Here is a 72,089-nt window from a genome sequence, read left to right as displayed (position 1 = left end):
CACATTTAAGTTGGTTGTGGGTGTGGAGGCCTCTTATGAGGGTAGGTCAAAAAGTCGGGAGTCTTTATTGTTGGTTGAGGAGGTTAGCCCGTGCTCGTGTTAATAAGGTCAAGAGTACGACCACTCGACCCTTGACTAGTTAACAAGTATATATGGTATATCATATATCATATGCCCCCCACTCCTCGAGGTTCTAGCATAGGAGCTTGGGGAATACCATTCTGCACCTGAACACCGGCTTTATACCTAAATGGTATATCATATGCCCCCGCTCCTCGAGCTTCAACAATAGGACCTCAGGCAGTACCACTTGAGTCTAGGTATACTAGGTGTTTGGTTTTTCGATGCTCCCCTCTGGTTCCTTATTCTTTGGCCTTCCCACCCTTGATGGCGGCAATTTGACTGCTATCACCATTTGGCCATAAATTGGGGGGGGGGTGTTTGGGCATGGGTGGATGTCTCAAATTGGTACTGGTTTAGACAATTGTGGCATAGATCAATTTAGATCCTCACCATCCGGAGTGTTGATACTGTTCCATCTAACGGGTGGTGTTTTATCAAGGCAATTTGTGCTTCTCCCTGAGTTTTTCAAACTAGCATACTTCGATCAATCAAACGTCACTTTTTCCTTCAATTGAGACTTCAGTAAGAGAGTGTACATAAGGCTTTATTGGCTACTCTTCCCTTCTGACTCATCTTCACTGGATTCCTTTTGGCTTTGAACCTTCGACAAGATCTTTGTCTTCCCCGAAGTTTCTGACTCTTCTTCTTCAATTCTCAAGTTTCAGAGACCTGGTAAGCTTACTCTTGCCATTCGTTCTTTCTTCGTTATCGTAGTTCATGCAGTCGAGGACATCAGAATCATCATCTGAGAGATCCTCTGAGTTTATTGTTACGATGTCTCCTAGGGCTGTTAGGATTGTTACTGGTTCTCCAGCGAAGAAGCCTACCTCGCATAAAACGCGAGCCAAGTTCTCCTTCGGGGTTTGTTACCCCACCGTGGGTCTCTTTATAAGTAAGGTAGCTTTTAGGGTTTCCCCTGCATACTTGGAGAAGTTTTGCAGGGTGTACTATATCTCGACCTCTATGGAACTTCAAGTTCTAGGGGCACTGGAGAGGGCAAATCTTCCTTGTGAGGGGGAGATTAGTGTTTATGAGTCTGCCCTCATAAATGGTCTCTATTTTCCCTTTCATCCTTTCGTCTGTCAGGTGCTAAGGTATTACGGGCTTATGCCTGCCCAATTAGTCTCGAATTCCTAGAATTGTTTGCTACGGTTCTATGTGCGGTTGAGGGACCTGTAGATGGAACCTACTCTTCGTCTGTTTATCGCTGTCTACTACCTTTTCTCTCACAATGCGTTTCCCAAGTGGTTTTACTCTCGATGTCGGAAGAACGAGTACCAGATTGTTGACGGTATACCTACCTCGGTCCCTCATTAGAAGGACGGTTTCTTCTTCGTCCGTCCTTCTCAATCATTCAACATTCTGACCAGGTGGTCATTGTTGAATGCAGCCAAAGCGAACAAGAGGCCAACTCTTCAAGCTAATGAGGAGGAGATTATGTTGCTGCTAACTCGTCGTGCTCAAGTGGTCCTTGCGTCACAGTTGTCCTTATGTTCATCCTATCAAATTTCCTAATCGTTTGGTACACAAAAAGAAGACTGCTTCCATGGATAAAATTTTAGAAGTCTTCAAAAAGGTAGAAGTGAACATTCCTCTTTTGGATGCGATATCCCAAATCCCCACCTATGCGAAGGTACTAAAAGATTTGTATACTCACAAACGTATCACTAGTGTGCCCAAAAAGGCGTTCTTGGTAGGTAACATTAGTTCCATAATTACTCAGCCTATAGCAGCCAAGTATAAGGATTCAGGAAGCCCTACCATATCTTGTGTTACAGGCAACACCTATATTGAGTATGCCTTACTTGATCTTGGAGCAAGTGTGAATCTTTTACCTTACCATGTGTACAAGCAATTAGGATTGGGAGAATTGAAAGCCACTGGAACTACTCTTCAGTTGGCAGACAGGTCTATTAAGATTCCTAAAGGGATGGTTAAGGATGTCTTACTAAAGGTGGGAAAATTTATTTTCCCTATTGACTTTATTGTGTTAGATACCAAGCCTTACTCAACCAAGGATGTGATCCCAATAATTTTAGGAAGACCATTCTTGGCAATCAGTAATGCATTAATCAATTGCCAGAATGGTTTCCTAAGATTATCTTTTGGTAACCAAACTATTGAGTTTAACATGTTTAGGATAGGTAAGCAACCACATATGGAAGAAGAGATCAATATGCTTGAGGATTTTTTATATTTTTCTAATGATTTAGTTACCAACTTTTATAATGATTTTGATTAAGAATTCCAAGGGTATATGGATGAGTTGGATGATGATAGTGAAAATTTTTTTTCTGAAGTATTGAGTCTTTATACACCTGTGGAGCCCTTAGGACCGCTTTCCAATTCCATTCCCAAACCTTCCATAGTTGAGCCCCCTAAGCTAGATCTTAAGGAGTTGCCATCTAATTTGAGGTATGCTTTGCTAAGGCCTGACCAGACTCTTCCTGTAATAATTTCTTCAAATTTGACTTCTAGCCAAGAAGAAGAGTTACTTAAAGTGTTAAAAGATAATAATGAAGCCCTAGGTTGGACCATGGATGATATCAAGGGTATAAGCTCTTCTATTGTGTAACATCATATACATCTTATGGAGGATTCCAAACCATCCATGGAACCCCAAAGAAAAGCTAACCCAGTGATGATGGAAGCCATTAAGATCCTAAAGTGCTTGGATCATGAAATAATTTATCCTATTTCTGATAGCCAATGGGTAAGCCCAGTTCACATAGTACCTAAGAAGTCTGGTGTGACTGTAGTTCCTAATGTCAATACTGAACTAATTCCAACCCGTGTCCAATCAGGGTGGAGAGTGTGCATAGACTACAGAAAATTTAATATGAAAACCTGGAAGGACCACTTTCCATTACCATTCATTGACCAGATGTTAGAGAGGTTAGCTGAACATGAATACTACTGTTTTCTTGATGGTTATTCTGGCTATAACCAGATCCCAATTGCTTCAGAGGATCAACATAAGACCACTTTTACATGCCTATATGGAACATTTACTTACCGACATATGCCCTTTGGGCTTTGCAATGCCCCTACTACGTTCCAACGATACATGATGAGCATCTTTTCTGACATGGTCAAAAAATTCTTAGAAGCATTTATATTTGACTTTTCAATTCATGGGAATTCCTATTCTGAATGTCTTCATCATCTTTCTCTAGTTTTGAAAAAGTGCATATATAAGAATTTGGTTTTGAATTGGGAGAAATGCCATTTCATGATTAAATCTGGTATTGTTTTAGGTCATGTAATATCCAAGGAGTGAATTAGAGAAGATAGAGCCAAAATGGATTTAATTGATAATTTACCACCTCCTCAATCTATTAAGGACGTCCGGTCTTTTCTAGGGCATGCGGGTTTCTACAGAAGGTTTATTAAGAACTTTAGTTAGTTAGCACCTCTCACTTCATTACTTGCCAAAGATCAAACTTTTGAGTTTTCTAAAGAGTGTATAGAATCCTTCAAATAACTTAAGAAGGAGTTGACCAATGCACCCATTGTTCAAGCACTTGTTTGGACTGAACCTTTTGAATTGTTGTGTGATGCTTCGGATTTTACCATAAGAGTGATTTTGGGTCAAAGGATTAATAAGTTACCTACTGTCATTTACTATATTAGTATGACCTTAAATGATGCACAACTCAATTATACAACCAGTGAAAAAGAATTTTTAGCTGTTGTGTTTGCATTAGAAAAGTTTCGGTTTTACTTAGTTGGTTCACATATGATGGTGTATACTGATCATTCTGCTCTCAGATACCTAGTTCAGAAGAAGGATGCTAAAGCCCATCTCATTAGGTTTTACTTTTACAAGAGTTTGATTAAAAAATTAGGGATAAAAAAGAAATTGAAAACCTAGTTGCAGACCATTTATCCCGGCTTCCCAATTCCTTGATTATCAATTCTCCAATCAATGAGAACTTTCCAGATGAATAATTATTTACAGTGTCCAGTGAACCTTAGTTTACTGACATTGTCAATTTCTTAGTTTTAGGTGTGATTTCGGATCACTGGTCCACCTAAGATAAGTATAGATTTCATTCCCAAGTTAAGCACTTTTTCTAGGATGATCCTTATTTGTTTAAGATATGTCCGGATCAGATTATCCGACGATGTGTTCCTAATCATGAGCAACATTCTATTATCTCTTTTTGTTATGATTATGCATGTGGTGGACATTTTGGACCTAAGAAGACTGCCGCAAAGGTTCTCCAATGTAGATTTTATTGGCCCACTTTTTTTTGAGATGCTTTTGATTTTTGCAAGGCTTGTCCCACCTGTCAGTCTTTTAACCATATCAATAAGAAGAACATGATACCCCTCAACCATATTTTGGTAGTTGAGATCTTTGATGTATGGGGCATCGATTTTATGTGACCATTCCCTAATTCCTTTGGGAATTTGTACATACTTTTGGTCATTGATTATGTTCCTAAATGGATAGAGGCCATACCTTGTAAATCTAATGACCACAAAGTCGTGGTCCAGTTTCTCAAAGAGAACATTTTTTCCTGCTTTGGTGCACCACGTGCAATAATTAGTGATAGGAATACTCATTTTTGTAATCGGCCTATTGAGGCCTTAATGAAAAAGTATGGGATCATCCATAAGTTATCTACCCCTTATCACCCCCAAACTAGTGGCCAAATAGAGGTGTCTAATAGGCAGATCAAACAAATCTTGGAGAAAACTGTTAATCCCAATCGTAAGGATTGGTCCCTTAGGCTCATCGATGCCTTGTGGGCCCATCAGACTGCATTCTAGACTGACCTTGGCTAGTCTCCCTACCATTTGGTGCATGGGAAAGCTTACCACTTACCAGTTGAGTTGGAGCATAAGGCCTTTTGGGCCATCAAGAAGCTCAACTTTGATTTGTCTAATGCGAAAATTCATTGTAGGCTCCAATTATCTGAGTTGGAGGAACTTAGGAATGATGTCTATGAAAGTTCTAGGATTTACAAGGAAAAGACTAAAGCTTTTCATGATAAGTACATTCTACGTAAATCTTTTACAATTGGTAATAAGGTCTTATTGTACAACTCTCGATTGCATATTTTCCCTGACAAGCTTAGATCCTGATGGGATGGCCCGTTTATTGTCCATAATGTATATCCCTATGGGGCTATGGAGATTTTGAATCCAAGAATAGGGATAATTTCAAAGGTTAATGGTCAGTGTTTGAAATCGTTCCTCGAGTTTCTTACTACTAGTAGTGAAGAGGTCATAGATCTCCATGAACCTCTTTACACTGATGACTAACTTTTAATCAGGTATGACCCCTTGCATTGTCTTCGCTTTTAATTCTTTCTATACATTGAGGACGTTGCATGACTTAAGTGTGGGGGAGGAAAACCAGTTTTTGCTTTTTCCATTTTGTTTTATTTTTTTTTATTTTTTTTATTATTTTTATTATTTTTATTATTTTTATTATTTTTATTATTTTTATTATTTTTTTTAAGCTTGCTAAAGGATGAAGTCATACTTTGGCTTTTAGCTAATGATCATATCATTCGGTTGCTTGATGTATGAAAATAAAAATTTTGATTAAGGTACCCATTTTGAACATATAAAACCCTTATTGAGAAGAAAGAAACAAGTTTGTGTCTTGAGATGAGACTTTCTTTTGAAAAATAAGAGACCTCTGTTTTATGGTGTTGGACCATATGTAAGTCTATGGGTTCCTCGTACTTTTGATTTTGAGTTGAAACCTTCTTTTTAATTTAGCATGAGTTGACATATGCATAATTTTAAATGAAATGTGAAATGTGGTATAAAGAAGAATAAGAGTTGATTCCCTTGGAACTAGACAGGTCATTGCGCCTCAGGAAGCATGGTGTCTTGATCGAAATTCATTAGGAGGAAACTTCTGAAGAAACTCTAGCATCATTGTCTTTGTGGGCATATGAAAAAAGTGAAGCTATATAGTAACTTGGGTGTCTGGTGTTTGCTCTACAATGTCATTTAGGCCAAAAGTAATGGGTAGAATAGAGTTTATTAAGTGAAAAAAGGAGAAAAAAATGTGCAAATATCATTAATGCTTGGTAATATGTTTTGGTAAAAAATACTCCAATGCCTTAGTCATTGGTTCCATATTTCTTCACAAGTGATTTTATCTTAAGATAAGGATTTTTTGGAAGAGATGAGGTGAGTTCCAAATTAATAAATATGTTAGTGCCTGGAATTGATAAAGGGTAATAAAAGTTCAAGTGTGGGGGTCCCTTGTAAGAGAAATTATCTTTGCTCCGGATTTGTATGGGCCTTACCTTTGACCAAGGTTGGGATTTGTTTATTTTAAATTTTAGGTATATATTCACTGTAAACACCCACGAGACATAACTCGTCCACTAGGGGTGACTTAGGGGTTTAAAGGCTCGTTGCACATGCTAAGTGCAACCGTGATTCCTACGAAAGTGAGTTAGGTTTTTTGTTTTTATTCTTTTTCTTTTTTTTTTTTACTCGAGGACTAGCAAAGTCTAAGTGTGGGGGAATTCTGATGAGCACATTTATGTGTGAAACCTAGTGTAGTAAAATATGCATTTTACATATTTAGAATCGAGCTACCTTGGGTTTTACTCTCTTTTTGTAGGTTTTATATTTTCAAGGTCTTAAGGACTATCGGGTACTATATCTCTAATTTTACACATAAAAATATCCTATTTCTTTCCATGGTTGCGAAGAGGACGAAATTCTAAGCAAGATAAAAGTGTTCAATTGTAAGTACACATTCATTTGATCAACCGTACAAGTGATTATTCTTTTCGGGTCAAAAAAAGAATAATAGATCAGAACTGAACCGAGATGCAGAACCAGCCCATCTGTAGTTGTCCCAAGGGTATAAGGAATATTTCAAATTCCAACAAGGATTGATGGACCACATCCTTAAGTGATTGAAGATTCGTTTTTAGTAACAATAACTACTAGCGTAGTTGGTGAGTTGTGGTGTGTAAAATTCTTTGCTTATTAGGAGGTCTCAAGTTCGAACCTCTTAGCTACCATTTTGTTGAGGTTTTTTTTAGAAGATTTTCTCTCTCCTACTCATCACTTAAAGGAGGTCGGCCAAGATAGTTGTACACAAGTTTGAATAAGTGAGAGAGAAAATAAAGAGAAAAAAAAGAAAAGAAAAGACAATGGCATGGGTGGAATTTCCCATTAAAATAGAATATTGTCCAAATCCAAGCAAGAAAAATCGGCCAAAGGTGGTTTCTTGTGCAAGAAGGGAGAGAAAAATAAAAAAAGGGAGAAAAAATAAGAAGAAAAAGGTAAGAAAAATCGTGGGAGATCTCTCTCCACACGTTTTCTCTCTTTTCTCTCCTCCACTTCATCAACAAGATAAAAAAAAATCTTTTTTTTAGAAGCTAAAATCGTTAGCTTCCCTCCCCCATTCTCTATATAATGGAATCAACACAAGGGGAGGAGACACTTCATTCTTCTTCTAGGGTTTTTTCTTAGTTGCTCTATCTCTTTCTCTAGTTTTCTCTTTCTCTAGCTCTAGTTCTAGGTTTATGCTTTAAACACTTTTGTAAATTATTTTTATTCAATTAATACAAGCACTTTTGTTTTTGATTCAGTCTTTTATTTTTATTGTTTAAGCAATTGAAGTTGTAATTTTTAAGTTCTAGTTCTAGGCTTAGTTCTAGGTGACAAGAACAAGCTATAAAGCATGTTTTTCAAGTTCAATTTTTTTTTCTTCAGATTTGTTTTCTCTAGTACTAAAAATTTCAATTTTGGTTTATTCCAGATTTGGTTTTTAGTACTGGTAGTATCTCAAATCGATCAAATTTTTAGTTTAAGAGTTGAAGTTCAAGTAAGCAGGCTTCTTCAGTAGTCTTCACTCCCCCCTCTCATTCCCTCTTCTGACTACCATTTCTTTCTTAATTTAGGATTTTAATTTCAGTCGTTAGATTATTGCTATCCCTTTCCCCCAAGGTTCATGGCTAGTGTATGTGTTGGCTTTGCCCTTTCTAGCCATAGAACCATCAATTTATTGCTTTTATTTTAATTGTCTCCCTTTCCCTAAAGCCAAGTAAAGTAACCCTTGTAAGAGTGACTCTATGTTCAAGTAGGGAAGCTCATATTATGATGCATCCCTTGGGCTAAGTAGAGAAATCTACTTGTGAGTCTCTCTCTAGCTTTATCCCCTTTCTTTTACTTTATTTTTATTTCAACATTTTTTTCTTTATTATTTTTTTAATTGCGTGGGTTGTTTATTTTTAGTTATTTATTTATTTAATTTTAATTGCGTGGCTTGCGTATTTAAATTCTTAGATGACGAATGGTTAGGACATTATTTTAGATACATATGTTTAGGACGGTAATTAGAATTAGATCATAACCATTAATCGATTCACTTTCGTATTATTAAAAGAAGCAAAAAAATAATAATAATAAAGTGGTTGCTCTCCTTGTGTTCGACCCATAGCTACACTGATCCATACACTTGCAGTTACATTTTAAATCCTAACATCTAAAAATGTTCGAACCCACCAATCCGGAGCCCGCCTGTCCTAGTTAAGCTGCTGGCTCGACTGACGTATATGACCAGTGGGCACCTGGCCTGTCGCACTTGGCCCATCGGTCTAGGCAATGCTACTGGCTCATCCATCGAGCAAGATTGGTCTGCACCTGGCCCGCCGGTCCAGGAAGAGCCTCTAGGTCGAGCGACAAGCAGGGACTAGTGGATGCCTTACCTACTGGTTGACCCACCAATCTGACCTTTCGAGTTTCAAATGGGCCCAAATTTATCAAACAACCTTCTTTGGTGATTCTAAGCATGTTGGGATCATCGTACTCTATTGGTTGTGAACCTAAAGTGGAGTCATACTAAACTTGACCTCTTTTATAATAGGTTGTACTAGAAACTCGCGTTATCGCACGCCAAATCTTCCTTGTACTAAGGGTGATCATTGTACACAATTATGTAAGTGAAAAGATGACATTGGCTTTATTTTTTAGGTGTTTTTGCATTATTCCATAATTGTGGTAGACTAGCCATATCATCATTTCATTATTGTGTGTAGCCTAATCATCCTCGAATGCCATTTGCATGCATTGATGTATGCATTATGAAATTCATTTATGACTTAATATACTAATATCTTAAATTGTTAAATGCTTATTTCTACTTTGAGGTATGAGATGAGTGACTTAAAATTATTGAATATGATGCTTTGCTAGACTAGATGTCATAGTCGACTTGGACACAAATGCATTGGTGGCCCATGGAATGGGACGCGATGACACTATACAATCGTACTATCTCATATAGGAGCATGTAATTAGGAATGACATTTCCTTGTGCTATGACCCTTTTCAGCAGGGGTTTAGGTGTTGGGTATATCACTCGGGGGAAGCCTGAACTTGTGTACCAACGGTGGCGGTTAAAAGTACATCCGATCGATCACTAGAACGGTCGACAACTTTGGTGATATAACAAGAGGGCCAATAATACTGCTTTTAAATTAATGCAGGGCAATGCTCATTTTACTTTAATGCAGGGTAAGACCCATTTGCTTTTCCGATACCCACGATCGGCCTTCTTCGGCAACCCTATGGGCGCATCGTGGGATGGGGGTTCGCGACTCGTACCCGGGGTATACACACACTATGGTTGCAAGTAGTATATGAACTATGACATAAACGTGATGTGTAGGTGGTTTAAGATAATAATATGAACTTGTACACATATAGGTGCATTTATATTGTGAATGATTGCTTGGTCTTTCTTTTTACTTACTAGGTAAGTGAGCTCATCCCACGTGTGAACCACTTTTTAGATGATCTTGCAGGTTATTCGGATGAAGAAATAGAGTTGGGACCCACTGTGGAGTTTCCAATTGAGGACTGGTGGGTCCCTAAAAATCTTGGGCACGGGGCTGAGTACCCGTGCCAGAGTTTTGTTACAGGACAACAACACTGATACCAACTCGGATTTCTTTTTGATTATTTATAATGCTACCCCATTCAACATTCTGACTAGGTGGTCATTGTTGAATGCAGCCAAAGCGAACAAGAGGCCAACTCTTCAAGCTAATGAGGAGGAGATTATGTTGCTGCTGACTCCTCATGCTCAAGTGGTCCTTGCGTCACAGTTATACTATGACCAATACCTATTGAGGTTTGGTCTGAGTATGGGTAAGCTTTTCGTAAGTTAATTAGACAGTCCCGTCTTCCATTCTTTCTATCCCTATATTTCTGTTTATAGTGTTCATTTTTCTTTCTTTTCTTTGCAGCGCCAATTGACCCAAAATTCATGATCAACATCATGTACTTGGCTCTTAAGGTAGAGGCTACTCAGGAACAAGGTACGAGCAACAATCCTCCAGTGGTGGAGCAAGTTGCATAGGGCTAGAGCATGATGCTCCCCTTGTGGTGGACCTAGGTGATGTTCCCAAGTGAGAGTTTCCAGAAGTGTTTGACGACCTCCTCCTCCTTTCCATAGTCACAGCGAGGAAGCAAAGGCATGGAGGAGAAGTTGCTACTGACCTGCGTGGAGGTCAGGATGGCTCGAACACTAAGTTGTAGGCACTCTCCCTGTCACCGAGCTTGGAAATAGCTGGGGTAGGAGTCAACTTTGAGGTTGCTGCTACTGCTCGGGTGGTAGGCTCCCGAGCCTCCAGTAGCCTATGAAAGAGGCAGCACAAGATAAGGGAAAGATGCCAGAGGTGCCTGCTAGGGAACTCTATGTTCCCCAATATGGTCTTACCTATGGGCAGTCTGTCCATGATGATCCCGCATTGTACATATCAAATTTTGTCCCCCCCTCGGCAATGATGAATTACGGACATTGATGAGACATATATTCTCTTTTAGAAAGAAGTTGAATTTTCGGCACAAATCCAAACTATCCCAGAACTTGTGATCGGTCAAACCTAATATTTTTTAATGATGCGGGGTGGCCAAAAGTGGTCATTAATACCTTTTGCTAGAATCCGACAATCGAGACTAGCAGATGCTCGATTCCCGTATCATTGGAAAGTTTTTGAAAATATAGTCCCATTGATATCTTGTATGATAAAAATGGATACCCAGGTGTGCTGTAATGCCTACTTGAACTTTGAACCAGTTAAACCAGAATAAACCAAACCCTAAACCAGACCAAACCCTAAACAAGATCAAACCATAAACCATACCAAACCCTAAACTAGACCAAACCATAAACCAAACCAAACCCTTAACTGGTCTAAACCATAAACCAGACCAAATCCTAAACCAGACCAAACCTAAAACCAGACCAAACCCTAAACCAGACCAAACCAAACCCTAAATTAGACGAAACCAAACCCTAAACTGGACAAAACCCTGAACCCGATAAAACCCGAAACCAAACCAAACCCTAAACCTGAACCAAAACCCCTAAAAAAATTAAACCCCGAAACCAAACCCTAAACTGGACAAAACCCTGAACCCGATAAAACCCGAAACCAAACCAAACCCTAAACCTGAACCAAAACCCCTAAAAAAATTAAACCCTACCCTAAATCCGAACCAAAACCCCTAACCTAAATTAAACACTATCCTAAATCCGAACCAAAACCCCTAACCTAAATTAAACCCTAAACCTAAACCTGAACCAAACCAAACCTCCCTAAACCAAACCCTATCTTGATGACCAACCTACGTGATAAGATTTCCACCAAGGGCAACTGCTGCGCAAGCTAGAGAGTAGCCGCCCAGTCTATGGGAGTATCTGGAGGTGTAACGGGATGCCACGGGTATTTCAAAGCCTAACAGGGTGCCACGTACTGTTTCAATGCACCACGGAATAAAAAAGGGGGATGGATCCATGTAAGGCTTACACGGATGTGTAAGCTCTTACACAAATCTGTGTAAGGTCCTGCACGGATTTGTAGAGGGCTTACACGGATTTGGCGCCACTTTACACGCTTTTAGGATTTTTTTCATAACTACCCCTCTTCCCTTCTATAAATAGTGACCCTGGGTCACTGTAAAACCAGCTCAGAAAAAATAGAGGAGAATCCCTGAAGAAAAAAAAAATTTCCAGATGCCCTAAAAAAGAGAGAGAGAGAGAGAGAGAGAGAGAGAGAGAGAGAGAGGAAAGAAAAAGAAAAGACCGAGCCGAGCTTATTAAAGTTGACGGAGTCCATGCCATCCATATCAGATTAGTACAGAACTTCTATTTAAATTTTATTTGTATTTAATTTTGATACTTTTATTATGGCGCGAAAGCCCTACATAAAATTCCAGAGTTGATTCCAACCCTAGGAATATGGCGTAGAAGCCCTGTCTAAATTTTCAGAGCCTAGGAATACGATACGGAAGCCCTGCCCAAATTTCCAGAGCTAATTCTAACCCTAGTAATGTAGCGTGGAAGCCTTGTCTAAAATTCCAGAGCTAATTCCAACACTAAGAATATGGTGCGGAAGCCCTGTCCAAATTTCCAGAGCTTATTCCAACCCTAGGAATACGACGCAGAAGCCCTGCCCAAATTTTCAGAGCTGATTCCAACCCTAGAAATATAGCATGGAAGCCCTATCCAAATTTTCAGAGCTAATTTTGAACCTAAGAATACGACGCGGAAGCCCTGTCCAAAATTCCAGAGTTGATTCCGACCCTAAGGATATGGTGTGGAAACCCTACCCAAATTTTCAGAGCTGATTCCAACCCTAGGAATACGACACAGAAGCCCTGCCCAAATTTTCAGAGCTGATTCCAACCCTAGGAATACGACACAGAAGCCCTGCCCAAATTTCCAGAGCTGGTTTCGACCCTAGGAATATGGCGCAGAAGCCCTGCCCAAATTTCCAGAGCTGGTTTCGACCCTAGGAATATGGCGCTGAAGCCCTGTCCAAAATTTCAGAGCTGATTTGCGAAAGCCTTCCCCAAATTTTTAGAGTTGATTTTGATTCTAGAAATATAGTACAGAAGCTCTACTCAGATTCCCAAAAACCAGAACCCATAGTTACACCCTAGCATAGGAGCCCTGCCAACTTTCTTACCCAGGTGCCGAAATTTTTTAATTTCTTCAAGAAAGGGAGAAGAAAATTAAATAGTTGCCCCTAAGTCAAGGAAAATTATCAAAAAATTCACATTTTCATCGGTCATTATCATGTAAATATTATATTGTAATTTCATTTGCATGTATAATACATACCTCATCTCTGTATATATTGTTTTATTTGTCTATTGCATAAAATAATGATTTTTTGTTATTATTTCATGTATTAATTTTAGCATCTGTCCATTAAATATAACCTGCTTCATCATTTTATGTGTTATTGCATTTGTTCCTCACATGAAATAACGATCATAATTTTCATGTCATGGAGCATTGTACGTATATGTAGATAGGATAATTATATTTTCTCCTATTTTATGTAGATTTTATTATTTCATATGATTTTAATATAAATCTATATTTAATATGATATTTCAGTAATTTCTTACAATTATTTCATGCAAGTTTATGTATATATGTTTGTGTTATTTCAGTGTGTGTGTGTGTGTGTGTGTGTTTGTTTGTGTTATTTCACATAATAGGACTTCCATGCTAGTTTAGGTTGTTAAAATTCTCGGGGGAGAATATTCAAAAACCAAGCTTCTGGTAGAAAGACCGGAAATTCCAGGTGAGGTGGGTGCCTAACACCTTCCCACACTCGTAACCTGACACGGACCCCTATCTCTGCAACAGACCAAAATATGAAGTCAAATTTGGGGGTTCCTTCCTTTCACAGGAATCCAACCCCTATTTGAGCTCTATCCCTCAATCAAAATTGGGCTCCACCATAGGGTTCTAGACCCTGAATCCTATATGGCGACTCCAAACTTCATGCTTTCCCCATTCCCTTATAGTCACCAGACCATATTTGGGGACCCGGATCACCACAGCGGTGAGGCAGACAAGGAGAAGGAGGAGATAAGCGGTAAGGTAAGAAAAATGGTATTTTCACTTACAGTGGCAACTCCACTAGGGACTGTCAAACTTTCTAAACCAAAAGCTTACAATGAACGTTAGAATTTTTTCCTCATTATTATTATGTGCAAACATGTCTGTATATTGCTTGCTAACTGCATCATACATTGTGTTCGAAGTGATATCAGTTGACGAGAGTACTCCCTATCGTGCCCGCACCCTTGGGGAGGTCAGTGCACGATATACTAAGTACTCTGAGATCAAATTATGCCCACTTCCTACATAAGAGTGCTTGAAGTGAAATTTGTTGACGAGGATGGTCGTCGATAGTTTGAAACCCTCAGGGTGATAGAACATATCGGGCCATTTGAGATTAACTAATGGCCACTTTCTGCACTACACTTGTGCACACACTCACTCACGGATACACCTACCCCTGTGGTTAGTTGATTGAACCCATGTAATGTCATGGATAATCACTGGCAAAGTCACACCCCTTGATACTGTACCATCTGGTATATCAAAGGAACCACGTACCCATGATTCACTTTCAGCGATAGGTATATCGGTTCTGTCAAGTGTAGCCTTGTTCTATCCTACAGCCTTACCCATTGCATTGCATTGCATTATATAGGAACTAGACCATTAAACAACTAGGGTACGCCACAAACTGACTCAGTAATTGTTTACAGTTCAAGTTAGAACCCTTCTAGCTTGTTTCATCTAAGGTGAGATTTTTCCTGTATATATTTAAACCTGCTGTGTTCTTTGACAATTGGGAATTGGAAGATGTAACTATATAGGTTTTAGTTCAAGCAATCGTGCCTATGGGGTGATTCCTGCTTCACCACATTATATTAGCATGTGTTCTAAACTGGTAATGTTCCACACAACCAACCCAAAAGTCAGGAATAATTAGGTATTTCCATGTTATAAGGAGAAATAAAATACCTATGTGAAATTAGTTGCGAGTTTGTTCTTGCGTGGACCAACTTGTTTGTTTTCCCACACCATAATTTGTGTCTAAATTGGGCCCTAAAAAAATGTGTGAATATCAACTGAAAGTTGGGCTAAAATTAGACACCTATTATTAAGGGGGAGTAATTTTGTGTGTGCATCATTAAAAAAAAAAAAAAATCTAAAAATTAAATTTCTCTGTTTAGGTCAGGCACTATTCCACGTCAAAAAAATTCCCCGCTATTTGTGTGGACCTGTCAAGATAATCGTTTGGTCCAAGTCAGCCCTGAGAAGTCCTTGCCAATGGTGGAACTTATTGTTCAACTCACTCCACCAAGTTCACCTAGCTCAGCATCATCTGAACGATCGACGAGTATGGATCCGGCTAGTGGGAGTCAACCAGATGCCCAAGAGAAAAGGAGAATGGACATGATGTAGTTTGAGTTAGAATAGTTGTGTCATTTATTCAACCAGTTTACTAGTGCCAAGCAGCCACAACAACAAACTGAACCTACTTTAACCCCAGGAGAATAGGAATGGACAAAGATAGGGTCCAATGCAACTCATACTATATCGAGGTTTGTGGTCGTGATGATGAAGAAGAAATCCAACCAGATCTTCCAACTGAACCCCCTGAAACCGAAAGGGAAAGAAAGATGAGGGAACAATTAGAAAGACTTGAAAAGTTACTGTAAAAGGGGAAGGGCGTAAACACTCTAGCCACAGAAACTAATGAGATGGTCTTTTTTCTTGGAGCTAGAATTTCAAAGAAATTTAAATGGAACACTGATAAGTTTGATGGCAAAGGTGACTCGAGGGCACACTTGAAGGTCTTCATTAATATTTCTAGATCATGGGGATTTACTGAAGAAAAAATGGGGCAAGCATTTTTGCTTACTCTTTTAGGCCCAGCTCTTCATTGGTTAACTCAGTTGGACCCTTTCCAAACTCAGAATTGGTCGAATTTGTCAGCAATTATGAAAGCATTCACCAAATAGTACTCTTACAACACTGAACTAGAAATAACTCGACGAGAGTTAAAAACTGTTTGATAGGCCCCAGATGAGGGTTTCACGGAGTTTCTCTTAAGGTTTTGAGATAAGGAAGGTATGATGACATCTAGACCTATTGAAAAAGAACAAGTTGAAATGATCCTGGATAACTTGGCAAATTCCTATTATGATGTGTTATACAATCAACACATTGAAACATTCTCAGCATTGCTAGCAATAGGGAGAAGGGTTGAAAACTGAATCTTTAGAGAAGCGCAACATCGGAATAGTCCATAGGGTTCCTCGGAGCAGAGTAAGAATACAAGGTATAGCAAAGGTCGTAATACAGAGGTGAACAGTGTAACTACTACAAGTACCGACCAACAGCCTACAGTGCATGCAGTAACTCTTAAGCCTGCTCCAGTTGTCCTTAAGCCAAGTCTTCCAGCTCAAAAGGGTTCAGTACAGAGGAGGCAATTCTCAGATTTAGGGATGCCCTTATCTATGTGTTATGAGAAATTGAAGAAAGAAGGCCTCTTAAGTACGACACCTACCCATCCAATTAGTGATCCTCCACCTCCTTGGTACAAGGACAATGAATACTATTCTTTCCATAATCAAAATGGTCATCTCACCAACCAGTGTATTACCTTGAAGCATGTAGTACAAGATTTGATTGAATCAAAGCAGATTGAACTAAAACTAAAGAGCCAACCAAATGTGACTACTAATCCACTTTCGATTCACGGAACAATTGGAATGATACAAAGTGATTCAGATGAGAATGATCCTACTCAAAGGATTCAACCAACACTTAAGAGGGGGCATCTTGATGGCCGAACTTACTGAGCTTTGCTCAAACCCAAGCATTTAGAAGAAGAGAATTGGAAGAGAATTAAAGAAATTCGTTCCTGCAATCTTACCCATCCTTAGATAGGGTCACCTTCATCTCACCCAGCATCACATCGTCCATCACCTTCATATCACCCATCATCATATCCTCTGTTCCTGCAATCTTACCCATCCTTAGATAGGGTCACCTTCATCTCACCCAGCATCACATCGTCCATCACCTTCATATCACCCAAGCATCACATCCTCCATCACCCTCATATCACCCAGCATCATACCTCCGATCATCTTCCTATCACCCACATCTTCCATCACCTTCATATCACCTAGCATCACATCCTCCATCATCTTCCTATCACCCACATCCTCCATCACCTTCATATCACCTAGCATCATATCTTCCATCACCTTGATTACATCCTCCATCGATTTCATATCACCCAATGTCATACCTTCCATCATGTTCCTATCACCTAGCATCACATCCTTCATCTTCGTCTTACCATCCAACACCAAACTATTATGTCCTAACTCGGGAAGGATTACCATCACTTGTTATTGCCCTATTTCCCCTGTCATTACTGCCATTTCACCCAGAACCTTACTATCTACCAATTCCATCACATCCTCATCCACCACCATCAGAATACTTTCCCATGAATGGATGGTTAGAAGAAGGGAGCCAACATCAGTGTTCAGAGATAGATTGCCCGATTGGAACTTCTTGGACTGATATGTTAATGGATCCAGGTACTCCCAATTACTCCTCTACTAGATCGGTGAATCTCATAAATAGGGAAGAAGAGTCCTAGATTGACCCTACAACTCTCATTGTACCAGCAATACCTCAAGTGCATGTCATAGAAGAGGTCACGCCAGACATGATCAAGGCAATGACGGCGTTGGCTATTAGAGAAATGATCTCAGATGAAATACACCTAATCCATATAGATGGAGAGAGTAGCAGTGATACTGAAGACATTGAGCAAATTTGTGAGACAGTGAATGCTATTGGGGAAAATGTGTCTGAAGTGGATCCAACAGATATCATTCGTCCAATTTTTTCATCCGATGATGATTCAGAGGAAGAAGAAGATGGGGACGAGGATATAGAAGGTGATCAAGAATCAGAAATGAAGATCTAGATGGAGATCTTTTTGAAGAAGACGAAGATGAAGATATAAAAGAAGGTCAAGGATAAAAAAATGAAGATCTAGAGGAAGATTTTGTTAAAGGAAGGGAAGACAATCAAGAATCAGAAAGTGAATATTTTGTTGAAAGAATTGAGGAAAGTGAAGAGAATCCCTCCTATGACAATGTGCTCTACTTACCGAACCAAATGTGTGAAGATATGTTATTAACTGAGAAAATGTTGAGGAAAGTGGCAGTCTGGCAAGAAACTGTCAAAGAAGTTTGTGAAAATCTTAAGGTTAATTTTGAGGATGAACCATTTTTCAAAGGGCTTATTCTGCATTTGAATAACATTATTTAAATAGTTAAAGCTCAGGCTATCGACAATTCGAGGGTCCTCTAAGTCCATTCACACTATCTGTATATGAAAAAGGGATTGAAGAACCTATGGTAGGCATGATTGGTGATACAAACAATGAGGATGAGATTAAATATCCTTAAAATATTCTCCTCAAAAAGAGGCCCAAATGATTCAAGAAAGTGATGGCCACTAGAAGTAGGAAAGACTACAAAGCCAAGGGGTTGATAGTGGAAGAACCAACTATCACGAAGACAAGGCAGTGTAGAAAGCAGCCACAACCTGAGAATCAAGTATTGAGCCAGTTGAAAAAGGTGCAGGCCAACATCTCCATCTGGGGGTTGTTAATAGCATCTCCTACAGATAGGGAAGCTGTATTGAAGTCCCCCACAAGTGTGCAAGTGCCTATCGAGATGGATTCGTCGTGATTATCTCAGATTGTAGGAGCCTCCTATGCGGTTCAAGCATTGATGTTCTCTGATATAGACTTACCTCCAGAAGGTATCAAGCATACCAGAGCTCTATATATCACTGTGGAATGTAATATGAATGTAGTACCTCAGGTCCTTATTGATAATGGATCAGATCTGAATGTCCTACCCTTGAGGGCTATCACATGTATAGGCTTTAATCCAGATCAATTCAAACCCTCGGCTCAGATCATTAAGGCTTACGACATCACCAGAAGAACTGTTGTCAAAACTCTCACAACAATGGTGATAATAGGGCCAACAGAGTTCTATGTTGAGTTCTAAGTGATAGATATCCCAACCTCCTTCAACATGCTTCTGGGTCGTCCATGGCTTCATAAAGCAGGGGCAATGTTATCTACTCTACACCAGAAAATAAAATTTATCTATGATGAGAAGGTAATTACTATTTCTGGAGATCCTCAGTTAGTCAACACATTGGCCAACATTGAAGTTGGAAAAACTCAAGAATAGGAGGTGCGTCTGTGTGGCTTCAAATTAGAAAAAGTTTGTGCTTCTGTTGTTGAAGAGCCAATGAAGGAGAACGTTCCAATGTTCTATGAGGGCATGTGAAATACCACTGTTGGTCGAATGATGAAACATATGCATTATTTTTTTGGAATGGGATTGGAAAAATACCAGCAAGGACCTACGAGGTTGCCTGAATTCCCTCACACTGTCGGAATGCTTGGTTTAAGGTTTTCTCATAAGAAAGAACAAAAGATGCTAGAAGATATAAGGAGGGGCTTAGGTGGAGCAAGTGCCTATCGAGGCTTTGAGAATCAAAAGATGCTTGAGAATCAAAAGATGCTTGTAAGAAAGGAATCCTCCTGCAAGAAAAGGATTGCAAATTAACCTACCTTAGAGAGGTACTTTGTAAAGGCAGCAGAAGGTTTTCCTAGTTATGAGAATCTTGAATTTCAACCTAAGAAAGAAGCAAAGAAAGCAGATTATGAGTTTGAAGTCAAATATCAAGATCAGATTGATTGGATCACCTATGAGCTGGAGCATCTACCATTTAAGGATAATAGTAAAGACAACGGTATCAGTGATATCTTCGAGATAGATGTGATTGCCACAACTGAAGAAGAATCCGAAGTGGACCCTGCATATATGATTTGATCATCACAGGTTCTGAAGCCTCATCTTACTCTGAAAGAAGTTTGGCAACATATATTAAGAGCTACTTGGCGTCTCAATCTTCCAATTGAGATGTGAGCTCACATCCGTTCTTTCCTACGGAAGATGTATCTGGAGGAGCTGAAAAAGGAGCAGTACCACTCTTTTTGTGGAAGCAGTTCATATGCTAGAAAGAGAAGAGCTAGAAGGATGAATATCTATCCTTACTGTGCTAGAAGCAACTGTAATGGTTACATCTGAGATGGAGGTCAACGTTGTGACCATGGCAAGCAGATTACCTCATATAAAAGGCTTGAGAAGTCAGATTTTCTAGAGAGGGCTAAGTAGCCTAGGGCGAGATGCATCTCTCAGGAAATTCGGATTTAAGGATCATGAGATTTATCAACTTGTTTTTACCACAAAAAGTAAGCAAGCTGAATCTGAACTCTTTTTCTAAGAGAAACTGAGGCATCTGCAACTCCATGAAGAAGGTGAAAGTAGTGGTGTCAGCAACACCCTTGAGGTAGATGTTATTACCACTGAAGAAGTAAAGGAAGGGCCAATGCCATATCTGTTGATTCATCCAGCCTGCAAACCAGTGCTCAATTGGACTAGTGTAGGATATGACTTCAAGGTCACTAAGACTCAGGGTCCAATTGGTTCTAAAATCACCACACAGTGCATTGAAGATTTCCTTTCTGTTATTGAGTCTCCTTTTACTTGGACTTTTTTCGAATTTCCTTCTGTTAATGAAATTCCGCACTTTTAGTATGTTGAGTCTATAGTCTTTTCAGCTATCAATGAAAATTCTGATTTTGAGTATGATTTGTCTCTTTCTGATGATGATCTTAAAAAAATAGCTGGTGAATATCATGAATTGTTAAAACAATCTAAAGAAAAAAGAGCTAAACCTATGAGTGAGGACACTCTACTCATTAATTTAGGATCTGATAAATGCCCTAAAGAAATTAAAATTGGTGCAACCTTGAATGAAGAAGAAACCTCACAAATGGCCAGCCTATTAAAAGAATTTGCAGAGGTTTTCGCTTGGTCCTATGATGACATGCCTGGCATCAACTCAAAAATAGTGCAGCATCGACTTCCTCCATATCCAGATGTGAAGCCTATTAAACAAAAGGCTAGAAGAGTGCGGCCTGAATGGAGTGAAAAGATTAGAGAAGAAGTAATTAAGCAATGGAATGTAGGATTCTTGCAAGTCATAAAATATCCCTGTTGGTTGGCCAATATTGTTCCAGTTCCAAAGAAAGTTGGAAAAGTCAGAATGTGTGTGGATTTCAGAGATTTGAATAAAGTCAGTCCTAAAGATGACTTTTATTTGCCTCCTATTGATGTATTGGTTGATAATATGGCAGGACATGCCTTATTATCATTCATGGATGGGTTTTTGGGATACAACCAGATCAGCATGCATCCTAAAGATATGGAAAAGAATGCTTTTACCACCCTTTCCCCTTGGGGGACCTATTGCTATAAGGTAACGCCATTTGGTCTAAAGAATGCTGGAGCCACATATCAAACGGCCGCTACTGCAATTTTGCGTGATATGATTCACAAGAAAGTGAAAGTCTATGTCAATGATATGATTGTCAATTCTATCAATGGACAGGGGCATATCTCAGCACTAAGAAAGTTTTTTGAAAGAATCAAGATATTTCAATTACGGTTGAACCCTTAGAAGTGTGTGTTTGGCGCGAAGGCAGGAAAGTTATTAGGATTTCTTGTAAGTGAAAGAGGTATAGAAGTGGCCCCTATCAAGATTAAAGTAATCAGGGATATGCCTACACCTCGGATTGAGAAGGAAATATGAGGATTCCTTAGTCACATCCAATACATCAGCCATTTTATTACCCAATTAACCACTATCTGTGAGTCGGTGTTCAAGTTGTTGAAGAAGGATCAGCCCACACAGTGGAATTCCCAACGTCAAGAAGCCTATGACAAAGTCAAGGAATACTTGTTAAATCCACAGGCTCTTATGCCACTAGTAAAGGGAATACCACTTCTGTTATATCTGTCAATAGGGCAATTCTTGATGGGGTCCATGTTAGCTCAGAAAGATAAGGCAAAAGGAGTAGAACATGCTATCTACTATTTGAGCAAAAAATTCCTGGAGTATGAACTTCGGTATACATCATTAGAAAAGACTTGCACAGCTCTTATTTGGACAACAAGAAGGTTGTGACACTATATGGTGACATATCCCATTCACTTGATTTCTAGAATGGATCCTATCAAGCATTTATTCGAAAAACCTGCACTTACCGGTAGAATGGCAAGGTGGTTGCTGTTACTCTTAGAATTTGACATTACATATGTCAATCAAAAGTCTGTCAAAGGCAAGGAAATTACGGATCACTTGTCTGCACATCCCACAAAAGATGGAAGATCATTAGATGATGCTTTTCCAGATGAGGAAATCATTGTGGTTGAAGAAGAAAACTCTGTTACCACATGGCAATTATATTTTGATGGAGTAGCCAATCAAAGAGGTTATGGGGCAGGAGTGTTATTAATAACACCCGACGAGCTGTATTTGCCTTCCTCTTTTAGGGTTGATTTTTCATACACTAATAATATTGCAAAATATGAAGCATGTGCAATCGGCCTCGAGATAGCTCTGACAATTGGAGTAAAAAGAATCCGAGTGTTTGGTGACTCATCCATTGTAATCTGCCACACTCAAGGGAAATGGAAGGCCATAGATGAGAAATTGAAGCCTTATCAAGATTATCTAGAGAAGATCTCTAAGAATTTTGAAGAAATCTCTTTTGAGTACTTCCAAAGAGATAGCAACCAGTTTGCCAATGCTCTTGCAACATTATCATCAATGGTTGAGTGTAGTCCTATAGCCCAAGTAAGACCTTTTCTGGTAGAAAGAAAAGTAAAGCCCATCTACCATAGTTCAGTGAATGCCTTGACAACAGATGGAAGATCTTGGTTTACTCCTATTATGGACTTCATCAGTGAAGGGAAATATCCTATGGAAACAACGTCAGGGGAAAAGAAGTTTCTCAGAAAATATGCCACTCAATTCACATTGCAAGGTGATTTGTTGTATAAAAGATCGTTCAATGGAATTCATTTATTGTATGTGGATGAAGAACAAGTGCAGAAGGTGATAGAAGAAATACATCAAGGTATCTATGGACTTCATATGAATGCAAGAATGCTAGCAAAAAAAATCTTGAAATTAGGATATTGTTGGCGTACAATGGAGGCAGACTACGTAGATTTTGTTCGAAAGTGCCACAAATGTTAGATATTTGTCAATGTCATATATATTCCGCCAACGGAATTGCATTCGCTTAGTTCCCCTTGGCCATTCTCTACATGGGGTATTGATGTTATAGGAAAAATTACTCCCAAAGCATCAAATGGTCATGAGTTCAAATTGGTACCAATTGAGTGTTTCACCAAATGGGTGGAAGCACATTCATATTCAGTCCTCACTGTTGCAAAGGTGGCCAAGATTATTCAAGAGAACATCATTTGTCGACATGGGATCCTGCAACAACTGATATCTAACCAGGGCACTCATTTTTTAGGGCAAGTCAATAAACTTTGCACCAAGTTTGGGATTGAACGGCATAGATCTACCACTTATCATCCACAAACAAATGGGACAGTGGAAGCAGCTAATAAGAATATAAAGGTAATTCTCCAGAAGATGGCAGATATACATAAAGATTGGACGGATCACTTACCGTATGCACTATGGGCATATAGAATGTCGATTCGAACTTTTACAGGAGCAACTCCATATTCCCTTGTATATGGAATGGAATCCGTGTTGCCAATTGAGATACAAGTCCCCTATCTTCCAGTTCTCATAGAAATCAAGCTACCAGAAGGAGAATGGTTATAAGCTAAATATGATGAACTCAATCTATTGGATAAAAAAGAATGAAAGCCATGGACAATTTCAAAAAAATATCAGTTGAGAATGGCAAGAGCATTTAATAAAAATGTTTGTCCTTGTAGCATTGAAGTTGGGGATTTGGTTCTCAGAGAACAAAGAGCGCCTACACAAGATCTTTGGGGAAAGTTCCAACCAAATTGGAGTGATCTATTCATAATAAAGAAAATATTACCAAAAAAATCCATACTACTCATGGATTTATATGGAGATGAATTGCCAAGTTTGGTTAATATGGATCAATTGAAAAAATATTATGTTTTAAATTTAGGGTAACAACTTGAACTATGCTTGACCTGACTCCTCACAAGGGATACGTAGGCAACTAGGCATGTTCAAGTGCGGTCTCATCTGTACCAAACTCTTAAAAAAAAATTTCTTAGGGAATTGATTGAAAAAAAGAGAAAAAGAAAAAAAAGAAATCTAGAGTTATGTCTCAAGTGTCCAAAAAAAAATTTGGGCAAGGCTTTAAGATCATCATCTCGCCACTTGGCATTTTAATTACTAGTCATCTTGTTTTCCCTAGTAATTTGTTTCTCCATCATCAATGGTCTACAAAAATCACCACTTGGCATTATCGATCACAAGTCAGATCATTCCCCACTTGTGGTTCTTTTTTTTTCCCTTTCAACTGTAATATCTTATCTTCAGTGTACAAGTTGGAATTATGATGAAGAACTTATTCGTTCATGAAATATTTTTCTTTCTATCAGAATTATCTTCTCATAGAACAAAAATATTTGCGAGCATGTTGCCATGTCTTATATATGTTTATTTCACTTTTTGATCAAGTTGTTTGCTTGTATCATCCAGGAACAAATCAATCATGGCTTACCCCCGTGCAAATACTCTGGATGATACTTTATGCAGGTGGACCGTGAATATGAATGTGGATGATTCTAGGCTGTTGGAAGACACAAATCTTCAGGTTCTTAGCCAGATTCGTTGCATGGAATTATGCCATAATTTTCTGAAGAAAGTTTCCAAGCATTGGGATTGTAACCTACATGTGTTAAAATTTGGGTCAGTAGAAAATTGTCCAACTTTGGAAGAATTTAGAGCTTGCTTGCTCTCTCCACCCAAAGGGAAGTTTTTTCGTCCTACTCTGCAAGTAGACTACACCAAGGATATCCATGAATTCTTCGGACGGAATAGAAAGGAAATGAAGAAGTTCATGGTTTTCAAGAAAATAGATATTTGGAGGAAATGGATTAGTGGCGTAGAGGTAATATCTATTTGTTCTATATGATAGCACGATACTTGTTGCATTATCCTAGATGTGGAGCTGTTCCCACCATCATCAAAGTAGTGTTACAACTTCGAGAAGGTTGGGACATTGTTCCTACAATCCTGGCTGAAACACTTAAAGGACTGGACCAGATGGTCATTTTTGGAAAATTTGGTACAAATCACTACATGGGGCGTCCTGCTGTTTTCCAACTTTGGTAGACTGAGAAGCTACAATTGTTAAGGCCTTTCCAAAGTAGTAAGTTGACAGCTATCCAGTACCAGACAAGGAGGGAAATTCCAGAATTCCACTCAATTGCTAATTGGTAGGAGTACCTTCAAGAGAAAACTGAAGATAATATTAGATGGACCTGTCAATGGTCACCAATTGAGAATCCTATTATGAATACCCTAGGGTGCAATTATGTTAGGCTAATGGGTTTGACTCACACGTCATTTTATCTACCTACTCATCTATGGCCGCAATATCAGTTACCTCAAATATATCCAGGAGAAGTGATGAACCTTTTTTAGCTACCCACTGGTGTCATAGATCTGTTGGCAGATTTGTGGCAAAGGCAACTGGTGTAGTCTTTTAGAAGAAAGAGTTCCAAATACTTAAGTAAAGACAGTTGAAGATCTGGTTTTTTTAGTTTATTGTACTTCCATGTAACCGTTTTTTCATTTGTTGTAAACTTAAGCTTAGAGTTGAAATAAATTTAGCTTTTTCTATCTACTTTCACACGAGTGGTGGGAATAAAAAAAAAAAGAAAAAGAAAAGGGAATCGTGCATAAACCTAAACAAGAGAAATAACATTGTTATAACATAACAAAACACCATCATCCATTGTATCCTTGCATGATATGTACTAACATATGTACAAGACCCCATTATAAGAATGACATTTCTCTAACAGTGCCAAAAAGTGCCAATTCCAAGCCAAAATGCCATTATAAGAATGACGTTTCCTCGACAGTGCCAAGATGCATATGAATTTTATTTTTCTACAGTAGCACTAGAAAGTGCTGATTGCATTTCCAGGATGATATAATAAGAATATCATCTCCACAACAATGCTAGAAAGTGTCAATTTCAGTCTCATTTTTTATGATAATATTGGAAAATATTAATCTTAGTGTCAATTTTCATGTTACAATAATAATAAGATCAGAAGAATCAAGAGATGTTACAAAGAGGTCAATTTGATCAGAAGAGTTGAGGTACATTATAAGAACGATATCCTTACCAATTCTCCAATGATTTGTCTCTCAGGTATGTACTCTCTTCCTCATTAGAAGATAATTGTACTTTGAGATAATTCCCGCATTCTTGGCCAAGTCCAGGACATTTCATGTATGATTCAATTCTAGTGGTATGATATACCAATACTAGCTAATTGGACATACTGTCATATTAATTTCTTGTTTTCTTTGAATTTTACTACCAGAGTCTAATCGCTTGCCTTTTGCATTGCACCTCTGAAATTCTTGAGCAGGATATTAGCAATACATGCTCTAGGGTGACAAAATTTTATTGTTCTTTTCTTTGCCCTTCGGTTGTTGCACAGTCTCGGCCAAAAAGGGGCATTCTATAGACACCAAATTTTGTCCCCCCTGGCAATGATGAATTATGGGTAATGAGGAGACATATATTCTCTCTTTCGGAAAGAATTCAAATTTTTGGCACAAATCCAGACTATCCCAGAACTTGTGATCGGTCAAACCTTATATTTTTTAATGATACGGGGAGGGTGATCAAAAGTGATCATTAAATGGATACCCAGGTGTGTTGTAATGCCTACCTAAACTTTGAACCAGTTAAACCAGTATAAAACGAACCTTAAACCAGACCAACCCAAACTAGACCAAGCCCTAAACCAGACCAAACCCTAAACCAGACCAAATCCTAAACCAAACCAAACCCTAAACCAGACCATACCTTAAAACCAAGACCAAGCCCTAAACTAGACCAAACCCTAAACCAGACCAAATCCTAAACCAAACCAAACCCTAAACCTGAACCAAAACCCCTAACCTAAATTAAACCCTATCCTAAATCTGAGACCATACCTTAAAACCAAACCAAACCCTGAACCATACCAAACCCTAAACCAAACCAGACCAAACCCTAAACCTGAACCAAAACCCCTAACCTAAATTAAACCCACTAAACTTGAACCAAACCAAACCTCCCTAAACCAAACCCTATCTTACCGACCAAGATTTCCACCAATGGCTACTACCACCCAAGCTAGGGAGTAGCCGCCTAGTCTTTGGGAGTATCTGGACGTGTAACGGAGTGCCATGGGGTATTTCAAAGCCTAACGAGGTGCCACGTACTGTTTTAATACACCACAGAATGACACAGGGGGAGGGATTCGTGTAAGGCTTACACGGATATGTAAGCCCTTACGTCTTACATGGATTTGTGTAAGGACTACATATCCGTGTAAACCCTTACACGGATTTGTAGGGGCCTTACATGGATTGGCCCCCCTTTACACACTTTTAGGCTTTTTTACATAACTACCCCTCCTCCCTTCTATAAATAGTAACCCCGGGTCACTGTAAAACCCCAGAAAAAAATAGAGGAGAACCCCTAAAAAAAAAAATTAGTTTTAGAGGCTTTACAAAAGAGAGAGAGAGAGAGAGGAAAGAAAAAGAATAGACCGAGCTGAGCTTATTGATGTTGATGGAGTCCATGCCATCCATATGAGGTTAGTACAGAACTTCTGTTTAAAGTTCATTTGTATTTAAATTTGATATTTTTATATAGCGTGGAAGCCCTATCAAAAATTTTAGAGCTGATTCCAACCCTAGAAATATGGCGCAAATGCCCTGTCCAAATTTACAGAGCTGATTCTGACCCTGGAAATACGGCGTAGAAGCCCTACCCAAATTTTTAGAGCTAGTTCTGACCCTAGGAATATGACGTGGAAAATCTGTTCAAAATTTCAGAGCTGATTCCAACCCTAGGAATATAGTGCGGAAGCCCTGTCCAAATTTCTATGGCTAATTCTGACCCTAGGAATACAGCGTGGAAGTCCTGCCCAAATTTCCTAAGCTGATTCTAACCCTAGGAATACAGCATGGAAGCCCTGTTTAAAATTTCAGAGCTGATTTCGACCCTAGGAATACGGCGCGGAAGCCCTACCAAAATTTCCAGAGCCGATTCCATCCCTAGGAATACGACGCAGAAGCCCTGTTCAAAATTCTAGAGATGATTCCTACCCTAGGAATATGGCGCAGAAGCCCTACCCAAATTTTCAAAGCTGATTCCAACACTAGGAATACAACGCAGAAGCCCTATCCAAAATTCCAGAGTTGATTCCGACCCTAGGAATACGGCACGAAAGCCCTGCCCAAATTTCCAGAGCTAATTCTGACCCTAGGAATACGACGCGAAAGCCTTCCCCAAATCTCCAGAACTGATTCCAATTCTAGAAATATAGTATGGAAGCTCTACTCAGATTTCTAGAAACCAGAACCCATAGTCACACCCTAGCATTGAAGTCTTGCCAACTTTCTTACCCAGGTGCCGGAAGTTTTTAATTTTTCCAAGAAAGAGAGAAGAAAATTAAATCGTTGGCCCAGAGTTGAGGAAAATTATCCAAAAATTCACCGTTTTCATCGGTCATTATCATGTTAATATTATATTGTAATTTCATTTGCATGTATAATACATTCCTCATCTCTGTATATATTGTTTTATGTGTCTATTGCATAAAATAATGATTTATTGTTATTATTTCATGTATTACTTTTAGCATATGTCCATTAAACGTAACCTGTTCCATCATTTTATGTGTTATCGTATGTGTTTCTCACATGAAATAACGATCATAATTTTCATGTTATGGAGCATTGTATGTGTATGTAAATAAGATAATTGTTTTTTTTAATATTTTGTGTAGATTTTATTATTTCATGTAGTTTTAATATAGATCTATATTTCATATGATATTTCAATAATTTCCTGTAATTCTTCCATGCAAGTTTATATATATATATATGTTTGCGTTATTTCACGTAATAGGACTTCCATGCTAGTTTAGGCTGTTAAAATTCTCGAGGGAGAATATTCGAAAGCCATGCTTTTGGTAGAAAGACCGAAAATTTCAGGCGAGGTGGGTGCTTAACACCTTCCCACACTCATAACCTGACACGGACCCCTATCTTTGGAATAGACCAAAATATGAAGTCAAATTCGGGGTTTCCTTCCTTTCACAGGAATCCACCCCCTATTCGAGCTCAATCACTTGATCGAAATTGGGCTCCACCATAGGGTTCTACGCCCTGAATCCTAGATGGCGAATCCAAACATCATGCTTTCCCCATTCCCTCATAGTCGCCAAACCATATTTGGAGACCCGGTTCACCACAGTGGCGAGGCAAATGAGGAGAAGGAGGAGATAAGCGGAAAGGTAAGAAAAAGGGTATTTTCATTTACACGCGTATGTATGGATCGTCGTCTTGGAGAGCTCACTGCCAAAGTACAAGGCAGCACACCAGGCAAAGGATTTTTCCCAACTTCTAGACTAGGCCTTCACACATTTAACTGAGGTGAGATTTCTATTCCAATGTTTCATTTTTTGTTTGTTTTTCATGTGTGTTTTTAACTCTTCTGTCTCTACCCTATTTCCGTTTGCCTTTAGGGTCAGGCACTGCTTGGTGAGCTCTTCAGCTATGTCGATGACTATTATCGGTTGGCTGATGATTGCAGGAGGGTAGTTGATGAGGGTTGGACATATACAACTAAGGTGAAGGATAAGTTGGATGTCGTTCTGAAGGAGATAGCAGAGTTGGAGCAGTTGGTGGGGTTTCAAGAAGCAGAGATTAGGGGTCTGCAGAGCCGAAACAAGGAGCTCAAAATCAGAAGCTTGCTACTGCAATAGTGGCTTTGACTGCCGAGGAGATATTGAAGAAGAAAGAGCCGATCTTTATCGACTCAGCAATGACCTTGAGATCGAGAAAAAGAGGGTCATGGTGCTGAATGCTCTGAGAGAATGAGAAGGTATAGCTAGCCACAGCTAAGGCATGATTGGTAGAGGGTAAGAGTGGTGCTATAAAGAGATATAAGTCTTCGGAGCAGTATAGGTAGGAATAGGTCCTTGCAGGTGTTCGACTGTACCTGCAAGGTATGCTGACTATGCTCGAGGAAGCAGAGCAGATGAGTCCTAGGATCGATCTTGGCATTCTTGCTCCTGAGTGGGAGAAAGCCATTCTACTGAAGGTTAGGGTTCCACCAAGGTCATCAGGCAGCACTCGGCCAGTTGAAGCTTAAGTCGAGCAGCAGAACCAGAATCAGATCGCTCAGGAGACTATTGCCTCTGCCAAGGTGCCTATCTCGACCTCCACTCCTACTGGTCTATCTTTGTCAGAAGCTACTCCCACTGCTAGTTCTAAAGTCATTGAGGTTCTTGTCGCCGATCCATATATCCCTAAATCCCTTTCTCTTGTTCCGAAAGGCACTTCTCTTGCAGTCAACACCACTCTTCCTCAAGGCCATGTTGCTCAAAGTGTTAACCTGCCCTCTGTAGAGAACTAGTTGTATTTTCTTTTTCTTTTGCTTGTGTTTTTGTAAGTTGCCTATAATTATGACTCTAAGGAATATATCGTTTGCAAAAATGGTTAATGTCTTTATTGTGTTTCTTCTTTTCCGTGTGATATTGGTTAAGTGTTAGAGGTTGCACCCATTATGGGTTGAGATGCTCGAGTCTTGGATATGCTTGAGCTCGTACCATAATTAAGGGTTGAGATGCTCGAGCTTGAGCCACAATTAAGATGGTTAATGTCTTTATTGTGTTTCTTCTTTTCCGTGTGATATTGGTTAAGTGTTAGAGGTTGCACCCATTATGGGTTGAGATGCTCGAGTCTTGGATATGCTTGAGCTCGTACCATAATGTTAGAGGTTGCACCCATTATGGGTTGAGATGCTCGAGTCTTGGATATGCTTGAGCTCGTACCATAATTAAGGGTTGAGATGCTCGAGCTTGAGCCACAATTAAGAGTTGAGATGCAGTCTTAAATATGCTCGAGCTCATACCATAGTTAAGGGTTGGGATGCTCAAGTGTTGAATATGCTTAAGCTCGTACCACCGTTAGTGGTTGAGATGCTCAAGTCTTGGATATGCTCGAGCTTGTACCACAGTTAAGGGTTGAGATGCTCGAGTCTTGGATATGCTCGACCTCGAACCACTGTTAAGGGTTAAGATGCTCAAGTCTTGAATATGCTTGAGCTCGTACCACAATTAAGGGTTGAGATGCTCAAGTCTTGGATATGCTCGAGCTTGTACCACAGTTAAGGGTTGAGATGCTCGAGTCTTGGATATGCTCGACCTCGAACCACTGTTAAGGGTTAAGATGCTCAAGTCTTGAATATGCTTGAGAGTGTAAGAATGGTCGCATAGAGGAAATCCTTGCACGCTCATTCATCAAAAGATGAAGTCCTTTTCCTTCTTCTTGGACAAACAAATCATGAGAGGATAATTGCTTTTTTATTGGATAAAGTGAACTCCTGAAATTGTATGAAGAAACTACTTTAGCTTTACTGATAAAATTTTTTGAGGTTTGTGGAATTCCATGCCCTTTTGATTTCTTGTCCTTGCAGGGTTTCAAGTTGATAGGTGCCCATCTTGATTATCTTCGTGACATGATAAGGACCTTTCCAGTTGGGTGATAACTTTCCTTGTTGCCTGGGTCTGAGACCTCTACTCATCGCAGTACTAGGTTGCCCATCTAAAAGTGTTGCTCAGTGACTTTCAAATTATAGCGCCTTATTACTCGCTGGTAGTACATTGCCATTCTCTCTTGTGATTGGTTCCTCAGCTCCTCCAGAAGGTCAGGGTTGCTTTCGAGACCATCTTTATTTGTCTGCTCATTGTATGCCTGAACTGGTAGTGACATCGCTTCAACCTCTACTGGACTAAGTGCCTCTGTGCCGTATGTTAGCGAGTACGGGGTTTCTCCTGTGGCGACCATTTTCGTTGTCTGTCTGCCACCTTCCCTTTGCATCATCAAGCTATTTCTTGAGTCCTTGGAGTAGGGTTCTGTTTGCATTCTCTTTCAACCCATTCGTCTAGGGGTATCCTACTGCAATCTTCCTGTGGTCAATCATCAGCTCACTGAACAGCTATCTGAAACTCTTGTTGTCAAATTGCTTGCCATTATCGGTGATCAGCACGTGAGGTATTCCAAAACGAAAGACAACTGACGTTCAAAAGAAGGCTGATGTCTTTGCTTCTGTAATGGTTGCTAATGGCTCAACCTCAATCCATTTGGTGAACTAATCTACTATTACTATCACAAACTTGCATTGCTTGGCGGCAATAAGGTATAGGAATGCTCAAGCTGCTCAATCTTGTTGTAGGTTGTAGAGAGATTGGCATAAAATACTGGCAATTGGAGCATTTTTTGGTGTACTCCATCGAGTCATTTGTCATTCTTGGCTATTAGAATCCCTGTCGCAATATTTTGTGAGCCAAGGCCCTTCCATTGAGGTGCTGACCATAGATTCCCTCATGAACTTCTTTCATTGCATACTCTACATCTCGGGGACTGAGGTATTTGTGAAGTGGTCCAAAGAAGGATCTCCTGAGTAAAGAGCTATCCTCGACCACCACAAATTTCATTGATTGATTTTGAACATTCTGAGCTTCCTTGGGGTTAGGGGGCAGCACTCCTTCCTTCAAATAAGATAATATAGGGCTCATCCAATTTCTTTCTTCATTGATCTGCATTGTGTCTTCCTTGTTCAGATTAGAGTACGGGATGATCTCGACAAAGATTGGTGGGGTAATGTCCGAGCATGATGAGGTAGCTAATTTTTACAGTACATCTGCCAAGGTGTTCTCTGTGCGAGTGATCCTTTTTACATTCACTATCTCGAATGTTGCAAGGAGGTCTTTCATCATCTTCACATACTCCACCATTCGGCTCTCCCTGGCCTCATATTCCCCCATTATTTGGCATACGACCAGTTGAGCCTAATGCCTTCCAAGAGGGCTTCATACTCTGCCTCATTATTAGATGTTCGAAAGGAGAATCTGAGTGCACATTGCACCTGGAAGCCATCGGGGCTGATCATAATCACACCCACTCCACTTCTTGTTGAGCATGATGACTCATCTACAAATAGGTTCCAGTAGGGTAGTGTTGCATTGCTCTGGTCGGGTTTGCTCTCAACCTACTATGCCTACTCTGCTTCACTCTGTTCTATTTCTCCCGTACACTCGACCAGGAAATCGGCTAGTGCCTAGGCTTTTACTGTGGTCCTTAGATGAAATGCAATGTCGAACTCCCCTAGTTCCATGACCTAATTAATCATTCTTCTTAATGCATTGGAGCTCTGAAAAATTTTCCTCAATGGTTGATTGATCAGTATGGGCTTGGAAGTACGGTCAGAGCTTGCGTGTTGCAATCACCAACGCATATGCCATCTTCAAGACCTTTGTGTATCTCAATTCTGCATCTGCCATAACTTTTCTCACATAGTAGATTGGCTTTTGATGCTTTTCTTCTTCCTTCAGTAGGACTGCACCCACTGAAACCGGAGAGACACCTAGATAGAGTTGCAACTCATCTCCTTTCATAGGTTTCGACAGCAGAGGGGAGAGGAAAGGTACTACTTGAGTTCTTCAAAAGCATCTTTGCAGCTTGGCATCCATTCAAACCTTTTGGCCCCCTTCAGAGTTTGAAAGAATGGAGGGTACCTGTCACATTCGTTAGAAATAAATCAGCTGAAGGCTACTAGTTTTCCTATTAGTTTCTGTACCTCCTTAACTGTCTTTGGTGCCATCATCTCCAGTATTGCTCGTATCTTGTCTAGGTTAGCCTTTATGCCCCTGCTCTAGACTATGAATCCTAAAAATTTACCAGAGATCACACCAAATGTGCATTTGCTTGGGTTGAGCTTTATACTGTACTGCCTCAAGACCTTGAATGGTTCCTCTAGGTCAGTCACATGGTAGGGTGCATTTTTTCTTTTCACGAGCATATCATTCACATAGACCTCCATATTCCTACCGATCATAAGGTTGAATATGCGATTGACCAGTCGTTGTTATGTTGCACTAGCATTCTTCAAGCCGAAAGGCATGACTTCGTAGCAGTATAGCCCCTTGTCACTAACAAACGTGGTCTTTGGCTGATCCACCTTAATCATCTTGATTTGGTTGTAGCCAAAATAGGAATCTATAAAGCTCATAATGTTATGTCCTATAGTGGCATCAATGAGGATATCTACTCTCGGCAATGGGTAATCATCCTTCGGGCAAGCTTTGTTGAGGTCGGTGATGTGGACGCACATGAACATTTCCCAATCGACTTTCTCACCAGCACAACATTCGCCAGTTACTCGGGGTACCAAATCTCCCTAATGAGCCCTGCTTTAAAAAGCTTTTCTACTTCTTCCTCAATGGATGCTTACCTATCCTATATGAAAGTTCTTCTCTTTTGTTTGATTGGACGGTATTTCAAGTCAATGCTCAGCTTGTGTTCGATCACTCTTCTGTCAATGCTTAGCATATCCATCTGCGACCATGCAAAAAAATCGACATTTCTCCTCAACAACATTGTCAACCTTTTTCACTCCTTGGTCGGTAAAGATGCTCCCACGAAAAGGTGTTTGGAGGCTTCTGTCTTAGAGAGGTTTATTGGTACTAACTCTTCTACTGGCTCACCTCTAGTGACTTCTATTTCCTTTCTTTGATCATCGACCTCGACCATGAGCATGTCTTTCTGCTTCTGGGGGTCCTTCAAGGTATTGACATAGCATCTTCTTGACTCAAGTTGGTCACCCCGACACTCTCCTACACCCTTTTCAGTGGGGAACTTCATTTTTAGATGGTAGGTTGACACTACCGCTTTGAGGCTATTGAGAATTGGTCTGCCTAGAATGGCGTTTTATGCCGAGGGTGTATAGACCACCAAGAAGTTCACCATGGTAGACTTCTATAGTTCACCTGTTCCAGCTCGAATCTAGAGTTCTATCATCCCTTTTGGTCATACCAGTGATCCTGAGAACCCATATAGGGGGTGTTGACTAGCCTTAGCCGTTCTTCATCAATCTCTATTCTTCGAAACGTATCCCAGAATATGATATCTGCCAAACTACCATTGTCGACCAGGACCCTTTCTACTGAAAAAGCTCCTATCTGGAGATTTATGACCATGGCGTCATTGTGAGGGAACTCCACTCCCCTCAAGTCTTCATTGACAGGTAATGATATGGTTAGCTCTGGCTTTTTTTTGTCAGGTATTCGGTGTAGAACACTCCCCTTACGTAATTCTTCCTTGTTGCCTTAGAGTCCACCACATGCTGGTCCTCCTGAGATTGTTGTAATAACCCAAGCAGGTGGATTATGGTGATGGTCATGTGGTTGAGCGATCTCCCTCTCAATGCCTCGTTGTGAACACACCTCTCTGCCAGGACTGGAGCGCCTCTGTCAACCGTATCAAGCATCATCTTAGTGTGTCTCCCAATGGTTCTCCTTTTCTTTCCACTGTGGAGCCTGTCTCCTTCGATTGTGGCCACATTCATGGCTCGCGGTAAATCTTCTCAGAAACCCTTTTTGAATGAGTTTTTCTATTGAGATCATGTGCTCCCGACAATGATTTGTCGAATGACCATGGTCTTTATGATAGTAGCAGTACCTCTGCTGGTCAGGACTTTCTAGGGGTGTGGTCATCTTCCTCGGAGTTTTCATCTTCTCCCTTTCTTATACACTAGCATTCATCAACACATGGGACCTCGAGCCGTTAAGGATGGTGTCCATCATAACCCTTCCAACCATCTGCTCTATCGCTGGATTGGGGACGCTTATACTTATAACATTGCCCTTTCTCACCTTGGTTGATTTTCTTATGCCGGTCACCTTGAGGATTTGGGCCTTGTTGGTTAGTAGTAAGTTCTTCTGCATTGTTGTACCTATGGATCTTCTCCCTCAATTGAGCGAGGGTCTTTGGTTTGGACTTAGAGAGAGAAAACTTCAATCTTTCTTCTTAGATCCCACTTTTCAAGGCTAAGAACTCGACGATTGGATCAGGGTCTCTGACTACCAACTTTTACAGATTGAACCTGCATATAAATTGTCGAAGAGTCTCACCAGGTCGTTACTTCACGTTCATAAGATTCGATGAGGTCTTTCAGAGACCTTTGTTTCCCATAAAATAGTCCACGAACTTCCTGTTGGGTTGCTTAAAGTAGCAAACTGACCCTGGTTCAAGGCACGAGAACTAGGTCCTAGCCGGGCCTTGAAGGGACGCCGGGAAAACCCTATATAAAAGTGCTTCAGAGGCTCCCTGGATGGTCATAATTGACCGATACACATGCAGGTGCTCCCAAGGATCCCTAGTTCCGTCGTTGAGCTGGAAGATGGGTATTTTGAAGCTGGCTGACAGTGGTTTACACATGATCTCCTCAGAGAGGGGGCTTTCGCCAAATTTCTCGAGGTCCTCTACTTCCTTCTTGCCATCGCCTTCCATCATTTTTTCAACCTTAGATTGCAATTCCCTGAGTTGACGTTCAAGGGGTGTCTGCGTTTAGATTTCTACCCGACCTTTGTACTTCTACCAACCTTCCTCCCTCATGCAGGGGAAGTGTTTCTTGCCACTCCTCCTTGGGTGATTTGTGTGACTACAACAGTCTAGATCCTCATCTTTCCCTTATTCAGGTCGAAGTGGCGTTCCTTCTTTTCCCTGAGGGTGGCTCGAGTGATCATCATGACTCGGGCTTCCTTTGGCTGAACTGGAAAGGTTGGTGGTAGTTTTCACTGGGTTCTCCTTCTCGCGGCCATAGTGACTAGGCTCACCCATCTGTGGCCGTTTACCAAAGTTTTTGGAGGCTTCTTGGATCAACTCCATCAAGTTACATACCTGGTCTTGCAGATTTACGAACTACTTCGTTGTTACAAGGGGTGGTGGGGCTGCCCTAAGCCCCGAGTCTATTGGTGTGGGGGCATTTTCTGCATCGTCTACGGTAGGGTCTAACTCGATTTCTCCCACCTCCTCCTGGTGATTCCCTTATGGTACTGAGCCCGGGGGCTATCCTTCTTTCTTCGACTAGGTCCTAGTAGCTTTCATCATTCTTCTCGCAATCGTACCGATGGGATGGCTTATCATAAGTTTACCATGGATGGCGCCACTGTTGCTACTCAATCCTATATGACATGAACCTGCAGAACATAGATTAGAGACTGGCCCGGAGGGAGCTCTAGAACCAGGCTCTGATGCCAAAATCAAATCCAAATACACTCATTTTTATGTAGAGTGTTCAGTCGATTGAGAGTCTTACCTGTGAGCCTGGCTGAGTACTCCTTATATAGGTAGTATGGGTCCTTCTCATTGGTTGAGAGGCGTTGGCATATTGATGTGTCCTCACCTTACTGGAGAGATCTCTCCTTGTCATGGCTCATTTGGCTCAAGCTATAACGGTTAACTTAACCTGGGTTGGTTGTCGTAACCGCTAACCCTACCATAGTTAGGTTCTCAATGGCCAACCAAACTTAGGTTCTCAACGGCCAACCAAACCATGGTAAGGTTTAGCAACGGTTAACCTGGCCATGGTAAGTTTTAGCAACGGCTAACCTAACTGTGGTGGGGGTCTAGGAGTTAATAACCACCTAACCCAGGTTAGGTACCTTGGTCACAGTTTAAGTTGGTTGTGGGTGTGGGGGCCTCTTACGACGGTAGGTTGAGAGGTCGGGAGTTTTTATTGTTGGTTGAGGAGGTTACCCGTGCTCATGTTAATAAGTTCAGGAGTGCAACCACTAGACCCTTGACCGGTCAATGAGTATATATGGTATATCAATTTTAATATATTCTTTTGCTCACTTTTATTGACCATTAAGTCTGCTGTTAACTTTGCGGTATCAGAAGAGCGTCGAATGGGTGCCTCGCTTCTCCGTCTCCATTTCCATGACTGCTTCGTTAATGCAAGTCCCCCTCACTAACACAACCCTCCTCCCCCTTAATTTTCTTATCTTTCTCTATTGTGTTTGTGTTTTTGTTCTTGTTGTCTTTGTGTTTGTGCGTATGCATTTTTGTTTGTTTATTCTTCTTGTCGGACCCTACCCTTAGGTATCCCATTGGTTTTCAGCCATAAAACAAAGTATAATATATAAGTGGTCCAAAAGTAGAATATATATTTTTTTTTTTGGTAAATGTTAGAAAGTAAATTTGAAGTAGGGTTTTCTTAATTTTGACATATGTGGCATCTTAAATAATACTAAAATTTGCTAGACAAGAACGCCTCATGTAATCTCTTTTTTACATGATTAGTTTTAATCAAATTGGATTTGTCCACATGACTCATGAGATGCATGGGACTATAAGGGAATTCATCAACCTACATGGGAGGGTATTCAATCACACTTAAATCCTTTGTGGTGAGCAATGGTAGTGAGGATTCAACCGTTGGGAGGGTCATGGCATGCATCCCAGCCATTGGATTCTCACTTTCATTCACTTATTTTCGTAGAGAAATTTTGTTCTATACAATCACTTTTAAGATTACGTTGTGGTTAGTAGATTGTATCGTGGAATGAATGGGAATCATTCAAGAAATTTGATTTTTCATCCTCTCCTTGCACCTTTTTACTGTTTGCCTTATATATTGGTCACTTCACATGCCTCTTTAAAGTCAAACTTAATTCAAATCCAAAATCCAAGAAGGTAAAAATGTGTGTTTGTGTCTTAATGCTTGTGATTTTGTGTTCATGTGTGTCAGCACTTCTTGACCACAATTTGAATGGCCGTGCATAGCAGGGTTGTGATGGATTTGTATTGTTAGACGACACTACAAACTTCACAGGAGAGAAGACAGCTGGCCTAACTGTAATACCTAACTTCTTAAACCCGGTCTGATTCCACGGTTGACCCGGTTTAACCATACAGGACCCGAATCGGAGAGATTTAAGGCAGGTTCCTTATAGATTATGATGGCAAGGGTGACCTTAAACATCGGCTGGCCCGACAAGTCCGAGCCAGTACCAGAAGAGACGGGTGTACCCAAGCCGTGTACATGCACCTATCATAAGGCCATGTACGGATGAAGCAGGTATGTAGCCGTATATTAAGGCTCATACGTATGTTACATTGTATGCCAAGAGTGAGATTCATGCCGAGGGTCGAATTCTGTCAAAATCCCAAGTTTTGGCCCTCAGGTGGGCGGACAGGTGGGCGCATCCACCCACCTGAGTGACCCACCCATGTGAATACTTAGTTATTTTAAGAAGTATATATAGCATTTATGTTTTCTTTTTTTTCTCATTATGACACTCGGAAGTGTGGTGAGAAGAGTAAAGAGGAGAGAGAAAAGAAAGGAAAGAAGAGGAGAAGAGAAGGAAGAGGAATAAGAGATGGATTTCAACGGTGCCGAGGCTTGATCTTCCCATTCTGACACCGAAAGAGTGATCTCTAACACTAGATCTACGTTTAGAGGTGGGCAAAGGCTGGGTTCCTTAAACTTTCACCATACCCAAGTAAAACCCTTGATTTGGGTAGGGTTTCTTGAGATCTTGTAAATCCCCATTGAGATGATGAATCTAAGGTTTAATAGATGATTTATGTGTTGATCTTGAAGGATTTGAAGAAGTATTTACAAGGTTGGAGAAGCATTGTGGATTTGAAGTGATTTTGGGGTTTTGAAGGTGTTCTTGAGCAAAGAAGGTAAGATGGCTTCCCATTCCTTAAATCTAACCTAGATCTAGGTTAGAACCATCTTATGAGACCTTGAATGAGTGAAGAATGGGTTTGGAAAAGCCCCATTTGAATCCCTAAAGGTTAGGGAAAGTTTGGGAAGAAATAGCAGTTTCCCACCAAGACCGGTGGGCCAGACCGGTGGCCACTTGGCCCGCCTGTGGGCACCCGCCTGAGAGGGCAGGGCCTTTGGGCCCAACCGGCGGGCCAAACCGACGGGCCGATCGATGGGCCACCTTGCCCACTGGTCTTAGCAGGGCCCTCAGGCCCAATCGGTGCACCAACCGGTGGGTCGACCTACCCGTTGGTCCAGATCGGTGGGTCTGACTGGTGGGTCATACAGGTGGGTTGTCCGACCCACCCGAAAGGCTCCGAATGTGATTTTTACGTCCGATTGGACCCAAACGGACGTGTGATCTTCTTTTAGGATTCTAAACATGATCTTGTCATTGGATCATGTTAATCTTGATCCCAAAATGTTGAAATACTAACCCCGCTCACTCATGATAGGTTCACCAAATCCCACGCTTCATCGCACCGGATCTCACCCATATCGAGCGTGAGTCCTTGTACACTACAGGTAAGTAGGGAGAGGACGTTTGGCCTTATTTCAAGGTATTGTTTAGAATTCATTTAATTGTATCTAGTCTGGTCATACCATCATGAAAATGCTATGTAGATTAGTCATCCACACATTGTTATGTATGGGTGTTGTGTTTATGTTCTAAATGCCAAGTGATGATATGCTTATGTGGTGAATGTTGACATCATTGTGCATGATGCATTAATAGACTTGATGCTGTAGACGGCTTGGAAACGAGTGCATTGGTGGCCCGTGGTATGGGACGCGGTGGTACTATGCAATCGTACTATTGTAATATAGGAGCATGCGGTTTAGGATTATCACCTTCCCGTGCTATGACCCTTCCCAACAGGGGTTAAGAAGTTGGGTTACCATTTGGGGGGAAGCAGTGGTCGCGGTTGTCGGGTCACTGTGGCTGTTAGACATTACACACCGGCTGGTCATTAGGACAGTCGGCAACCCCGGTGGTATATTCAAGAGGGTCAATCGTACTGCTTTTAAATTGCTAAAGTCAGCACCTTTAATTTTCAGTCATTTACTTTATGTTGAGAGCCGGTGGTCGGTATGTTTTTTATTTTTTCGAGTACTCACGGTGGGCCTTCTCCGACAGCCCTATGGGCGTATCGCGGGATGGAGTTCGTGGCTCGTACCCGGAGTATACGCGCACTGTGGCTGTAGTAGCACTAAACCAAAGACTTAGTAATGTTATTTAGGTGAATGTGATTTAAAATGTATTGCATAGCATATAGTGCATATGGTTGTGATTTGTTGTGTGGACTATTGTGTGGTCCATCTTTCTACTTACTGAGCTAGTGAACTCATCCCACGTGTGCACCTCTTTTACATGATTTTCCAGGTCATCCATCTGAAGAGCAGGGGGAGGGTCCCACAGATGAGTTCCCTGAAGAGGACTGGTGGGTCCCTGAGGAGTTAGAGCACGGCACTGATTGCTCGTGCGAGAGTTGTGCTGCGGGATCGCAGTTCTGATACCGAGCTGAGCTTCACTTTTGATGCCGAGCTGAGCTCCATCTTGTGATGCTGAGCTGGGCTCAACCTTTGATACCGAGCTGAGCTCTTAGCTTTGATACCGAGCCGAGCTGTATACTCTGATTTTTGATGATTTTTTTTATGTACTTGATATGTGAATTGTACTCTTATTGTGTAAATATCATGCCTTTGGGCTCATATGTATTTAACTATTATATCACAATTCAGGTATCAAGTATTATGGGAATATTCATAGGTAAACCAAGTCTTCCACTGAACTGATGAGTTCTTTCTTAGTTGTGTGTATGCTGTGGTGGAATACTGTATCAGATGATCCTGGCAGGTTTGGGTTAATCAGTGTTAACCCGATCACTGGCCCGGTTCTGTGTGAAAGAGGTGTGACAACAGTGGTATCAGAGCGTGATGCTCTAGTCCACTCATAGCATGCCATTAGAAGCCCGTAGAATCTATAATAGGAAAATGGGATTGGGTTAATGTAAAAGCTTTAAAAGTTAAAAGCCAAAGAAAGAAAGTATTAAAAATGGTTTCATTTATATATTGCATTCATGGCATGCGTGAGAAAAAATAAAAAGGGTAAATTAATTGGTATCATAACCCATCGAGTGCAAGTTTGACGAAATTTCGACAGCATAACGGCGTAAAATGAGATTTCCAAAAATTTTCACACAAACACCTGATAAATAACAGATATATATATAATATAACAATGATAGAAAATTTACAAAGACACCACAACAAAACTACACAAGTCATCACACATACGAATTCACCACAAACCACTATCAAAGTATATTATCCCACAAATAAGTCCAGTTACAGAGCAAGTACAGAGAATGAGAAAAGAAAGGAAAAATACAATAGGATAGACAACATAGAACAGATGAGAAGCTGGTGTGGACGAGCTAAGTCTTCACTGATCATCGTCGTCGTCATCTATTATTACTATGTTCACCGGAGGTCTAGAGTTGATGTTGAGGCGATGGTCGTAGTAGTCAAACCTCGAGTTCACCAGTCGTACCTCCCTTCAAAGTCGGCCAAAATCTACTGAGATGGCATTGGCCATGGTGCTCAAGTCCTGGCCCAGTCTGAGGAAGGAGTTCTCCAAAGTAGCCTACCTCTCCAGGATGCGTTCCTCCCTAGAAGCACTCTCGTCCAGCCTTCTTAGCAGCTGATCTTGGCCATCCTTCAAAGCCCTCATTGTGGACATCATGCCCTCAAAATCATATGCACCACTCTCAGGTGGTGGGGCTCTATGCTGTGGGCTTGCAACTCTAGTGAAGCCAGGATCAGCACCTCTCGACTCCTGAGGCACCTCCTCAAGGATGTCCTCATCCTCCTCACTGGACTCCTCCTCCAGGGGGACATCCTCCATCGGGGCAGCCCTCCTACCCCTATGTCTTTGAGCTCCTGCTCTCTAAGGTGTATCCATAAGGGTGTGGAGACCCATCCTCAAGAGGTTTCCCCTGTCGAACTTGTCCGCCGGAGTCTTCCCCTCCTCGCCACTCAGGTCCACTCCTAAGAACTCGAAGATCCTAGTGAGGATCTTGCCATATGGGAATCCTCCATCCTCGGGGTGAGAAGTGTGGTGATCCATGGTCTTGAGGATGACATAGGGTAAGCACAAGTGCTCGTCACCTCCCTCTAAAGCCTTGTAAATGCAGAAAGCTAAAAATGCTGCCATGAAGCCCACCTGGTTCCGGTGACCTCCTCTGGGGAGCAAGTTGAACTAGACCAATCGAGCAAATACACGAACCTCCGGGAAAAAGGATGTCTCGGACTCCGGACGTGCACTGCTGCCACAGATGGTCTCATAAATGTAGTCTGGTGTCTCCAAACTCATGAATGGGCCTAGGGGCTTACTCCTGGGAGGACTGTAGTAACGGTGCCCAGCTGCAGAGATGCCCAAAATGTTGGCCAAGGTGTCCACAGTCAGCTGAATGTCCACCCCCTTCACCATGCTGACTATAGCATACTCCCCGTACTGGTAGGAAACCTCTATGTTGCAGTAGAATCTACGGACCAATTGCTCGTAGCACAGACGGTCTACATGGAGGATAGACTGCCAGCCCAGTGCTGTGAACCTCTCCTGAAGCTGAATCTTGTGGAAGTCGTCAACTACCACAGTCTTCTCCATCATTACCGACCTCTTCAGGAAGGCCGGCCAGTTGGTTGCTGCCTCTGAACAGCAGAAGTGCTCCTCATTGTAGTCTGAAGGATCAAATCGGGCAGGTCTAGGTCTCCCTATGCAGGAGGCTAGAGAACTAGTTCCTGCACTCTTTCTCTTAGAAGCGATGGTCTTACGCCGGGTGCCAGAGGATGCGGGCTCCTTGCCTTTGCGAGATGACATCCTGGCAAGAAAGGAGAAAAGCAGGGTGAGTAAGGAAAAAGAGAATAACAAGGCGAATGAAAAGAGGGGTGAGCAATAAGAGCAAGCCCCAAAACTCAATCCTCACAACACAGAAAAGTGACAAGACAGAGAGTAGGGCAAAACAGCAAGGTAACAAGAGGCATATAAAGCATGACAATTAAGGAATGAGAAAACCCCAATTCTCAAGGTGCAAGTCCAAATCTAAGGAAAGAGGTTAAAAAGCTCACAATAGAGGAAAGTTTGAAACTACAGGCCCATGGGGGAAATGCCATCATTCTACAATTTAGAATATGCAAAAACACATGCTAATGTGCTATTGAGGTCCACAAATACGAAAGGGTGTAAAGAAAATCAAAGAAAACCCAACACAAAAGATGGATTTTCATGGGAAGGTATGAGATTTCAAACAAAAAATACTTTCTATGATTTCTACAGCATGTTAAGTACAAATCAAGCTTAATGCATTGCATTTGAGTCATTAATTGGGGGAAAAGAGCAAGAATTGAAGAAATCCCCAAATTTGAGAAAACTAGGGCACGATTGGGGTTTTCTCTCAAAAAATAGAGAAGTAAATCCTAAAACTAGAAGTAAATCACAATAGAAGCATCACATTCATATGTTAACACTGTTCTATGGAAGGAAACATGGGAAAAGAACCTAGATTAAAGTCTACACGAGTTCTACCCCCCAAGTAAAAATTCTGAGAAGAAAAGGAATAAGAACTTACTTGTGAGTAGAGGAGTTGATCCTTCCCAAAGGCGCCGGGTCGTTGAGTGAGATCGCGAGTGGAAGCGTCACAAAGCCCTCCAAAATCGCCTGGGAGAGAGAGGGAGAGAGAGAGAGGAAAATGAAGGAAGAAAAGGAGGAACAGGGCTTAAGTGCCCTGTTTGCGAATTAACACTCGGTCAGGACTGGCGGGCCATCCTACCCACCGGTGTTAGCCCACCGGTTGAAGTTTCGGACCGTTGGGCCAACCTGCCCTCGGTGTCACCCGCCGGTTGAGATAAAACTTGAAAAAATGGGGCATTTAATAAGATTGTGACTATTATTATTATTATTATTATTATTATTATTCCTATAATGATATATTATGGTCGAGTGGGACCATTGTCATACTTGTTGGAGCACTAACCCTGTATTTTTGGAATCAAGTTGTGGTTAGCTGCAAACTAGCATACACTACAATACCTTGCGTGTTGGCATATAATTATGTGTCGATATAAATTCTATGATATTTAACCAATGTGATGTATGATATGTTCCAGGTACAGGGATACGATGGTACATACTAGATCCAGTAGCAATGCTCGAGGTACCCTGCGTGGTCCTCGTCTGGTCGGTCAACCACCGAATCCCAGGAGGTCCTGCTCTGTGGGGCAACCCTCACTTCCACAACCTCTAGAGACCTTTGGTCAGGGTGGGGCACATGGGGACCCACCTATGACTACACTCCCGGACCCTCCACCCATTATTACTCTGGGGGATGTTGCTAGTATAATTCAGCAGTCACAACAGGCTTTCCAGCAACAAATGCTTCAGCAACAGCAAGCATTTATGACTACTATTCAGCAACAATTGGACCTTTCTCAATCGGGTCAACCTCCCTGGATACTTACTCCAAAGGACCCGCCTGTAGGGTCGGGAACGGGGCCACAAGTGGGAGGTACACCTCCAATCCCGCCATTCAATATTCCTCCGTATGGGGTGCCCCCTCCATACTCTTACTATCCGGCTTATGCTCCTAATTACCTGTCGACGAATAATACGTCAAAGGTAGTGGAGTCATTCAAGAGAAACTTGCCACCTGTATTCTCTAAGGTGGGGAGTGATCCGCTGGAGCCGAACTAGTGGATCCAGGAGCTAGAGAAAATATTTGAGGTGATTGAGTGCACAGATACACAGAAACTCATTTGTGCAGGGTTGCAACTCAAGAAGGAGGCCAACTCTTGGTGGCAAGCCTCTAAGCCCATATTGTTGGCTGCCCATCCAGAACCCACCTGGGAACAGTTCAAGGAGGTGTTCCTAGACAATCATTACCCACGCAGCTTCAGAGACCGCAAGGAGACTGAGTTTATGGCCTTAACTCAAGGAGGTAAGACTATCCTTGAGTACCAACAGCAATTTGAGAGCTTGTTCTATTTTGCCCCAAGGCATATGAGGACAGCTGAAGAGAAGGCTACGAGATTTCTAAAGGGCCTAAAGGCATCCATTGGGTCTGTACTTGAGGTCTTGGATTTGACTGACTATGGCCAGATTGTGCAGAAGGCCAAGACCATGGAGGATAAGCAAAAGGGGGAACAGTCCCTCACCCTTGGACTGTGGAGGAGAACAAACCCATTTCCGGATATGGGTAACTCCTCCAAGGCATACCGCGGATCGCATAGTTCTGGCCCTACATATATGCAACCCTATAGACCATCTGGCTACCCTTCTAGACCAGCTGGTGGTTTGGGCTCCACATCTTTTCGCCCGAACACTAGTGTGGCACCTACAGCTCCAAGGCCGCCCCGACCTCCATCTTCAACGGCTCAAGTGCAGAGGGGCCCCGCCCCAGTTCTGACATCTCAGATCCATTGCTTTAACTGCCATTCCTATGGGTACTATGCAAAAGACTGTCGGGTCAGACCAGCCTTGCCCTCCAGTCAGCCCTCGACGTACCGACCTCCCTTAACTTGGGGAAATCAGCCGCAGGGAAGGATGTATGCCCTATCAGCTGAGGAAGTTGAGGCCAGCACAGAAGTAGTAGCAGGTACATTTTAAATTAAGAAATTTTTTATGTTAATTATTGATGACCTGCTAAAATTATATGCATTGTTACACTAGGTGTCCTATCCATATCGGGCATACCATCCTATGTTTTATTCGATTCAGGAGCTACACATTCATTCGTATCTAAGAGATTTACTGAGAAACTTGGGATGCCACCTAGGATCCTAGATCATAGAATGATTGTTAGTATGCCTACTGGTAAAGTTACACAGTTGAAGGAGGTGTATGGGCCGTGCCCAGTGGAAATTAGTGGGAAGAACTTTGATGCACAACTCATTAAGTTCAATATGCAGAATTTTGATGTTATACTGGGCATGGATTGGTTGTAAGCTCATCGAGCTAATGTGATGTGTGCTGAAAAGATGATTAGGGTAACAGATGATGAAGGAAGAGAATTGGTATACCGAGCAGATAACATGAAGCGGGTGAGGAAGGTCCTTGTCTCCGCCCTTCAAGCGGTAAAATTGTTGGAGAGTGGATGTCAGGGCTACTTAGCATCGGTACTTGATGTTGATGCAAGGATTACACCTCTAGAAGAGATAAAGGTGGTTAAAGAGTTTTCTGACGTCTTCCTAGATGATCTGATTCATTTACCACCTGATAGAGAGTTGGAATTTGCCATAGATTTGACTCCTGGAGCAACTCTAGTATCTAAAGCTCCATACAGGATGGCACCAGCCGAATTGAAGGAGTTGCAGATGCAGTTGCAAGAATTGTTGGAGAAGGGGGTTATTCGCCCAAGTGTTTCACCTTGAGGTGCCCCAGTATTGTTTGTCAAGAAGAAAGATGGCAGCTTGCATATGTGCATCGATTACCGAAATTGAATAAGCTAACCATTAAGAACCGTTATCCATTGCCACGCATTGATGATTTATTTGACCAACTGCAGGGTGCAAGGGTATTTTCAAAGATAGACCTTAGATCAAGCTATTATTAGCTCAAGATAAAGAGCAGTGACATCCCCAAGACAGCATTCAGGACTCGGTATGGTCACTATGAGTTCTTAGTGTTATCTTTTAGGTTAACCAATGCACCGGCAACACTCATGGATTTAATGAATCGAGTATTTCACGATATCCTCAATAAATGGGTAATTATTTTTATTGATGACATCTTGATCTACTCCAAGAAAGAAGAGGAGCACACTCAACACTTGAGAATGGTGTTACAGAGGTTGAGAGAACAACAATTGTTTGCCAAATATAGCAAATGTGAATTTTGGCTTGAATAAGTTGGATTCCTGGGGCACGTAGTGTCTAAGGTCGGAATTGAAGTGGATCCCGATAAGGTGAAAGCAGTAGTAGAATGGGAAAGCCCCAAGAATGTCACTGAAATTAGAAGCTTCTTGGGTTTGGCTGGATATTACCGACGCTTCATTGAGAATTTTGCCCGAATCTCAGCACCAATGACTAAATTAACCAAAAAGGGTGTGAAATTCGATTGGGTAGAGGAATGTGAGAAGAGTTTCTAGGAATTGAAGAAGAGGTTGGTGTCAGCCCCTGTGTTGACCATCCTTGAAGGCACAGGTGGAATGACAGTCTACACTGATGCTTCCAAAGTTGGTTTGGGTTGTGTTCTCATGCAACGCGGTAAGGTAATAGCGTATGCATCCCGACAACTAAAGGAGTATGAGAAGAACTACCCCACTCATGACTTAGAACTAGCCGTAGTCATTTTTGCCCTTAAGATTTGGCGACATTATTTGTATGGGGAGAAGTGTAAGATATACAGTGATCACAAAAGCCTTAAGTACTTTTTCACCCAGAAGGATTTGAACATGAGGCAGAGGAGATGGCTTGAGCTCATGAAGGATTATGACTGCGACATTCAGTATCATCCCGGCAAGGCGAATGTAGTGGCAGATGTGTTGAGTCAGAAGGCACAGAATGTGTCACTCTCATGCTTAGCAGTCAGCCCACCACTCATACAAGAGGCGACGCTAATGGATGAAGCTCTCTTATATGAAGGAGCAACCTTAGAGTTTGAACGTCAACCAGAGAACCTTAAATGGTTGACTGTATCCTTGATGGCTCTACAGGTGCATCCGGCTTTATTAGGCAAGAGGTAATAATGAGGCAACCTTTGGATCCTGAATTGCAGCGGATTAGAGTTAAGGTTCAAGATAAAACAATGAACGACCTGATTTTGTTTTAGCCAGTGATGGGGCATTGATGTTTCGAGGCAGATTGTGTGTACCCGATGATTTGGATATACAAGACAAGATAGTGTGAGAAGCACATAGCTCCGAGTACTCACTCCACCCAGGAAGTACAAAGATGTACAAAGCAAAGACCTCAAACAAAATTACTGGTGGCCAAGCATGAAAGTCACAATGGCTCTGTATGTGGCAGCTTGTCTTACATGCCAAAAAGTAAAAGCTGCGAGGCATCGACCTTATGGTACCCTTCAACCACTCCCAGTGCCAGAATGGAAGTGGGAAAGGATTACAATGGACTTCGTCACCGAACTACCATGTTTACCTAAGGGGATGGACACGATATGGGTGATCGTTGATCGGCTTACTAAGACTGCTCATTTCATTCCCATCAAGACCAAGTTCTCTATGGCCAAACTAGCACAACTTTACATGGATAACATAGTGCGCTTGCATGGAGTGCCAGTGAGTATTATATCAGATAGGGACCCAAGGTTCACTTTCAGATTTTGGAAAAGCTTCCAGCATGCCTTGGGATTATAGTTGAATTTAAGTACTGCTTTCCACCCACAGACTGATGGTCAGTCGGAGCGAACCATACAGATATTAGAAGACATGCTCAGGGCATGTACAATGGAAATGTGTGGGAGTTGGGAAGAATACATACCCCTTATGGAGTTTGCCTATAACAACAGTTACCAAGCTACAATTGGGATGGCTCCATATGAGGCGTTATATGGCAGGAAGTGCAGAACTCCTTTGTATTGGGATGAGGTAGGTGAACGTCGAATGTTAGGACCTGAAATGATACAGATGACTTGCGACAAGGTCGACGTTATTCGAGAATGGATTAAAGCAGCACAATCTCGTCAAAAGAGCTATGCAGACACCTGCAGAAAAGACATTGAATTTCAGCCAGGAGAAAAGGATATTCCTTAAGATCTCTCCTACTAAAGGGTTGCAAAGGTTTCACAGAAAGGGGAAGTTGAGCCCAAGATACATTGGACCATTTGAGATCTTAGCCCGGGTTGGCTCAGTAGCCTACATGCTTGCTCTGCCACCTTCACTCGGGGATGTTCATAATGTATTTCATGTATCTATGTTGAAGCGATACGTTCATGATCCCTCTCATGTATTACCCGTGGAACCAAAATATCTAGCAGCTGACATGACTTATACAGAGCAACCGGCTGAAATTTTGGACCAAAAGGTGAAGACCCTCTGCAACCGCTCCATTTCCTATGTAAAGGTGCGATGGGCTAATCATTCACTTGAAGAAGCATCTTGGGAGATAGAAGAAGAAATGCGAGCCAAAGAACCCTCATCTCTTTGAACAACCAGGTACACCAATTTCGAGGACGAAATTTTCAGAAAGGGGGGGTAAATGTAATACCCTACTTCTTAAACCCGGTCTGATTACACGGTTGATCCGGTTTAATCATGCAGGACCCGAACCGGAGAGAGTTAAGGCGGGTTCCTTATGGACTATGATGGCAAGGGTGACCTTAAACATCAGATGGCCCGACAAGTCCGAGCCAGTACCAGAAGAGATGGGTGTACCCAAGCCATGTACATGCACCTATCATAAGGCCATGCACGGATAAAGTAGGTATGTAGCCATATATTAAGGTGTATACGTATATTACATCCTATGCCAAGAGTGAGATTCGTGCCGAGGGCCGAATTCTGTCAAAATCCCAAGTTTTAGCCCTCAGGCGGGCGGGCAGGTGGGCACATCCACCCACCTGAGTGACCCACCCATGTGAATTACTTAGTTATTTAAGAAGTATATATAGAATTTATGATTTTCTTTTCTTTTCTCATTTATGACACTCGGACGTTGGTGAGAAGAGTAAAGAGGAGAGAGAAAAGAAAGGAAAGAAGAGGAGAAGAGAAGGAAGAGGAAGAAGAGATGGATTTCAACGGCGCCGAGGCTTGATCTTTCCATTTCGATGCCGGAAGAGTGATCTCCAACACTAGATCTACGTTTAGAGGTGAGCAAAGGCTGGGTTCCTTAAACTTTCACCATACCCAAGTAAAACCCTTGATTTGGAAAGGGTTTCTTGAGATCTTGTAAATCCCCCTTGAGATGATGAATCTAAGGCTTAATAAATGATTTATGTGTTGATCTTGAAGGATTTGAAGAAGTATTTACAAGGTTGGAGAAGCATTGTGGATTTGAAGTGATTTTGGGGTTTTGAAGGTGTTCTTGAGCAAAGAAGGTAAGATGGCTTCCCATTCCTTAAATCTAACCTAGATCTAGGTTAGAACCATCTTATGAGACCTTAAATGAGTGAAGAATGGGTTTGAAAAAGCCCCATTTGAATCCCCAAAGGTTGGGGGAAGTTTGGGAAGAAACAGCAGTTTCCCGCCAAGACCGGTGGGCCAGACCGGTGGGCCACTTGGCCCATCTGTGGGCACCTGCCTGAGAGGATAGGGCCTTCGGGCCCAACTGGCGGGCCGATCGGTGGGCCACCCTGCGATCTTAGCAGGGCCCTCGGGCCCAATCGATGGGCCAGACCGGTGAGCCAACCGGTGGGCCGACCTACCCGCTGGTCCAGACCAGTGGATCTGACTGGTGGGTCAGACAGGTGGACTATCCGACCCACCCGAGAGGCTCCGAATGTGATTTTTACGTCCGATTGGACCCAAATCGGATGTGTGACCTTCTTTTAGGATTCTAAACATGATCTTGCCATTGGATCATGTTAATCTTGATCCCAAAGTGGCGAAATACTAACCCTACTCACTTATGTTAGGTTAACCAAATCCCACGCTTCTCGCACCGGATCTCACCCGTACCGAGCGTGAGTCCTTGTACACCACAGGTAAGTGGGGAGAAGACATTTGGCCTTGTTTCAAAGCATTGTTTGGCATTCATTCACTTGTATCTAGTCTAGTCATGCCATCATGAAAATGCTATGTAGATTAGGCATCCTCACATTGTTATGCATGGGTGTTGTGTTTATGCTCTAAATGCCAAGTGATGATATGCTTATGTGGTGAATGTTGACATCATTGTGCATGATGCATTAATAGACCAGATGCCGTAGTGGGCTTGGAAACGAGTGCATTGGTGGCCCGTGGTATGGGACGCGGTGGCACTATGCAATCACACTATTGTCATATAGGAGCATGCGGTTTAGGATTATCACCTTCCCGTGCTACGACCCTTCCCAACAGGGGTTAAGGTGTTGGATTATCATTTGGGGGGAAGCAGTGGTCGCGGTTGTTGGGTCACTGTGGCAGTTAGACATTACGCCCGGCTGGTCATTAGGACAGTCGGCAACCCCAGTGGTATATTCAAGAGGGTCAATAGCACTGATTTTAAATTACTGGAGTCAGCACCTTTAATTTTCAGTCATTTAATTTATGTTGAGAGCTGGTGGTCGGCATGTTTTTATTTTTCTGAGTACTCACGGTGGGCCTTCTCCGACAGCCCTATGGACGTATCGCAGGATGGAGTTCGCGACTCGTACCTGGAGCATACGCGCATTGTGGTTGTAGTAGCACTAAACCAAAGACTTAGTAATATTGCTTAGGTGAATGTGATTTAAAATGTATTGCATAGCATATAGTGCATATGGTTGTGATTTGTTGTGTGGACTGTTGTGTGGTCCATCTTTCTACTTACTGAGCTAGTGAGCTCATCCCACGTGTGCACCTCTTTTAGATGATTTTACAGGTCATCCATCTGAAGAGCACGGGGTGGGACCCACAGTTGAGTTCCCTGAAGAGGACTGGTGGGTCCCTGAGGAGTTAGAGCACGACATTGATTGCTCATGCTAGAGTTGTGCTGTGGGACCGCAGTTCTGATACCGAGCTGGGCTCCACTTTTGATGCCGAGCTGAGCTCTACCTTGTGATGCCGAGCTGGGCTCAACCTTTGATACCGAGCTGAGCTCTAAGCTTTGATACCGAGCCGAGCTGTATACTCTGATTTTTTATGATTTCTTTTATGTACTTGATATGTGAATTGTACTCTTATTGTGTAAATATCATGCCTTTGGGCCCTCATGTATTTAACTATTGTATCACAATTCGGGTATCAAGTATTATGGGAATATTCACAGGTAAACCAAGTCTTCTGCTGAACTGATGAGCTCTTTCTTAGTTGTGTGTATGTTGTGGTGGAATACTGTATCAGATGATCCTGGCAGGTTTGAGTTAACCAGTGTTAACCCGGTCACTGGCCCGGTTCTGTGTGAACGGGGTGTAACAGCTGGGCCCAATAAAAATTCACTTAGAGGGTTCGAGGTGGTGAATACCATCAAGTCCAACCTAGAGAGCATCTGCCCTGGTGTCGTTTCTTGTGCTGATATCCTAGCCATTGCTGCCAACCTCCAAGGGCCCTAATTCTCTGTGGTTGTAGAGAAATTGTGGTTGTAGAGAAATTTGGCCTTTTTTTTTATTTGTTGAGTCTTAGGCCCTTTGGTTTGAAAGTAATGTTGAGACTTGAAAGAAGGGTACACAGGTGCCGTGGGAGGACTTCCATGGACTAGCACTTCTGGACAATCCAATAATGGTTAGTCCATGAACCAATTTATGAAAGAAAAACTAATGGGCTTTAATGGTTTTCAGTTGGGTGGATCCACATGGACTGTCCCTTTAGGAAGGAGAGACTCAAGCACGGCAAGCTCAAGTGCTGCAAACAGCAACATCCCATCCCCCTTCTTGAGTCTTAGTGGTCTTATATCGGCCTTCTCAAGCAAAGGTTTTACTTCCAAAGAAATGGTGGCTCTTTCGGGTATGTTTAGCTCCCGCTACTTAATCAACTAATCCTCCTCCCAAGGGCATTCTTGCCATTTCAGAAATTTCATGGCAGTTGGAGCCGTTAAAAAGTTAGTTTATGAACTTAAGGTTGCATTGGTTTTCTTTGTAATTGTCCAGGGTCTCACACAATAGGGATGGCAAAGTGCTCAGTCTTCCGAAATCGAGTCTACAATGAGACCAACATAAACACGGCATATGCGACATCTTTGAAGTCAAACTGTCCGACCTCAGGTGACAACACTCTCTCCTCTCGACACCACCACTTCTACGGTCTTTGATTCCGCCTTTCACACCAACTTGATCAACAACAAGGGCCTTCTACACTCCGATCAACAACTCTACAGTGGTGGTAGTGGTTCTACTGATTCTCAAGTCCGGGCCTATAGAAACAATCCTGCATCTTTCTTCAGAGATTTTGGGAATGCTATGATAAAGATGGGAAACCTTAGCCCACTCACTGGCACCAACGGTCAGATTAGAATCAATTGTAGGAAAGTTAATTCAGGCTGAGAGACTCAATTTTCATCACTGCTCCAATTTCTGACCATAATCTAATTGTTGATTACTCAAAGGCAATCTTGATGTACTTAATAAGAAAACCAAAATGGTTTGATACCAGATAATTAATAAAGATTAGAAACGTTTATTCAAGTTGAAGTTGATGCATTAACCCTTCAACATTAGGAAATTAAAAAAACTGTAGATTGAAAAAGGTGGTTTGATTTTTTTGTATCATTTCATGCATGCAACCAAAGGCTCTCATATAAATTCTCATTATTTCATTTATCACAAGAGTTGGACTAGATAGAGAGACCAAGTCTTGTTTCTCTTACTTGACCATTACCTCATCTGAGTTCCTTTGATAGTTGAAAAGGACTTCAAAAAGAAATATATAGAATGGAAATATTTAAGAGTTTGGTGGCCTTTTTTCATTATAAACTTTTATTTATGCTATTTAATTTGAGGATATTCGTGACGCTACATTCATCCTTTGGCCTTTTATATAGTTACCAGCTGGCCCTAGCTCGTAGTCCCTTTGAACCTGTAATTTAAGTCAATATGATTGCCAAACAGTTCTTTGATGGAGATGTCCAAGAGCTATAATATAGTTCTTCCTTTAATATATACGTGAGCAATAGGTTTCATATTCATCGTACTAATACTATCGGAAATACATCATTGACCCCATTTTAATAATTCTTTACATGCTATTAGAGGAACTCACAGGCTAGAGGTGAAATAGAGTCAGATTGGGCCCTGTTCTTAAAACCCTAATTTAACCTTAGATCTTCAAAACTCAACTCATACCCAATCCAACCTGTCGAGTTCATACCAACCTAACCCAGCCCTAATTGACGTTGTTAGGGCCACGTTGGGTCAGGCTAGATTGGGTTGGGTTGGGTTAATCTTAGCTTCTACAATGGTTGGATTAACCTTTTTATTTTTAGGATGACTGGTTGGATTAACCTGCTTTTTCCATTCATCCTATACATTAAAAAATTATTGAAGAATAAAATACCAATAGAAGCCCTAAATTCTAATATAAAAATTCAGTGCTAAATTTCAGGCCTGGTTGGGTCGGGTTGGGCCGGACTGAGGCCTCAACATGAGCCCGACCCAACTCTGACTCAAGGTTGGGGTTTTTCAACCCTAACTTGTCCTCAGAGTCAAAAAACTTCGCCCAAGTCCTGTTCGGGCTCAGTACAGGCCAAGGTAGATTCGGGTTGTTAGTGCCAAACTTTCACCCTTACAGTGACAAGGGTATTATTTCCCTGGGGATCCATCAGAAGATCTCCCAAAAACCGAATCGAAAATCATCACAACTAAATTATGTGGCCGTGGCCTACTCGAATTCGATGCACTTACCAAAGAAGGTCCTGTAGAGGCATTCGATGACCTTCCGTTAATAGGAGAGACCTCCCTATCGCCAGAAAGTCTCCTTATTACAAAAAAAAAAAAAAAAAAAAAGTGATATCAGGATTCCCTACCATCGTAGGAGTCCCACGAGCAATAGGCCTCCAAACTTGTCATCAGCGTGGCCTTGTTTGATGGGCTCCGTCGCCTGTTCGACCCGCGGTGTTTGCACCTTTCCCTAGGGAGGGCAGTGCAAGCATCAACTCTATGCCAATATCAACGTCAATTAGAGTAGCAGGCAGGTGGGTCTTCAAAGATAACCTATTGTTTAAACATGAATGATTCAGAGGAACCGTGTTGCTCCCTCTCGACAAAAGGTTCCTCCACCCGTGATACAGAGTCTTCAATGTCAACACACACGAGCAAAGTGACCAAACATAAATTCATGAGTCTTGTGATCAACAGAATCCGACCTTCCCACCTCCTTGGCCATGGAAAGGATAATCTCCTCATTGCAGTACTCCTGTGGGAGGTCTAGGAAACAAATCCATGTGAGCATACGAGTAATGTCTTGCTGTTATGCATAGAAATCCTACCTTCATCGCTGAAAGCGAATCAACTGACCATCCACACGAACAGGACCCCTCTTCCAAATCATAGCCATGTCTGCCTCAATATTAAAGCTAAACATGGTAAAACCCTTTCGGAGTGATCTCAACTCGACCAGCTCTTGAAGAGCCCAACATTTGTTTACATATTCCCTCAATGTCTCCATTGAGATTGATCGAAAGCTAACCCGCCCAAGCAGAGTGAAACGTTGCTTATTTAGCTATCTGTCATAAGCCCCTTGGGGGATCTTGGTACAATTCAAAATCCCATCCTTCACCACAATAGGAAAACTGTCAATAATAGGTAAAGACGGCCTCCCCACCACCGATGCAAATGTTCTCTTGGGCTCCATATCGTATGCAGGAGCCTCCGAATCTACCATCGAAGGCAAAGCAAGAGGAGAGACTTAGCCAGGAAAAACCAATAGGACAGCCCCCAGACTCAGTTCCAGATCAAGGATCGGCATACCAGAGAAAAGATGGGATTCCCCAAGAAGAAAGGGTCGAAGATTTACCGCTGCAAGGCAAAATCTTTAGCACCTCCCACAACGTCAATCTGTCTTGAGTCCAAATCACAACGAACACTCGGGGTTCCCACTGGTGGAAACCTTAACGCCGCCTTACTCATTATTGACCTTTCGCCAGCTTAATTCTTTTTTTTTTTTTTTTTTTCTTGATCAATATTAATTAGCTACTCAAGTTTATTGATCATACTGCAATCCTTAACTATCTTGAAAATGGTTTGAAACCTTGATTTCTTTCTCCTTTTTCTTCTCACAATTTTGGAGTAGAGGAATTATTCCCTCACTCCCATCTCTCTCTCTCTCTCTCTCTCTCTCTCTCTCTCTCTCTCTCTGGTAGCCTTTTCTGACTATCAAATTTTATTTATCCAGTTTTAATTTGGGTATATTTGTGACACCACATTCATCTTGTGCACACAGGCTCCGTTCGTCACCAGGTAAAACTTTTCATGTAAATAATTTTTTGAGTATAATTTTATATGTTAGAAAAATAAATCTAATATTTATTTCTAAGAGATAAAATATGATCCAAAATGTTATGGTAAAATAATAGGATTTCTCACTTTTGGCATTGCCATCAGGAAGAACCTATCCTAGAGGGGAATCAAAGAAAAACACTTTATTATTTTGGGTGTTTTGAGTTGTTTTGCACAGATCTGATTTCCGGGCTTGTATAGATATATCTTGTTACCATGGAATCAAGTATCGGCATCTGATCGGCCGTATCAGATTGGTATCGGTTGAGACCGATCTTGAGACAGGTATCAGTATCATCCTGGGTATCGGATATTGATCCGGATCGGCTGATCCAACCCAATCAGTTTAAAAAATATATATATGAAAATATATCTAGAGACTGCGTTTCTTCGTTGCGTAAAGTTAATCAATGAGAATGCATCTGAAAACTTATCAAAAAAAAAAAAAAAGAATGCACCTAAAAGAAAGAACTATCTGGAGGATGGGAAGCATGGACCTCTATAGTGCCTTGCTTGTGGCAGGGCATCTAAAGATTTTCCAGATACGTATAGTCTTATTATGCATGCATTCAACTATCAAAATTCTGACTTGCATGTGGATCACCACACGCAAAATCCCCTGAAAACTCCTTGAAAACTCAAAGGTGTAACAGTTATTATCTGCTGATGGAGCAGCAGCTAACAAGGATGATCTAATTATGTGGCCGTCTGTGGTGATTATTCACTATTAAAGCTTTCATCTTAAAACCAATTAGCTTGAAGTGGAGTGGCCTCTTATGGCTCTTATACACGATCGTTGAGTCACCCGCATCCAATGTGGGACTATCTCAATACTCCCCCTTACGTGTAGGGCTCTTATGGCTCTGTCTTCGTAGGTCGAGCAAGGAGCCCATCATCGATGGAGGCCTAACGTACTTGCTCTGATACCAAGATAGAATTTTCAAATTAACTTGAATTCTCTGTATCATCTCTTGATTGGACATATGTATTTATAATGTATAGGTAATTACATTTGTATTTTTGAAGTTCAAAAAATAAGAGAGATAAAAGCTGTTACAATTTGAGTCTATCTCAACAACTAAAAAGAGAGTTTAGAGGAGGACGTTCTTGGACTTAGTCAACTCCATCCGTTGGCTGGATTGAATTCAAACTTAAATTTGAATTTGAATTTTAAATGGTATCTTTAATACGCCCCCTCAAGCGAATTGGCCCTTTAATGATGATGAGCTTGTCTCGTAACACACGAAATCTAGGAGCTGTTAGACCTTTTGTCATGATGTCTGCAATTTGTTCCTGACTAGGAATGAAGCAAATTCAGAGACACTTGGAAGCCACTTGTTCATGAACAAAATGGAAATTGATCTCTATGTGCTTGGTTTAGGCATGAAATAGAGGACTTACTGCAAGGTATGTAGCTCTAATGTTGTAACAATACAGTACTGGTGTTGTTGGGAACACACAAAGGTCTTTGAGTAACTGATGTATCCATAGCAATTCAGCCGAGGCATTTGCTAGACCTTTGTATTCAGATTTTGTAGATAAACAAGGGACCGTGTGTTGCTTCTTGGAGCTCCATGAGATTAGATTACAACCAAGATAAATTTAGTAGCCACTTGTAGATCGATGGTCATCTGGGCATCCAACCCAGTCTGCATCAATAAAAGCATTTAGTTGTTTAGAGGATGACACACGTAGATGAATGCCATGGTCAATGGTGTCCTTCAAATAATGCAAAATTCTCTTGACAGCAGCCCAGTGATCAGTCATTGGAGAATGCATGAATTGGCATACCTTGTTCACTGAAAAAGCAATATCGGGTCTAGGCCGAGGCATTTGCTAGACCTTTGTATTCAGATTTTGTAGATAAACAAGGGACCGTGTGTTGCTTCTTGGAGCTCCATGAGATTAGATTACAACCAAGATAAATTTAGTAGCCACTTGTAGATCGATGGTCATCTGGGCATCCAACCCAGTCTGCATCAATAAAAGCATTTAGTTGTTTAGAGGATGACACACGTAGATGAATGCCATGGTCAATGGTGTCCTTCAAATAATGCAAAATTCTCTTGACAGCAGCCCAGTGATCAGTCATTGGAGAATGCATGAATTGGCATACCTTGTTCACTGAAAAAGCAATATCGGGTCTAGTCAGAGTCAAATACTGAAGTGCTCTGACAGTGATACGATAAAGCGTTGGATCTGAAAATGACAGTCCACTACTTCTTGAGAGAGTAGTTGTGGAACTTGGGGTTGGCATAGGTTAGGCAGCTTCCATGTTTGCCCTTTTTAAAAGGTCAAGAGTGCACTTCTTTTGAGAAAGGTACAGGCCATGTGGAGTGCACTTAGATTCTATGCCAAGGAAGAAATGAAGATTTCCGAGACCCTTGATTGCGAACGCTGTACAAAGACAATTTATAATATCCTGGACCATATTGGAGCTTGATTCTGTGATAATTATATCGTCAACATAGATCAAAATATAGACCAATTGATGATGCGCTTTGCCAACATACAATGATGTATCGGCCTATGAGGTTTTGAAACCAAGAGATACCAGAAACGAGCCAATTCTGTGTGCCCAAGTAGTGGTGCTTTCTTAAGGCCATACAATGCTCGTTGGAGATGACAGACATGATTTGGCTAATCTGGATTTATGAAGCCTTGAGGCTGAGATAAGAATACTTGTTCTTAAAGTGCACCATGTAGAAAAGCATTTTGGATGTCTAGTTGTCGAAGGACCCAAGTATTTGAGACGACAAGAGACAGAACAGTCCTTATTGTGGTAGGTTTCACAACTGGACTGAAAGTGTCGAAATAGTCAACACCCTCTTTTCGATGAAATCCCTTTGCAACCAACCGGCTTTGTTAGTGCCATCAGCATTTTTTTTTAGGTGAAAAACCCATTTTTTGCCTACAACATTAAGAGAGGGGTTGGGAGCTACTAATTTCTAGGTCCCATTGCTCAATAGCACATTGGACTCTTCGCTCATGGAAGCTTGCCACTTAGGGTCTTTACTAGCCACTGTATAGGAGGTTGGTTCTTCTTCTTGAGAAGGGATAGTGGATAATAGAGCCTGTGGGATAGGATGACGTGTAGCAAGCAAGTTAAGCTTGGTCACTGGTTTAGTCACACCATCTCGTAGACGAGTAACCATTGGATGAGACACAGGGGGTTGGTAGGGAGTGATTGTGCTGGTTGAACCATGGGAGGAGTAGGCTCAGTTGGAGGCAAATTTGGCTCGATTTGAGTAAGGGGGTTGGGGTTTTCAGGTTGAATAGGGTGGTTGGGATCTTCTGTTGGAGTGGTGGGGTTGGGGATTTCCACTATATGAGGTGTTACGTTATTGTTGATTCCAAGGGGTGGGGAGGAACATAGATAAATTACATCACTATTGATGAAGATGGATGGGGAAGTGGTGTTAGAGGGTAATACATTCTTACAAATAAGTGATGTAGCATATGGGAATGTAGACTCATCAAATGTAACATGCCTTGAGATAAAAGTGCGTCCAATTGTCGGATCTAGACACTTGTACCATTTATGTGATGTACTGTAGCCAAAAAAAATGCATTAAGTGGATCGATACTGCAGCTTGTGTCTAATTGTAGGGTAGGAGCCATGGACAGCAAGCGCACCGAAAAGTGCGTAGCATTGAGTAATTTGATTCTTCATTGAAGAGTACCTGAAATGGAGATTTACATTGCAACACTGGTGTAGGCAAGCAACCGATTTATCAGGTAAGTTGCAGTCTCAAAGGCCGACACCCATTAGTTCATTGGCACAAAAGCACGAGCCAGTAAGGTTAAGCCAGTTTCAACCACATGGCGATGCTTACTTTCAACTCAGTCGTTTTGCTTAGATGTGTGAGGACATGAGTGTCTATGAGTTACTCCATATTCCTTAAAATAATGATAAAAAAACTCATACTCACGTGCTCCATCTGAATGAAACATTTTAATTTTGTAGTTGAAAAAATTTTGCACATACTTGTGTATCAGCAAGAGTTTGAGTTCCACTCTATCTCGTACATTATCACCTCCTATGCTAGCCTATCTTCTCTTATTTTGTAGGAGTCCCATTGATTGCCAATCTCTACATCCTATTAAGACTCCTGCCTCACTAGAGTTCCATATAATATCAAACCCTATCCTCTCATAGAGTTTGTATTCTAATATAACTACTCCTATTAAATCTCCTTGTCAGATAGAGTTTCCAATCATGTGGATTCCTATCTAGGCCATATATATAGACCATTAGGTTGTAATCTTCTCAAGTCAATCAATACAATGTAGTTCCAATACTTAACATGGTATCAGAGCGCCTAGGGCCAACACCCATCGATCCTAATATTTTTTTTTTCTCTTCTCAGTTATCTCCACTTCCCATTGCCGCTAGTTGCTGCTACTTTCTTCTTCCATTGTTCTAGTTAATCCCTCTTATCTCCATGATGTCTACCAATCCACCACCATCAATCACTACTACCGCCTCTAATACAAATATACTTACTTGTCTTAAAAGCTCCAACGAGTTTGCTGTCATTCAAGAGTCAAATGCTCCAATGAGCCTCACCTCTAAACCAAAATTTTCTTTTCTCTTCTACATTATCTCTTGCGGTCCTGTGGCCTTTTTCATACTATTATGGCCAACCCTACTCCCATTAATGATATAATTGAAAGCTCCAATGAGCATCAACCTGAACTAAATTTTCTTTTATTCTTCCCTTTCTTCTCTTTTCTCTCGGTGCTCCTTTTTTTTTTTTTTTTAGGTTATTTGACTATGTTCTTGGTGACCAACAGTACCCTCACGATACTATTTAAGTTACATTGTAGCATGAAAAAGACGCTTCAATCACTATATGATTATGTTCTAGGCAACCTGCATTACCCTCAGGATTTTACTCCAGCTAAAGTTTGGTGTGAATAGGACGCCTCAATAATAAAGGCCCTCAGCTCATATGATTATGTACTTGATGATCAAAGTTGTCCTCAGGATGTTACTCCAGCTAAAGTTTGGCGTGAACAAGATGCCTCAATAATGAGTCTCTTAATTGCCTCCCACACTAAGGAGGCACTATCCTTTGCATATTCTAATGAAGGCCCTCCTCCAGGCACAATTTTCTTCCCTCTAAGACAAGCTCCGGATTCGAGCGCTCAAATCCTCACCTTGAGGGGGTGTATCAGCAAGAGTTTGAGTTTCACTCTGTCTCGGACATTATCACCTCCTATGCTAGCCTATCTTCTCTTATTTTGTAGGAATCCCACTGATTGCCAATCTCTACATGCTATTAAGACTCCTGCCTCACTAGAGTTCCATATGATATCAAACCCTATCCTCTCATAGAGTTTGTATTCTAATATAACTACTCTTATTAGATCTCCTTATCAGATAGAGTTTCCAATCATGTGGATTCCTATCTAGGCCATATATATAGACCACTAGGTTGTAATCTTCTCAAGTCAATGTTAAGTATTGGAACTTTAGCAAGAGATCCCCATTTCCCTGGATTTTAGCATATCTCGATCCTGTAATCTGGTATCAGAGCCACGGTGGTGGTGGATTCGGTTTATTTCTTTGCAGATTTCTTTTCTGTTATGTAATCATTTTATTTCTTAAGTTTTTTGACGCGGTATATGCCTTTGGACTCTTGGGAGGAGTGGCAGAAGAGTGTAAGACCATGTTTGTGCCCAAGTTATGTTGGAAATACCATCTTAAAACTTAGATCTAGGTGGTTACCCCTAGTTTAAGACTTCTCAAATTATGAATCGTCTACCCCGCTCCATGTCGATGAGATCGGCAAGTGAGGCGAGCACAAGTTCTAATATGCTCGATTATGATAAACAAACCACAAGAATTAATCGACGACTTCAAAGTTGGGATATGCCCAAAATTTCACGTAATGATCTCTATGATCGAAATTGGTTCGGACTCGAAACAGTCAAGACCGTAGAACAAACCATTAATTTCACCCCTCAAACTCAAGAAATTCAAATTTTTGATCCAAGTACTTTACAAGAATTATACAAAGATCATAAATATAATTATGTCCATATTGGATTAGTCCAAGTGGCCATCAAACCTCTTCACCGAGAAGGACTCAACACTTCTATGTTGTTAGCCCTTCGCGACCAAAGATTCCTTGAGTTCAATGATTCCCTGCTAGGAGCCATTGAAACTAGCCTTTGTTATGGACCTGTCCATTTCAATGTCTATCCAAATATGTCCATAGCCCTTGAGGACCCAAATATTTTACACTCACTCAAACTTAACCTCAAAACCCACGGTTACAAACTGATGCATGGAACCATTCCAATTTCCATTATCCATCGCATAAAATACAAAGCTATGAAATCTGTCCAACCCCATGCCAAACGACCATCTTCAAAAGGCCAAACCCTTTACCTTGAAACTGATTGTATTCAGGGACAAGTTGTTTACCCAAAACTTTGTTGGTGGGAAAAAATTACTTTGCCTGAGGAATGGCAGCTGCAAATGACTGCAATTCCCCCTCAAATTTCCAACACCAGTATCCGTTCTATTTTCCAAGATTTAGACGGATTAGTTGGTTTCTTTTTAAGCCGAAGGTATAAGGGCTCAGCAATTTTACTAATTTGGGGAAGAAAATCACGGACGTAATTTAAACTTCCTAAGAATCTTTGTAATTGGGTTTTATCAAGGATTTGATCAAGGAATTTTTCACCAAAAAATTGTACCAATTTGTTCGAATTTGAGCTTGTTGTTCTAAATTAAAGGTTGTTAAAAACCATTCACATTTCTGTTTGTTTTTGGGTGACTCAAAATCATTTCGAAGTAATGGTTTGTCTATTTGGTAATCTGTTTCTATTTGAATCATGTGAATTCTGGGATTTTTTGGATCACTAAGAGGTGGTTCAACCTCAGATTGAGTAGGAGACCTCAAGTCAGGGGCCACAAAAGGGGTTGTTTCTGGAACGGTAAATGGCACGATCAATAGGGGTGAGGGTACCCTTTTCGATCAGATGGCCAAGAAATCTTACTTTGGTAAGAAAGAATTCCATTTTTCTTTTTGATAAAACAAGACTATTTGATTTTATAATTTGGTAAAACGTTCTTAAGTGTTTGAAGTGTTGTTCAACAGAATTTAAGAAAACCAGGACATCATCGATATAGACAATGGTGAATTGTCCATAGGGATTGAAGATATCATTCATGATCTTCTGAAATTCACTAGGGGCATTTTTGAGGCCAAATGGCATGACGTTCCATTCATATAAGCCAAAGGGGGTTGTGAAGGCGGTTTTATAACGATCCTTTTCTTGGATATGGATCTGCCAGAAACCAAACTTCATATCGAATTTGGAAAAGATTTTGGCCTGATAAATTCTTTGTAAAAGGTCTTTTTGGTTTGGGATTGGATATCTGACTCATTGGAGGGCATCATTTAAGGGTTTGTAATTAATGACTAACCTGGGAGTACCTCTTTCTATTTCAGCACCCTTATTGACGTAAAAGGCTGTACAACTCCAAGGAGAGGTACTGGGTCGGATGAGCTTTTTTGTCAAGAGATCATTAATCTCTTCTTTGCAAGTTTTAAGGAGAGTTTGATTCATTTGAGTTGGTCGTGCTTTAGTGGGTATTTGAAGATCTGAGAACCCAGTAGCATAAGGTAGGGAGACCATATGTTGCTTTCGGTGCCAAAAGGCATCTGGAACATCAGAACAAAGATTGGATTCAAATTTTGATTTAATTTGATTAATTTGGTGAATGATTTTGGGATTTTGAAGAGACTCAGAGATTCTTTCATGAAGAAGCTCAGTTTTGAGAAAGTTTAATTGCTTGATTTTGTTAATGCTTTGATTGTCAGAATTTTGGGCTTGTAAAAATGGGAAGACAATTTTTTGTCCTTGGAATTTTGTAGAAATCCCATCTTGGGTTATTTTGAAAGGTTTGATTATTTCTAAAAAAGGCTGACCAAGGATTATGGTCAAGGTCATTTACGAGGATGAATGTTTGGGGAAGGCAGAGGCCTTGGTTACAAACATGGGTATTTGAAAGCTTGTATTGGACATTCAACCCAGATCCGTTAGCCGTGTTAAGGCATTGGGTAGTTCTTTCATAGAACTGGGTTGGAATAGCACCTTCGTTGATATAATTGGCATTTGCACCAGAATCAACTAAGGCAATGGCCGAGAATTTGAATGAGGCATTAACAACTAAGGTTATGCGAACATACCAATTTTGACAAGTTTTGGTAGATATATTTGTATTGAGACAAGTAAGTATATTTGTATTAGAGGCGGTAGTAGTGATTGATGGTCGTGGATTGGTAGACATCATAGAGATCAGAGGGATTAACTAGAACAATGGAAGAAGAAAGTAGCAGCAACTAGCGGCAATGGGAAGTGGAGATAACTGAGAAGAGAAAAAAAATATATTAGGATCGATGGGTGTTGGCCCTAGGAGCTCTGATACCATGTTAAGTATTGGAACTACATTGTATTGATTGACTTGAGAATATTACAACCTAGTGATCTATATATATGGCCTAGATAGGAATCCACATGATTGGAAACTCTATCTAATAAGGAGATCTAATAGGAGTAGTTAGATTAGAATACAAACTCTATGAGAGGATAGGGTTTGATATCATATGGAACTCTAGTGAGGCAAGAGTCTTAATAGGATGTAGAGATTGGCAATTAGTGGGACTCCTACAAAATAAGAGAAGATAGGCTAGCATAGGAGGTGATAATGTCCGAGACAGAGTGGAACTCAAACTCTTGCTGATATTGTGAAAATGGATAAACACAACAATTGCTTCTGACCATTTGGAAATTGGAAAAATCCAAGTATACCTACTAAAATCATCAATAAATGAAATACAGTATTGATATCCTTGGACAGAGGGCATCGGAGCTGGTCCCCAAATGTTCGAATGAATTAAATGGAAAGGAGAAGAAGCAACTGAATTACTTAAAGGAAAGCGCAACTTATGTGATTTCCTCATTTGTCAAGAAACACAAATTGAAAGAGGGGCAGCAGCGTGAACTAGAAATTTTGAATCATTAATGACAGAGTCTAAACGCTTCAAAGATGGATGGCCAAGGCAGTCATGCCAAGTTGATTTGGAGACTCGTTCACCTATGTGGACGCTAGGCATGTTATTGAATGTAGATGGTTGTGGGTTGAGTGCAGACAAAAGAAGATAAAGGCCATCTTTATTCAAACCGTGGAGCAGAGTAGTCCCCGTGGGAGGGTCCTTCACATAACAACAAGAAGAGTGAAACTCCAAAACAACATTATTGTTAGAAGTAAACTTACTAACAAAGAGTAATTTTTTTGTAATTTGAGGAACATGCAACACATCTTTAAGCTGAAATTCATGAGAAGGAGTGGAAAGAGTAGAAGTGCCAGTATGATGGAAGCTCAAACATGCTCCAAACTTTTACTTGATCAGATCCACTGTAGGGAGTGTTGAGATGCATATTTCCCAAGTTAGTATTTAGATGGTGTGTCGCACTAGAGTCAGGGTACCAAAGCAAATCAAAAGTTGACGATTGTTGGCAAAGAGGGCGGTGGGTGAGCCAGTTTGACTCATTTTTTACGGAGCTTGATAGCTCGGGTTGAAGCGGTTGTAACAAGACAATGCCGAATGATTCCCATGTTGACAAATCTGGGAGGTAGAAGAGTTATTTTGATTGGATTTGCCGTGGCTTTTGCCTTTACCTCGCTAATTAAAGCACCTTTGATAATTGGTAGAAATAATGTTGCCTAATGATTGGGGTTGCTGATTGGAACCCTTAGAAGCTAAATTAGGCTCTGCAGTGGAAAGATCCAAGAGAGGGGACCTTTATTCCTTGAGTATTTCCTGGCTTAGAAGGAGACCAATGAAATCATCAAGAGAAAGAGGGTCAATTCGAGTGGTGATGGAGGTTGAAAAAGAGTCATAGTCTGACCCAAGTCCTCGTAGAATACTAAGAATGATATCTGGTTCAGACACAGGTTGGGCAGCAGCAGCAAGATTGGCCACAAGTTCCATGATTTTTTGAAAATATCAGGCATATTGGAAGTTCCCTTTTTGATTTGCATGAGCTGAAACTTGAGTTGCATCACACGAGCCTGTGAGTGAGATGCATACGTTCGTTCTAGCGTAACCCAAGCAGCACGAGAAGTGGAGATGCCAATAATATGTGCCATTGAGTGTGCAGTGAGAGAAGAGATTATCCATTATACGATAACCTGGTCTTGATGCCTCCAAGAGGTATAGGCTGGATTGGTGGTTGTTGATGGCATGGTGGAGGGAGGATTGGATGATAGAGTTTGAGGCGGGCAGGGAAAGCTTCCGTCAACATATCCGAAGAAGTCATGAGTATGAATAAGTGGAAGAAATTGGGACTTCCAAAGGTATAGTTTGTTCGGTCAAGCTTAATGGGTAAAAGTGAAACAATATTTGTGAGAGAAACAATAGGAATAGAAGAGGTTGTGGTGGCCATAATTAAGGGAGATGTTCGTCGAAGGCTCTGTGATACCATGTTAAAGCTTTTTTTTTTTAAATCAATTGGCTGTGGGGTGGCCTCTTGTGGCTTTTATACATGATCGTCGAGTGACCCACATCCGATGTGGGACTATCTCAATATTCACAATACAAATTCTGGAAGGGGAAAAGATGGTCGGATGGAGGGTATGGGAAACAAATCAATGGAGAATAAACTTAGAGATTTTGGTTTTGGCGGTGGGAAGTCTAAGTTCTTGTATGGGAAAGATGGTCATCTGGGCATTACCTTGGTGAAATTTGCCAGTGACCAGTCTGGCCTGAGGAAGCCATTCGACAAGCGTAATTCTTTGAGAAGGATACCATGGTCCATAAGGCTGGGCTCGTGCACAGTCTTCACAATTCGGCATGGATGTTGAAAAAAATCCAAACCAGGTGAAGGTGGATGAGAAGACAGGTGAGAAGAATCTTCTATAGGTATTTAGGAACTGCATTTGATATGGACAAGGTTGACTTTGAGACAAGGAAGAGGGTTGTGATTGAGAGCTGATACCGTAACCGATCTAGGAATATTGTATGATTTCTAATCCTTAACAGATCCTTGACCGATCCTTACTGATATCGATCCTTATCGTATCAATCTTGGTTGTGATCAATACCTAATATGATAGTCCATGAACCATCCACTACTTTTTTCCTATTTTACCCCTGAAACGATCGGATAACCAATCCGGATCGGTATCGGATCGGTCTCAGCCGATACTGATGTAGAGCCTTGCTCCCTAAACTAGATTTATCGACCAATTGATTTGATTTGGTCATGCAGGGTCCGCATTAGCGAGGGTTGATGCAAGTACCCTATGGTGTATGATAGCAAGAGTGTCGTCAAATGTGGGATGGTCGGACAAGATTGATCCGAAACCCGATATGATTCGCACTCCTAGGCCATGCCCTTGCATGTATCATAAGGCCATGTATGAGTTGGGAAGGTATATTGTCATATTTCATGATGAGAACTTGGTCCACGACAAGTGGCGGGAACGAAATATGTGTTAAGAACTCATTTCCCACCAAAGTACAGCAAGATTAGCCTTGTTCTGGCCAACTGGTGGGTGCGACCCCCAATGTGACCCACCTATGTGGGAAATGTAGGCCCTAGCAAGCGTAACTCGGGTGAGCACTCATACTTTGGGTTCCTCGTCGCAATAAAGTCACGTGCCCGATAATGCTAGCTATTTCGCCCTGTATCGTAATTTAATGCGTTTTGGTCCATAGAGGGACAAAACCAAACAAGCCTTAGTAGATATTTATAACCCAAGGTATAAATAGCATTTACTTCTCTCTCTCTCTCTCTCTCTCTCTCTCTCTCTTCTATTTATGATTTCAACAAGAGTTTGGTGGAGCGGAGTAAAGAAGAGGGAGAAAAGAGAAAGGAGAAGAGAAGGAAGAGGGAAGAAGTGTTCCCCCTTGATTTTCGAGGCCGTATCTTACCTTTTCATCCCTGGAATAGTGACTGGTGCCTTGAGATCTATGTATTAAGATGAGTAATGCCATAAACCCTTAGAATATGATGAAACCCTCTTGTACATGGTCAAATCAAAGGGTTAATAGAAATCTTATGTGATATCTTTGAAGGTTTAAGGAAGAAAACTCAGATTTAAAAGTATTTCGGTGATATTTTGAGTTGGGAAAGAGGATCCTAAGTTTTTGGGGTTTCTTAAGTTAAGGTATGATTTTGTTCCCAAAAACCTTGATTGAACTTAGATCTATGGTATAATCAGGTGGATAAAACCTAAAATGTGTGAAAAATGAGGTTGGAACAACCCCTTGGGTTCCCAAGAGGTGAGATGAAGAAGGAAAGAAGTATAGCAGAACCCACTGAACACTGGTAGGTAGCACCAACGGGTAGCCAGACCCACCAGTGTGAACCCCCAGTCTTAGCTAGGCTTCTGGGCCTACAGTCGAGTATGGCTGGCGGGTACCTAGACCTATCGGTATAACCCACTAATCTTTCCTGGGCTTCAGGTCCTACTAGTAGCACCCACCGATTTTGGATTAGACCCGTCGGTGTGTGCCTGTGTGTTGTCTGCCTGGGCAGTTTGCACAGATGGGTCCTCCTACCCACCTGTAGTGCAAATGAACTCCATTTGAACTCAAACTCATCAACAACCTTCTTCGCGTTATTAAACGCTTCGTGACCATATTCTACGTCTTTTTATAATTCCAAAATAGACGTATTCTAAGTTTCTTATCTGTGTTAGGTTTCGATACATTTGTCTTCAGACGCCAGATCTTACTCGTACTGTGTGTGCATATTCCCATACAAAAGTAAGTAAGTGGGGAGAAGACGTTGAATTTTATTTTGGGAGTGTTTATGGCATCATCCTCATTGCATATATATATATATATATATATCATCATGCAATCTAAAAATGCCATTTTCATGCATTTGCTTGCCTATCATAGGATGCATTATGAATTGATATATTGTATCTTCACTTCCAATTACTTGTCTCTTGCTTTGAATTATGAGCATGGATTATTAAATTGATTGGATGATAATGATTAGTTGGGCATGTGATAAATTGCTAGACTAGATGCTGTAATCGGCTTAAAAATGAATGCATTGGACACAGAAGTATTATGTAGTCATACTATCTCATATAGGAGTATGTGGTTAGGATTTGATATTTTCTCGTACTACGACCCTTCCCAACAGGGGTTTAGGTGTTGGGTTATCACTGGGGGGAAGCGACTAGCGCGGACCACTGTGGTGGTTAGAAGTACGCCTGGTTGATCATTAGGATAGTTGGAAACCTTGGTGATATATTCAGAGGGCCAATCATACTACTTTTACTTTCTGTTGTGGTTCGGTCACGATTTATTTTTCTATTGTGGTTTGGCTATGATTTACTTTTTTGAGTGCTCATGGTTGGCCTTCTCCGACAACCCTATGGGCGTATCATGGGGTGGAGAATATGTCTTGAACCCGGGGCATACGCGCACTATGGTTGTGAGTAGCATGTAACCTATGACTTAATAATGTTGCTTAGGTGGATAGGATTAAAATGAATTGCATGCATATAGTATTATTTGAATTGCAATTGCTTGTGTGACTCTTTCTTTCCATTTACTGAGCTAGTGAGCTCACCCCTCATGTACACACCTTTTTAGATGATTTTGTAGGATTCTCAATAGAGGAACAAGTGTCAGGGTCCATCGATGAAACTCCAATGGGGGATTGGTGGGTCCCAGAAGGATTTGACCAAGGAGTTGGATGCCCGTGCGAGAGTTATGTAGTGGGGTAGTAGTAGTTATTCCAATACACTATTCTTTTTTCTTCCTTTAGTATTTCTCCTTTTTGTGCTCTCGATAATTAAATTGTTATTTCTTGTGTAAATATCAAGCCTATGAGCCCACATATAATTATACTATATATAACAATTTGGGTATCAAGAGTAAGTGAGGATATACAAATATTTATATATAACAAGATTTCAGGTGAATTACATTTTTATATTCTATGTTAGATGTGGTTTGTTGTGCTGTGGTTACTATATCAGATGATCCTAGTAGTTTTTGGGTTATCGGGAGGGAACTCGGTCATCGATTAAATTCTATGTGAACAGGGCGTAACAACGGTGATATCAAAGTGTGATGCTCTAATCACACACAGCTTGCAAGATTAAACCTTGTAGAAACCTGTAATAGGATTGGGGTTGGGGGAAATGTAAAAGACTTCACATAAAAGCCATAATGACATAAAACTTAAAAATTTTAGCATGTTGCATTCACAAAATGAGGGTACAAAGTTTCAAGACAAGAGAGGATTACATATTGAAAAGAGAGAAAAAGAAGAAGAATAAAACAAAAGAAAAAAGTTCTCCATACAAGATTACATAACAGCATTCCAAGCTAGCTATACCACTACTCAATCATCATCCAAACCTATGACCTCTCCTTCACGAGACCTAGAGTTGACGTGGAGGTGATGGTCATAGTAATCAAAGTGGTGGTTCACTGAATCCACTCCTCCTGAAGGTGTTTTAGGCTCACCATTATGTTCTTAGAAGCTGAATCCACATCATCAGATAGGTCCTCGAGCTCCATCGATATACTCGCCTGAATTTCTTAGAGAGTCTTCTCGTAGGCCGCGCTCTCTTCTTGATTCTTTGGGATCCGCTCCTGACTAGCCTACAATGCCACTAACCTGTCCAACATTCTCTGAAAATTAAAATCCCCACCTTGAGATGGTGGTGCTGCATCTATAGGAACCTCCTCCTCAAACTCCTCTTCCTCCTCCACCTCAGGTACATAATCAACATCCTCCTCCTCATCAATCCCTTCTTGAGCTACATTCCCCTTTGTGGCCTCCATCAAACCGAACAACTCCATCTTGTGTAAAATCCCCAGGAAAAACTTATCCGATGGGGACTTTCCTTCCTCACCCTGTAGATCCACCTGGAAGTACTTAAATATCTTGGTGAGGGACTGAGCGTACGAATAATTACTTTCAGATGGGTGTGCGGTGAGATAATCCACGGTCTTCATAATGACATAGGGGAGGCATATACAAGAAGCATTCCCTAGGGCCATATAGATGCAATATGCCATATAAGCTCCTATGAAGTTTACCTAGTTTTGATGATTGGGTTGGGGAAGCAGGTTGAATTGAACCAGGAGGCTAAAGACCCAAACCTCTGGAATGAATGTCGTCTCAGACTCGGGACGAACTGCCAGCCATTTATGGTCTCGTAA

The 72,089-nt window shown here is 41.2% G+C and overlaps 1 pseudogene; it reads left to right on the top strand.

Annotated features, from left to right (window-relative positions):
• Nucleotides 1-30,200: 30,200 nt before the first annotated feature.
• On the top strand, nt 30,201-53,913 carry LOC122070181 (annotated as a pseudogene).
• The last annotated feature ends 18,176 nt before the right edge of the window (nt 53,914-72,089 follow it).

The sequence above is a fragment of the Macadamia integrifolia genome, unplaced genomic scaffold, assembly GCF_013358625.1.
Source record: "Macadamia integrifolia cultivar HAES 741 unplaced genomic scaffold, SCU_Mint_v3 scaffold848, whole genome shotgun sequence".
NCBI classification, from domain to species: Eukaryota; Viridiplantae; Streptophyta; class Magnoliopsida; order Proteales; family Proteaceae; genus Macadamia; species Macadamia integrifolia.
Note: the sequence above shows the minus strand (reverse complement) of the source record. Positions and strands in the feature narration are given on the sequence as shown.